We start from the raw sequence: 71,322 nt of genomic DNA on the forward strand, positions 1-71,322 counted from the left end.
TAGCAGATTAGATACAGCAATATAAGGTGAATATCTATATAATAGCAGATTAAATACAGCAATCGGAGGTGTATATCTATATAATAGCAGATTAGATACAGCAATAGGAGGTGGATATCTATATAATAGCAGATTAGATACAGCAATCGGAGGTGGATATCTATATAATAGCAGATTAGATACAGCAATATAAGGTGAATATCTATATAATAGCAGATTAGATACAGCAATAGGAGGTGTATATCTATATAATAGCAGATTAGATACAGCAATAGGAGGTGGATATCTATATAATAGCAGATTAGATACAGCAATCGGAGGTGGATATCTATATAATAGCAGATTAGATACAGCAATCGGAGGTGGATATCTATATAATAGCAGATTAGATACAGCAATCGGAGGTGGATATCTATATAATAGCAGATTAGATACAGCAATAGGAGGTGGATATCTATATAATAGCAGATTAGATACAGCAATAGAAGGTGGATATCTATATAATAGCAGATTAGATACAGCAATCGGAGGTGGATATCTATATAATAGCAGATTAGATACAGCAATATGAGGTGAATATCTATATAATAGAAGATTAGATACAGCAATATAAGGTGAATATCTATATAATAGCAGATTAGATACAGCAATAGGAGGTGGATATCTATATAATAGCAGATTAGATACAGCAATCGGAGGTGTATATCTATATAATAGCAGATTAGATACAGCAATAGGAGGTGGATATCTATATAATAGCAGATTAGATACAGCAATCGGAGGTGGATATCTATATAATAGCAGATTAGATACAGCAATATGAGGTGAATATCTATATAATAGAAGATTAGATACAGCAATATAAGGTGAATATCTATATAATAGCAGATTAGATACAGCAATAGGAGGTGGATATCTATATAATAGCAGATTAGATACAGCAATAGGAGGTGGGTATCTATATAATAGCAGATTAGATACAGCAATAGGAGGTGGGTATCTATATAATAGCAGATTAGATACAGCAATATAAGGTGAATATCTATATAATAGCAGATTAGATACAGCAATATGAGGGGGATGTCTTTATAATAGCAGCTTAGAAAAAGTGGCTACATGTAAGCTACTAGTGGTCCATGTGTCTTATATATATATATATATATATACCTCCCCATGTTGTGTATCCGATTTTTATGTAAGTAGCATTATATATGTTTTTATTATGGGCTTTCTACCTCCTACCTCACTATTATACTGGCTGTGAGACGCATTGTGGGGTGTGTGATAATACTATATACAGATGTGGGGGGTCCCATCCCAGCGCCGCGCACGCTATGCGTTGTATCCCATGTGGGATTTTATCTTTTATGACTTGTAATAATAAAATTGTTATTTTTTACGCATTATCGTGTAGTAGTGGATTTCTCCGTGTGTTCATCTTGGTCTAAATGAGAAGACGCTGAGCGGCAGCTATAGCTATGGAGGTGATATGTCCGATCAGGACTCAGAGGTGGGTAATGTATCCAAGTATCCGAGTATCCAAGTATCCACTCATGGATCTCCCGATGTTTACATTTGACTCAACTTCCAGTTGTTGTTTCTAGTCGGATTTACCATTAGCCGATAGTGTAGTGACCCAGAGAGGGATCTGTATGAGAGGTAACCCCCGTGGTGCTTCAGGAAGACTGACTATCTCTCTCCTGTACAGTTATCTCTGCATATAAAACCCGCGCCTGACTGAGCTACAGGAGCAACATCACCATTTACTGTCCTGCAGTCATATTTATTCACACTATGTGGCACATTTACTTACCTGGTCCTGTCGCGATCCAGCAGCGCGTTCTCCGTCGAGGATTCGGGTCTTCCGGCAATGCAATAAGGTTGTGTGCCCGATATACACCAGGTGTCGCTGCTGTGCTGAAGTCCGCCGGAGTTTGCCGGAGTTCACCGTCCTATCTTGGATGCAGGTAAGCGCGTGTCAAGCGACACTTATTTTTTTTAAAAATTCCACGGTTTTTCAGAATCCGTCGGGTTTTCCAATGGCCACGCCCACCCCATTTCCGTCGCGTGCATGCCGGCGTCGATGCGCCACAATCCCATCGCGTGCGCCAAAAACCCGGGGCAATCCGGCTCAAAACTGTGATTTTCGGGAAACAAAAAAGAAAAAAGTGTCGTGGAGCTTGCACTTACCTTCACTAGGAATAGGCCGGTGAACTTGAGTGCATTCCGAGGAACTTCAGCACAGCAGCGCCACCTGGTGGACGTCGGAGGAACTGCCTTAGTGAATCCCGGCCGGACTCGAATCCACCGCAGAGAACGCGCCGCTGGATCGCGAACGGACCAGGTAAGTAAATCTGCCCCATTGACTATGACCCTCCACCACTCAGAGCCAGCTCTCCTTCAGCCTAACCTGCTACCAGTAACCCATCCTGCTACTATTTACAACTGTGTTGGACAATAATTCAGAAATTAAAGGGTTTAGACCTGCAATTGGTGCCAGCACTGATCAGGGGAGTCACCTGCGGGTGTTTGGGAACCCAAACTGATCTTTTGTGTGAGGTTTGGCTGAACTTGGTGAACCCAAACCTGAGAAGGTCCTCTCACTAGGGGCTCACTTTATCTTGTATATTATGTACTATATTCATTTATAAATGAAACTCTCTGGCTGAGGATCACTTGGGAAAACCCATCATTGGCCTCAGTGGTACAGAGCGAGTAGCCTCCGTCCACCGGGCATCTGCTGCTCACGTGGCTCCTCGGTGGTTCCTCCTCTGGATGACGATGTTCCAGTCATTGTCCCTCTATTCTGATGTAATGTAATTAAAAGCATTGAGATCCTACATGGGTTTTCAGGATATGAGCTCAGGACCCTCGGTATCAGAGGCCACAACATAAAAAATTCTCCTGTTATTAGAATCAGTATTTTCTGAGCCTAAACTCTCCTTTATTATAGGCACAAATTACTTGCAGATACAGCTCCAGAAACCTTGGTTTGGGGTTAGACGTCACCTGTAGTTCTCGTAGCTTGCAGTAGGCATTTTGGCTCCTCCATACTGATCTTCTCCAGATCTTTCAGCTTTAGGTGCTGTCTCTGGGTACCATTGATTTTCAGCTCCTCCATAGATTTTGGAATGGGTTCAGGTCTGAGGACTGGCAATGCCACTCCAGGACCTTGAAATTCTTCTCTAGAACCACTCCTTATTTGTCCTGGCTGCGTGTTTTGGGTCATTGTCCTTCTTGTAGACCCAGCCATGAATGCTCCTATTGAGTGAAGAATTTGCTGGCCAAAATCTTGTGTTACATGACCCCATCCATCCTCCCTACGTCAAGGCTCAGTAGTTGTGTCCTCTTTGCAGAAAAGCATCTCCACCTACACGTTTACACCTCCAGGATGCACAGTTGGGTTGATGTTCTTGGGGTTCTACTCATCCTTTTGATCCTGGAATTGATATCAAAAAGTTCAATTATGGTTTCCTTATGGAAAACACCTTCTCCCCCAGTCTTCTCACCAACCTGCTGCCTATTGTCCTGTAGCACATCCCAGCCTTGTGTCCTGTAGCACATCCCAGCCTTGTGTCCCTGGTGTCCTGTAGCACATCCCAGCCTTGTGTCCTGTAGCACATCCCAGCCTTGTGTCCTGTAGCACATCCCAGCCTTGTATCCTGTAGCACATCCCAGCCTTGTGTCCTGTAGCACATCCCAGCCTTGTATCCTGTAGCACATCCCAGCCTTGTGTCCTGTAGCACATCCCAGCCTTGTGTCCTGTAGCACATCCCAGCCTTGTGTCCTGTAGCACATCCCAGCCTTGTATCCTGTAGCACATCCCAGCCTTGTGTCCTGTAGCACATCCCAGCCTTGTATCCTGTAGCACATCCCAGCCTTGTATCCTGTAGCACATCCCAGCCTTGTATCCTGTAGCACATCCCAGCCTTGTATCCTGTAGCACATCCCAGCCTTGTGTCCTGTAGCACATCCCAGCCTTGTATCCTGTAGCACATCCCAGCCTTGTGTCCTGTAGCACATCCCAGCCTTGTGTCCTGTAGCACCTCCCAGCCTTGTATCCTGTAGCACATCCCAGCCTTGTATCCTGTAGCACATCCCAGCCTTGTGTCCTGTAGCACATCCCAGCCTTGTATCCTGTAGCACATCCCAGCCTTGTGTCCTGTAGCACATCCCAGCCTTGTGTCCTGTAGCACATCCCAGCCTTGTGTCCTGTAGCACATCCCAGCCTTGTATCCTGTAGCACATCCCAGCCTTGTGTCCTGTAGCACATCCCAGCCTTGTGTCCTGTAGCACCTCCCAGCCTTGTATCCTGTAGCACATCCCAGCCTTGTATCCTGTAGCACATCCCAGCCTTGTATCCTGTAGCACATCCCAGCCTTGTATCCTGTAGCACATCCCAGCCTTGTGTCCTGTAGCACATCCCAGCCTTGTGTCCTGTAGCACCTCCCAGCCTTGTGTCCTGTAGCACCTCCCAGCCTTGTATCCTGTAGCACATCCCAGCCTTGTGTCCTGTAGCACATCCCAGCCTTGTGTCCTGTAGCACATCCCAGCCTTGTGTCCTGTAGCACATCCCAGCCTTGTGTCCTGTAGCACATCCCAGCCTTGTATCCTGTAGCACATCCCAGCCTTGTATCCTGTAGCACATCCCAGCCTTGTATCCTGTAGCACATCCCAGCCTTGCATCCTGTAGCACATCCCAGCCTTGTGTCCTGTAGCACCTCCCAGCCTTGTGTCCTGTAGCACATCCCAGCCTTGTATCCTGTAGCACATCCCAGCCTTGTATCCTGTAGCACATCCCAGCCTTGTATCCTGTAGCACATCCCAGCCTTGTATCCTGTAGCACATCCCAGCCTTGTATCCTGTAGCACATCCCAGCCTTGTATCCTGTAGCACATCCCAGCCTTGCATCCTGTAGCACATCCCAGCCTTGTGTCCTGTAGCACCTCCCAGCCTTGTGTCCTGTAGCACATCCCAGCCTTGTATCCTGTAGCACATCCCAGCCTTGTATCCTGTAGCACATCCCAGCCTTGTATCCTGTAGCACATCCCAGCCTTGTATCCTGTAGCACATCCCAGCCTTGTATCCTGTAGCACATCCCAGCCTTGTGTCCTGTAGCACCTCCCAGCCTTGTGTCCTGTAGCACATCCCAGCCTTGTGTCCTGTAGCACATCCCAGCCTTGTGTCCTGTAGCACATCCCAGCCTTGTATCCTGTAGCACATCCCAGCCTTCTGTCCTGTAGCACATCCCAGCCTTGTATCCTGTAGCACATCCCAGCCTTGTATCCTGTAGCACATCCCAGCCTTGTGTCCTGTAGCACATCCCAGCCTTGTGTCCTGTAGCACATCCCAGCCTTGTGTCCTGTAGCACATCCCAGCCTTGTGTCCTGTAGCACATCCCAGCCTTGTGTCCTGTAGCACCTCCCAGCCTTGTATCCTGTAGCACATCCCAGCCTTGTGTCCTGTAGCACATCCCAGCCTTGTGTCCTGTAGCACATCCCAGCCTTGTGTCCTGTAGCACATCCCAGCCTTGTATCCTGTAGCACCTCCCAGCCTTGTGTCCTGTAGCACATCCCAGCCTTGTGTCCTGTAGCACATCCCAGCCTTGTATCCTGTAGCACATCCCAGCCTTGTGTCCTGTAGCACATCCCAGCCTTGTATCCTGTAGCACATCCCAGCCTTGTATCCTGTAGCACATCCCAGCCTTGTATCCTGTAGCACATCCCAGCCTTGTGTCCTGTAGCACATCCCAGCCTTGTGTCCTGTAGCACCTCCCAGCCTTGTGTCCTGTAGCACCTCCCAGCCTTGTGTCCTGTAGCACATCCCAGCCTTGTGTCCTGTAGCACATCCCAGCCTTGTATCCTGTAGCACATCCCAGCCTTGTATCCTGTAGCACATCCCAGCCTTGTATCCTGTAGCACATCCCAGCCTTGTATCCTGTAGCACATCCCAGCCTTGTATCCTGTAGCACATCCCAGCCTTGTGTCCTGTAGCACCTCCCAGCCTTGTGTCCTGTAGCACATCCCAGCCTTGTGTCCTGTAGCACATCCCAGCCTTGTGTCCTGTAGCACATCCCAGCCTTGTATCCTGTAGCACATCCCAGCCTTGTATCCTGTAGCACATCCCAGCCTTGTGTCCTGTAGCACATCCCAGCCTTGTATCCTGTAGCACATCCCAGCCTTGTGTCCTGTAGCACATCCCAGCCTTGTATCCTGTAGCACCTCCCAGCCTTGTGTCCTGTAGCACCTCCCAGCCTTGTATCCTGTAGCACATCCCAGCCTTGTGTCCTGGTGTCCTGTAGCACATCCCAGCCTTGTGTCCTGTAGCACATCCCAGCCTTGTATCCTGTAGCACATCCCAGCCTTGTATCCTGTAGCACATCCCAGCCTTGTGTCCTGTAGCACATCCCAGCCTTGTATCCTGTAGCACATCCCAGCCTTGTGTCCTGTAGCACATCCCAGCCTTGTGTCCTGTAGCACATCCCAGCCTTGTGTCCTGTAGCACATCCCAGCCTTGTGTCCTGTAGCACATCCCAGCCTTGTGTCCTGGTGTCCTGTAGCACATCCCAGCCTTGTGTCCTGTAGCACATCCCAGCCTTGTGTCCTGTAGCACATCCCAGCCTTGTGTCCTGTAGCACATCCCAGCCTTGTATCCTGTAGCACCTCCCAGCCTTGTGTCCTGTAGCACATCCCAGCCTTGTATCCTGTAGCACATCCCAGCCTTGTGTCCTGTAGCACATCCCAGCCTTGTGTCCTGTAGCACATCCCAGCCTTGTATCCTGTAGCACATCCCAGCCTTGTATCCTGTAGCACATCCCAGCCTTGTGTCCTGTAGCACATCCCAGCCTTGTGTCCTGTAGCACATCCCAGCCTTGTGTCCTGTAGCACCTCCCAGCCTTGTATCCTGTAGCACATCCCAGCCTTGTATCCTGTAGCACATCCCAGCCTTGTGTCCTGTAGCACATCCCAGCCTTGTATCCTGTAGCACATCCCAGCCTTGTATCCTGTAGCACATCCCAGCCTTGTGTCCTGTAGCACATCCCAGCCTTGTATCCTGTAGCACCTCCCAGCCTTGTATCCTGTAGCACATCCCAGCCTTGTATCCTGTAGCACATCCCAGCCTTGTGTCCTGTAGCACATCCCAGCCTTGTGTCCTGTAGCACATCCCAGCCTTGTGTCCTGTAGCACATCCCAGCCTTGTGTCCTGTAGCACATCCCAGCCTTGTATCCTGTAGCACATCCCAGCCTTGTGTCCTGTAGCACCTCCCAGCCTTGTGTCCTGTAGCACATCCCAGCCTTGTGTCCTGTAGCACATCCCAGCCTTGTGTCCTGTAGCACATCCCAGCCTTGTATCCTGTAGCACATCCCAGCCTTGTATCCTGTAGCACATCCCAGCCTTGTGTCCTGTAGCACATCCCAGCCTTGTATCCTGTAGCACATCCCAGCCTTGTGTCCTGTAGCACATCCCAGCCTTGTATCCTGTAGCACATCCCAGCCTTGTATCCTGTAGCACATCCCAGCCTTGTGTCCTGTAGCACATCCCAGCCTTGTGTCCTGTAGCACATCCCAGCCTTGTGTCCTGGTGTCCTGTAGCACATCCCAGCCTTGTATGCTGTAGCACATCCCAGCCTTGTATCCTGTAGCACATCCCAGCCTTGTATCCTGTAGCACATCCCAGCCTTGTATCCTGTAGCACCTCCCAGCCTTGTATCCTGTAGCACATCCCAGCCTTGTGTCCTGTAGCACATCCCAGCCTTGTGTCCTGTAGCACATCCCAGCCTTGTGTCCTGTAGCACCTCCCAGCCTTGTGTCCTGTAGCACATCCCAGCCTTGTGTCCTGTAGCACCTCCCAGCCTTGTGTCCTGTAGCACATCCCAGCCTTGTGTCCTGTAGCACATCCCAGCCTTGTATCCTGTAGCACATCCCAGCCTTGTGTCCTGTAGCACATCCCAGCCTTGTATCCTGTAGCACATCCCAGCCTTGTATCCTGTAGCACCTCCCAGCCTTGTATCCTGTAGCACATCCCAGCCTCGTGTCCTGTAGCACATCCCAGCCTTGTATCCTGTAGCACATCCCAGCCTTGTGTCCTGTAGCACATCCCAGCCTTGTGTCCTGTAGCACATCCCAGCCTTGTATCCTGTAGCACATCCCAGCCTTGTATCCTGTAGCACATCCCAGCCTTGTGTCCTGTAGCACATCCCAGCCTTGTGTCCTGTAGCACATCCCAGCCTTGTATCCTGTAGCACATCCCAGCCTTGTGTCCTGTAGCACATCCCAGCCTTGTGTCCTGTAGCACATCCCAGCCTTGTGTCCTGGTGTCCTGTAGCACATCCCAGCCTTGTATGCTGTAGCACATCCCAGCCTTGTATCCTGTAGCACATCCCAGCCTTGTATCCTGTAGCACATCCCAGCCTTGTATCCTGTAGCACATCCCAGCCTTGTATCCTGTAGCACATCCCAGCCTTGTATCCTGTAGCACATCCCAGCCTTGTGTCCTGTAGCACATCCCAGCCTTGTGTCCTGTAGCACATCCCAGCCTTGTGTCCTGTAGCACATCCCAGCCTTGTGTCCTGTAGCACATCCCAGCCTTGTATCCTGTAGCACATCCCAGCCTTGTGTCCTGTAGCACATCCCAGCCTTGTATCCTGTAGCACATCCCAGCCTTGTATCCTGTAGCACATCCCAGCCTTGTGTCCTGTAGCACATCCCAGCCTTGTGTCCTGTAGCACATCCCAGCCTTGTATCCTGTAGCACATCCCAGCCTTGTATCCTGTAGCACATCCCAGCCTTGTATCCTGTAGCACATCCCAGCCTTGTATCCTGTAGCACATCCCAGCCTTGTATCCTGTAGCACATCCCAGCCTTGTGTCCTGTAGCACATCCCAGCCTTGTATCCTGTAGCACATCCCAGCCTTGTATCCTGTAGCACATCCCAGCCTTGTATCCTGTAGCACATCCCAGCCTTGTATCCTGTAGCACATCCCAGCCTTGTATCCTGTAGCACATCCCAGCCTTGTGTCCTGTAGCACCTCCCAGCCTTGTATCCTGTAGCACCTCCCAGCCTTGTATCCTGTAGCACATCCCAGCCTTGTGTCCTGTAGCACCTCCCAGCCTTGTGTCCTGTAGCACATCCCAGCCTTGTGTCCTGTAGCACCTCCCAGCCTTGTATCCTGTAGCACATCCCAGCCTTGTATCCTGTAGCACATCCCAGCCTTGTATCCTGTAGCACCTCCCAGCCTTGTATCCTGTAGCACATCCCAGCCTTGTGTCCTGTAGCACCTCCCAGCCTTGTGTCCTGTAGCACATCCCAGCCTTGTGTCCTGTAGCACATCCCAGCCTTGTGTCCTGTAGCACATCCCAGCCTTGTGTCCTGTAGCACCTCCCAGCCTTGTATCCTGTAGCACCTCCCAGCCTTGTGTCCTGTAGCACCTCCCAGCCTTGTATCCTGTAGCACATCCCAGCCTTGTATCCTGTAGCACATCCCAGCCTTGTGTCCTGTAGCACATCCCAGCCTTGTGTCCTGTAGCACATCCCAGCCTTGTATCCTGTAGCACATCCCAGCCTTGTGTCCTGTAGCACATCCCAGCCTTGTGTCCTGTAGCACATCCCAGCCTTGTGTCCTGTAGCACATCCCAGCCTTGTGTCCTGTAGCACATCCTAGCCTTGTGTCCTGTAGCACATCCCAGCCTTGTATCCTGTAGCACATCCTAGCCTTGTGTCCTGTAGCACATCCCAGCCTTGTATCCTGTAGCACATCCCAGCCTTGTGTCCTGTAGCACCTCCCAGCCTTGTGTCCTGTAGCACATCCCAGCCTTGTATCCTGTAGCACATCCCAGCCTTGCGTCCTGTAGCACATCCCAGCCTTGTGTCCTGTAGCACATCCCAGCCTTGTGTCCTGTAGCACCTCCCAGCCTTGTGTCCTGTAGCACATCCCAGCCTTGTATCCTGTAGCACCTCCCAGCCTTGTATCCTGTAGCACATCCCAGCCTTGTATCCTGTAGCACATCCCAGCCTTGTATCCTGTAGCACATCCCAGCCTTGTATCCTGTAGCACATCCCAGCCTTGTATCCTGTAGCACATCCCAGCCTTGTATCCTGTAGCACATCCCAGCCTTGTGTCCTGTAGCACATCCCAGCCTTGTGTCCTGTAGCACATCCCAGCCTTGTGTCCTGGTGTCCTGTAGCACATCCCAGCCTTGTGTCCTGTAGCACATCCCAGCCTTGTGTCCTGTAGCACATCCCAGCCTTGTGTCCTGTAGCACATCCCAGCCTTGTGTCCTGTAGCACATCCCAGCCTTGTGTCCTGTAGCACATCCCAGCCTTGTGTCCTGTAGCACATCCCAGCCTTGTGTCCTGTAGCACATCCCAGCCTTGTGTCCTGTAGCACATCCCAGCCTTGTATCCTGTAGCACATCCCAGCCTTGTATCCTGTAGCACATCCCAGCCTGGTGTCCTGTAGCACATCCCAGCCTTGTATCCTGTAGCACATCCCAGCCTTGTATCCTGTAGCACATCCCAGCCTTGTATCCTGTAGCACATCCCAGCCTTGTATCCTGTAGCACATCCCAGCCTTGTATCCTGTAGCACATCCCAGCCTTGTGTCCTGTAGCACATCCCAGCCTTGTATCCTGTAGCACATCCCAGCCTTGTGTCCTGTAGCACCTCCCAGCCTTGTATCCTGTAGCACATCCCAGCCTTGTATCCTGTAGCACATCCCAGCCTTGTGTCCTGTAGCACATCCCAGCCTTGTGTCCTGTAGCACATCCCAGCCTTGTATCCTGTAGCACATCCCAGCCTTGTATCCTGTAGCACATCCCAGCCTTGTATCCTGTAGCACATCCCAGCCTGGTGTCCTGTAGCACATCCCAGCCTTGTGTCCTGTAGCACATCCCAGCCTTGTATCCTGTAGCACATCCCAGCCTTGTATCCTGTAGCACATCCCAGCCTTGTGTCCTGTAGCACATCTCAGCCTTGTGTCCTGTAGCACCTCCCAGCCTTGTATCCTGTAGCACATCCCAGCCTTGTATCCTGTAGCACATCCCAGCCTTGTGTCCTGTAGCACATCCCAGCCTTGTGTCCTGTAGCACATCCCAGCCTTGTGTCCTGTAGCACATCCCAGCCTTGTGTCCTGTAGCACATCCCAGCCTTGTGTCCTGTAGCACATCCCAGCCTTGTGTCCTGTAGCACATCCCAGCCTTGTATCCTGTAGCACATCCCAGCCTTGTGTCCTGTAGCACATCCCAGCCTTGTGTCCTGTAGCACATCCCAGCCTTGTGTCCTGTAGCACATCCCAGCCTTGTATCCTGTAGCACATCCCAGCCTTGTATCCTGTAGCACATCCCAGCCTTGTGTCCTGTAGCACATCCCAGCCTTGTATCCTGTAGCACATCCCAGCCTTGTATCCTGTAGCACATCCCAGCCTTGTGTCCTGTAGCACATCCCAGCCTTGTGTCCTGTAGCACATCCCAGCCTTGTGTCCTGTAGCACCTCCCAGCCTTGTATCCTGTAGCACATCCCAGCCTTGTGTCCTGTAGCACATCCCAGCCTTGTGTCCTGTAGCACCTCCCAGCCTTGTATCCTGTAGCACATCCCAGCCTTGTATCCTGTAGCACATCCCAGCCTTATATCCTGTAGCACATCCCAGCCTTGTGTCCTGTAGCACATCCCAGCCTTGTGTCCTGTAGCACATCCCAGCCTTGTGTCCTGTAGCACATCCCAGCCTTGTGTCCTGTAGCACATCCCAGCCTTGTGTCCTGTAGCACATCCCAGCCTTGTATCCTGTAGCACATCCCAGCCTTGTGTCCTGTAGCACATCCCAGCCTTGTATCCTGTAGCACATCCCAGCCTTGTGTCCTGTAGCACATCCCAGCCTTGTGTCCTGTAGCACATCCCAGCCTTGTGTCCTGTAGCACATCCCAGCCTTGTGTCCTGTAGCACCTCCCAGCCTTGTGTCCTGTAGCACATCCCAGCCTTGTATCCTGTAGCACATCCCAGCCTTGTATCCTGTAGCACATCCCAGCCTTGTGTCCTGTAGCACATCCCAGCCTTGTGTCCTGTAGCACATCCCAGCCTTGTATCCTGTAGCACATCCCAGCCTTGTGTCCTGTAGCACATCCCAGCCTTGTGTCCTGTAGCACCTCCCAGCCTTGTATCCTGTAGCACATCCCAGCCTTGTATCCTGTAGCACATCCCAGCCTTGTGTCCTGTAGCACATCCCAGCCTTGTATCCTGTAGCACATCCCAGCCTTGTATCCTGTAGCACATCCCAGCCTTGTGTCCTGTAGCACATCCCAGCCTTGTGTCCTGTAGCACATCCCAGCCTTGTGTCCTGTAGCACATCCCAGCCTTGTATGCTGTAGCACATCCCAGCCTTGTATGCTGTAGCACATCCCAGCCTTGTATCCTGTAGCACATCCCAGCCTTGTATGCTGTAGCACATCCCAGCCTTGTATGCTGTAGCACATCCCAGCCTTGTATCCTGTAGCACATCCCAGCCTTGTATCCTGTAGCACATCCCAGCCTTGTATCCTGTAGCACATCCCAGCCTTGTGTCCTGTAGCACATCCCAGCCTTGTATCCTGTAGCACCTCCCAGCCTTGTGTCCTGTAGCACATCCCAGCCTTGTGTCCTGTAGCACATCCCAGCCTTGTGTCCTGTAGCACATCCCAGCCTTGTATCCTGTAGCACATCCCAGCCTTGTGTCCTGTAGCACATCCCAGCCTTGTATCCTGTAGCACATCCCAGCCTTGTATCCTGTAGCACATCCCAGCCTTGTGTCCTGTAGCACATCCCAGCCTTGTGTCCTGTAGCACATCCCAGCCTTGTGTCCTGTAGCACATCCCAGCCTTGTGTCCTGTAGCACATCCCAGCCTTGTATCCTGTAGCACATCCCAGCCTTGTGTCCTGTAGCACATCCCAGCCTTGTGTCCTGTAGCACATCCCAGCCTTGTATCCTGTAGCACATCCCAGCCTTGTGTCCTGTAGCACATCCCAGCCTTGTGTCCTGTAGCACCTCCCAGCCTTGTATCCTGTAGCACATCCCAGCCTTGTGTCCTGTAGCACATCCCAGCCTTGTGTCCTGTAGCACCTCCCAGCCTTGTATCCTGTAGCACATCCCAGCCTTGTGTCCTGTAGCACATCCCAGCCTTGTATCCTGTAGCACATCCTAGCCTTGTGTCCTGTAGCACCTCCCAGCCTTGTATCCTGTAGCACATCCCAGCCTTGTGTCCTGTAGCACATCCCAGCCTTGTATCCTGTAGCACATCCCAGCCTTGTATCCTGTAGCACATCCCAGCCTTGTGTCCTGTAGCACATCCCAGCCTTGTATCCTGTAGCACATCCCAGCCTTGTATCCTGTAGCACATCCCAGCCTTGTATCCTGTAGCACATCCCAGCCTTGTGTCCTGTAGCACATCCCAGCCTTGTGTCCTGTAGCACATCCCAGCCTTGTATCCTGTAGCACATCCCAGCCTTGTGTCCTGTAGCACATCCCAGCCTTGTGTCCTGTAGCACCTCCCAGCCTTGTGTCCTGTAGCACATCCCAGCCTTGTATCCTGTAGCACATCCCAGCCTTGTGTCCTGTAGCACCTCCCAGCCTTGTGTCCTGTAGCACATCCCAGCCTTGTGTCCTGTAGCACATCCCAGCCTTGTATCCTGTAGCACATCCCAGCCTTGTATCCTGTAGCACCTCCCAGCCTTGTGTCCTGTAGCACATCCCAGCCTTGTGTCCTGTAGCACATCCCAGCCTTGTGTCCTGTAGCACATCCCAGCCTTGTATCCTGTAGCACATCCCAGCCTTGTGTCCTGTAGCACCTCCCAGCCTTGTGTCCTGTAGCACATCCCAGCCTTGTATCCTGTAGCACATCCCAGCCTTGTGTCCTGTAGCACCTCCCAGCCTTGTGTCCTGTAGCACATCCCAGCCTTGTATCCTGTAGCACATCCCAGCCTTATATCCTGTAGCACATCCCAGCCTTGTATCCTGTAGCACATCCCAGCCTTGTGTCCTGTAGCACATCCCAGCCTTGTATCCTGTAGCACATCCCAGCCTTGTGTCCTGTAGCACATCCCAGCCTTGTGTCCTGTAGCACATCCCAGCCTTGTGTCCTGTAGCACATCCCAGCCTTGTATCCTGTAGCACCTCCCAGCCTTGTGTCCTGTAGCACATCCCAGCCTTGTGTCCTGTAGCACATCCCAGCCTTGTGTCCTGTAGCACATCCTAGCCTTGTGTCCTGTAGCACATCCCAGCCTTGTATCCTGTAGCACATCCCAGCCTTGTGTCCTGTAGCACCTCCCAGCCTTGTATCCTGTAGCACATCCCAGCCTTGTGTCCTGTAGCACATCCCAGCCTTGTGTCCTGTAGCACATCCCAGCCTTGTGTCCTGTAGCACATCCCAGCCTTGTGTCCTGTAGCACATCCCAGCCTTGTGTCCTGTAGCACATCCCAGCCTTGTGTCCTGTAGCACATCCCAGCCTTGTATCCTGTAGCACCTCCCAGCCTTGTATCCTGTAGCACATCCCAGCCTTGTGTCCTGTAGCACATCCCAGCCTTGTGTCCTGTAGCACATCCCAGCCTTGTGTCCTGTAGCACATCCCAGCCTTGTGTCCTGTAGCACATCCCAGCCTTGTGTCCTGTAGCACATCCCAGCCTTGTGTCCTGTAGCACATCCCAGCCTTGTGTCCTGTAGCACATCCCAGCCTTGTGTCCTGTAGCACATCCCAGCCTTGTATGCTGTAGCACATCCCAGCCTTGTATCCTGTAGCACATCCCAGCCTTGTGTCCTGTAGCACATCCCAGCCTTGTATCCTGTAGCACATCCCAGCCTTGTGTCCTGTAGCACCTCCCAGCCTTGTGTCCTGTAGCACATCCTAGCCTTGTATCCTGTAGCACATCCCAGCCTTGTGTCCTGTAGCACATCCCAGCCTTGTATCCTGTAGCACATCCCAGCCTTGTGTCCTGTAGCACCTCCCAGCCTTGTGTCCTGTAGCACCTCCCAGCCTTGTGTCCTGTAGCACCTCCCAGCCTTGTGTCCTGTAGCACATCCCAGCCTTGTGTCCTGTAGCACATCCCAGCCTTGTGTCCTGTAGCACATCCCAGCCTTGTATCCTGTAGCACATCCCAGCCTTGTGTCCTGTAGCACATCCCAGCCTTGTGTCCTGTAGCACATCCCAGCCTTGTGTCCTGTAGCACCTCCCAGCCTTGTATCCTGTAGCACCTCCCAGCCTTGTGTCCTGTAGCACATCCCAGCCTTGTATCCTGTAGCACATCCCAGCCTTGTGTCCTGTAGCACCTCCCAGCCTTGTATCCTGTAGCACATCCCAGCCTTGTGTCCTGTAGCACATCCCAGCCTTGTGTCCTGTAGCTACAGGACACAAGGCTGGGATGTGCTACAGGACACAGCCTTGTGTCCTGTAGCACATCCCAGCCTTGTATCCTGTAGCACATCCCAGCCTTGTATCCTGTAGCACATCCCAGCCTTGTGTCCTGTAGCACATCCCAGCCTTGTGTCCTGTAGCACATCCCAGCCTTGTGTCCTGTAGCACATCCCAGCCTTGTGTCCTGTAGCACATCCCAGCCTTGTGTCCTGTAGCACATCCCAGCCTTGTGTCCTGTAGCACATCCCAGCCTTGTATCCTGTAGCACCTCCCAGCCTTGTATCCTGTAGCACATCCCAGCCTTGTGTCCTGTAGCACATCCCAGCCTTGTGTCCTGTAGCACATCCCAGCCTTGTGTCCTGTAGCACATCCCAGCCTTGTGTCCTGTAGCACATCCCAGCCTTGTGTCCTGTAGCACATCCCAGCCTTGTATCCTGTAGCACATCCCAGCCTTGTATCCTGTAGCACATCCCAGCCTTGTGTCCTGTAGCACATCCCAGCCTTGTATCCTGTAGCACATCCCAGCCTTGTGTCCTGTAGCACATCCCAGCCTTGTATCCTGTAGCACATCCCAGCCTTGTGTCCTGTAGCACCTCCCAGCCTTGTATCCTGTAGCACATCCCAGCCTTGTGTCCTGTAGCACATCCCAGCCTTGTATGCTGTAGCACATCCCAGCCTTGTATCCTGTAGCACATCCCAGCCTTGTGTCCTGTAGCACATCCCAGCCTTGTATCCTGTAGCACATCCCAGCCTTGTGTCCTGTAGCACCTCCCAGCCTTGTGTCCTGTAGCACATCCTAGCCTTGTATCCTGTAGCACATCCCAGCCTTGTGTCCTGTAGCACATCCCAGCCTTGTATCCTGTAGCACATCCCAGCCTTGTGTCCTGTAGCACCTCCCAGCCTTGTGTCCTGTAGCACCTCCCAGCCTTGTGTCCTGTAGCACCTCCCAGCCTTGTGTCCTGTAGCACATCCCAGCCTTGTGTCCTGTAGCACATCCCAGCCTTGTGTCCTGTAGCACATCCCAGCCTTGTATCCTGTAGCACATCCCAGCCTTGTGTCCTGTAGCACATCCCAGCCTTGTGTCCTGTAGCACATCCCAGCCTTGTGTCCTGTAGCACCTCCCAGCCTTGTATCCTGTAGCACCTCCCAGCCTTGTGTCCTGTAGCACATCCCAGCCTTGTATCCTGTAGCACATCCCAGCCTTGTGTCCTGTAGCACCTCCCAGCCTTGTATCCTGTAGCACATCCCAGCCTTGTGTCCTGTAGCACATCCCAGCCTTGTGTCCTGTAGCTACAGGACACAAGGCTGGGATGTGCTACAGGACACAGCCTTGTGTCCTGTAGCACATCCCAGCCTTGTATCCTGTAGCACATCCCAGCCTTGTATCCTGTAGCACATCCCAGCCTTGTGTCCTGTAGCACATCCCAGCCTTGTGTCCTGTAGCACATCCCAGCCTTGTGTCCTGTAGCACATCCCAGCCTTGTGTCCTGTAGCACATCCCAGCCTTGTGTCCTGTAGCACATCCCAGCCTTGTATCCTGTAGCACAGAGGTCCCCAACCGCCGGTCCGCGGACCAGGACCGGGCCGTTGGAGTTCATCAGCCGGTCCGCGCAGGGGCGGCACCGGCCAGCACTGAGCTCCCGCACCGGACGGGACCACGTTGCAGCCCTCCGTCCGGCACCTTGCTCCCCGGCGCTGCCAGCACCTTGCGCACACCCCGACACCTTACAACGGCCCCCAGACCCTGCCGGCACCGAGCTCCCCCCCTCCAGGCTCTCGGCTCCCTGCTCCCCCTGCCCCCACTCAAGCTCCAGGCTCCTTTCCCGCTCCCTCCGCTAACGTCCTCCCGGCTCTCCGCTCCCTCCGGTTCCCGGCTCTCCGCTCCCTCCGGTTCCCGGCTCTCCGCTCCCTCCGGTTCCCGGCTCTCCGCTCCCTCCGGTTCCCGGCTCTCCGCCCCCCCCCCCCCCGCTCCCGTCTCAACCTGTCTCTGCTAACGCCCCCCCAGGCTCTCGGCTCCCTGCCCCTGCTCAAGCTCCACGCTCCCCTACTGCTCCCTCCGCTCTCGGCTCCCTCCGCCCCCCGCTCCCGGCTCTCCACTCCCGTCTCAACCTGTCTCTGCTAACGCCCCCCTCCCCTCTAGGCTCTCGGCTCCCTGCCCCTGCTCAAGCTCCATGCTCCCCTACTGCTCCCTCCGCTCTCGGCTCCCTCTGCCACCCCGCTCCCGGTTCTCGGCTCTTGACCTACCCGCTTCCGGCTCTCCGCTCCCGGTTCCCCTTCCACTCCCGTCTCAACCCGGCTCCGCTAACGTCTCCCCCTCCAGGCTCCCTGCTCCCCCTGCCCCCGCTTAAGCTCCAGGCTCCCTAGCCTCCCGGCTCTCACGACCTACTCGCTCCCGGCTACCTCACCGCGCCACCACCACTGGAGGACAAGGCACCGAAATTTCCAAGAACACAATAGGTAAGGTTACTTTATCTTTGCATATATATGTGTAATATGTGTATATATGTGTAAATATATGTAATATGTGTGTGTGTGTATATAAGTATGTGTATATGCTGTATCTACTGTTTGTTTATGTGTATATATGCTGTATGTATATGCAGCATTTGTGATATTTGTGATATTTATCAGGGCTTCTATTTTGTACTACATGGTGATACGCTGTATGCATTTTATACTACATGGTGATACGCTGTACGCATTTTATACTACATGATGATACGCTGTATGCATTTTATACTACATGGCGATACGCTGTATGCATTTTATACTACATGGTGATACGCTGTACGCATTTTATACTACATGGTGATACGCTGTACGCATTTTATACTACATGGCGGTATTCTGTACGCATTTTATACTACATGGTGATACGCTGTATGCATTTTATACTACATGGCGATACGCTGTATGCATTTTATACTACATGGTGATACGCTGTACGCATTTTATACTACATGGCGGTATTCTGTATGCATTTTATACTACATGGTGATACGCTGTACGCATTTTATAGTACACAGTGATACACTGTATGCATTTTATACTACATGGCGGTAATCTGTATGCATTTTATACTACATGGTGTTACGCTGTACGCATTTTATACTACATGGCGATACACTGTATGCATTTTATACTACATGGCGGTACTCTGTATGCATTTTATACTACATGGCGGTATTCTGTATGCATTTTATACTACATGGCGGTAATCTGTATGCATTTTATACTACATGGTGTTACGCTGTACGCATTTCATACTACATGGCGATACGCTGTATGCATTTTATACTACATGGCGATAAGCTGTATACATTTTATACTACATGGCGATACGCTGTATGCATTTTATACTACATGGCGATACGCTGTATGCATTTTGCATTGCTTTATTTTTACACCAAACCAATATGATGTATCTGGTTCAGACACTCCCTGATATCTTATATTATAAGCTCCACCCCTCCATAACCCCACCCCATATGACCAAAGCCCCGCCCCTACCCCCACCGGGCCATGGAAAACTGGTCTAGCTTAAAGCCGGTCCCTGGTGCAAAAAAGGTTGGGGACCTCTGCTGTAGCACATCCCAGCTTTGTTTCCTGCTGTCCTGTAGCACATGTGCAACATCCCCCACTGGGGCCTAGCCTTTTCTCGGGGCCTGGAGTCAGCCTGGGCCCGCAGTACCTGAGTGGCTGGCGGTTGCGGCCTAAGCACGCTTGTGTCACGGTGCTTGGTATGGGGAACCGGAGGGCTGTCCTACAGCCTGGCAGGTCTCCAGCAGGGTGGTGTTGGCAAGAAATGATGAGGGAGAGGCTGCTATAGCGGTTCTCCCTGGGGCAACCCTTTGGTGTCTAGAGTATGAGTCTCTGTGTGGTGGACAGGGTGCCGGTGATGGTGACAGCCGGAGTAGCAGGGACCAGACGGAGGCAGAGGTTGAACAAAAACAACTTACAGTTCTTTATTGGAACCGACAGGAACATTAGCAACGTGCCTGGACAAATGCAGTTGGAGGGAGCCACAGGAGTAGATCACCAGCCTGGATGCAGAGGGCAGGCTGGGAGATAGCTGTGTCCTGGTAGGATGCTTCAGCTTGTCCTGGGTTGCTTCAGGTATCACCCTTGAAGGTAGGATGATACACATTTCCTCTCACTAACTCACTACACTCTGGCAGGGAGCTGAGCTCTCCTGCTCTGGTCTGGTGTGCTGACTGCACTGACTCGCTTAGCTATATTGAGCTGTGTCAGCTCCAGCCTAAGACTAACTTCACTGGATGAACTCCAGTCTTCTTCTGCTCTGATCCACTAACTCTAGAACTTTCCTGACTTGGGGTTTTATTACTCCCACTGGTCAGGTGGTGGTTACTCCTCCAATTGCATCCCAGCTCACAGATACAAGATATAAACACTTGTGATTGGCTGACACAGATTACATCACATTTAATACTTAACTCCTGCCTTAGCAGGCAGACTCTACCGCTGCAGTGTTCCCTTGTGTTATGTAGTGACCTGTTGTGGGGTTGATCAGACCCTCACAGGCTGCAAGCTACATGGCGGGACGTATTTACAACAACCCCTCTGCCTTGCATCAGCAGGGGTGTTGCACATCCCAGCCTTATGTCCCTGGTGTTCTGGAGCACATCCCAGCCTTATGTCCCTGGTGTCCTGGAGCACATCCCAGCCTTGTGTTCTGGTGTCCTGTAACACATCCCAGCCTTGTGTCCTGGTGTCCTGTAGCACATCTCAGCCTTGTGTCCTGGTGTCCTGTAGCACATCTCAGCCTTGTGTCCTGGTGTCCTGTAGCACATCTCAGCCTTGTGTCCTGGTGTCCTGTAGCACTTCCCAGCCTTGTGTCCTGGTGTCCTGTAGCACATCTCAGCCTTGTGTCCTGGTGTCCTGTATCACATCCCAGCCTTGTGTCCTGGTGTCCTGTAGCACCTCCCAGCCTTGTGTCCTGGTGTCCTGTAATACATCTCAGCCTTGTGTCCTGGTGTCCTGTAGCACATCTCAGCCTTGTGTCCTGGTGTCCTGTATCACATCCCAGCCTTGTGTCCTGGTGTCCTGTATCACATCCCAGCCTTGTGTCCTGGTGTCCTGTAGCACATCCCAGCCTTGTGTCCTGGTGTCCTGTATCACATCCCAGCCTTGTGTCCTGGTGTCCTGTATCACATCCCAGCCTTGTGTCCTGGTGTCCTGTAGCACATCCCAGCCTTGTGTCCTGGTGTCCTGTATCACATCCCAGCCTTGTGTCCTGGTGTCCTGTAGCACATCCCAGCCTTGTGTCCTGGTGTCCTGTAGCACATCCCAGCCTTGTGTCCTGGTGTCCTGTAGCACATCCCAGCCTTGTGTCCTGGTGTCCTGTAGCACATCCCAGCCTTGTGTCCTGGTGTCCTGTAGCACATCCCAGCATTGTGTCCTGGTGTCCTGTAGCACATCCCAGCCTTGTGTCCTGGTGTCCTGTAGCACATCCCAGCCTTGTGTCCTGGTGTCCTGTAGCACATCCCAGCCTTGTGTCCTGGTGTCCTGTAGCACATCCCAGCCTTGTGTCCTGGTGTCCTGTAGCACATCCCAGCCTTGTGTCCTGGTGTCCTGTAGCACATCCCAGCCTTGTGTCCTGTAGCACATCCCAGCCTTGTGTCCTGGTGTCCTGTAGCACATCCCAGCCTGGTGTCCTGTAGCACATCCCAGCCTTGTGTCCTGGTGTCCTGTAGCACATCCCAGCCTTGTGTCCCTGGTGTCCTGTAGCACATCCCAGCCTTGTGTCCCTGGTGTCCTGTAGCACATCCCAGCCTTGTATCCTGGTGTCCTGTAGCACATCCCAGCCTTGTGTCCTGGTGTCCTGTAGCACATCCCAGCCTTGTGTCCTGGTGTCCTGTAGCACATCCCAGCCTTGTGTCCTGGTGTCCTGTAGCACATCCCAGCCTTGTGTCCTGGTGTCCTGTAGCACATCCCAGCCTTGTGTCCTGTAGCACATCCCAGCCTTGTGTCCTGGTGTCCTGTAGCACATCCCAGCCTTGTGTCCCTGGTGTCCTGTAGCACATGCCAGCCTTGTGTCCCTGGTGTCCTGTAGCACATCCCAGCCTTGTATCCTGGTGTCCTGTAGCACATCCCAGCCTTGTATCCTGGTGTCCTGTAGCACATCCCAGCCTTGTGTCCTGGTGTCCTGTAGCACATCCCAGCCTTGTGTCCTGGTGTCCTGTAGCACATCCCAGCATTGTGTCCTGGTGTCCTGTAGCACATCCCAGCCTTGTGTCCTGGTGTCCTGTAGCACATCCCAGCCTTGTGTCCTGGTGTCCTGTAGCACATCCCAGCCTTGTGTCCCTGGTGTCCTGTAGCACATCCCAGCCTTGTGTCCTGGTGTCCTGTATCACATCCCAGCCTTGTGTCCTGGTGTCCTGTAGCACCTCCCAGCCTTGTGTCCTGGTGTCCTGTAGTACATCCCAGCCTTGTGTCCTGGTGTCCTGTAGCACATCCCAGCCTTGTGTCCTGGTGTCCTGTAGCACATCCCAGCCTTGTGTCCTGGTGTCCTGTAGCACATCCCAGCCTTGTGTCCTGGTGTCCTGTAGCACATCCCAGCCTTGTGTCCTGGTGTCCTGTAGCACATCCCAGCCTTGTGTCCTGGTGTCCTGTAGCACATCCCAGCCTTGTGTCCCTGGTGTCCTGTAGCACCTCCCAGCCTTGTGTCCTGGTGTCCTGTAGCACATCCCAGCCTTGTGTCCTGGTGTCCTGTAGCACATCCCAGCCTTGTGTCCCTGGTGTCCTGTAGCACATCCCAGCCTTGTGTCCTGGTGTCCTGTAGCACATCCCAGCCTTGTGTCCCTGGTGTCCTGTAGCACATCCCAGCCTTGTGTCCTGGTGTCCTGTAGCACATCCCAGCCTTGTGTCCCTGGTGTCCTGTAGCACCTCCCAGCCTTGTGTCCTGGTGTCCTGTAGCACATCCCAGCCTTGTGTCCCTGGTGTCCTGTAGCACATCCCAGCCTTGTGTCCTGGTGTCCTGTAGCACCTCCCAGCCTTGTGTCCCTGGTGTCCTGTAGCACATCCCAGCCTTGTGTCCTGGTGTCCTGTAGCACATCTCAGCCTTATGTCCCTGGTGTCCTGTAGCACATCCCAGCCTTATGTCCCTGGTGTCCTGTAGCACATCCCAGCCTTGTGTCCCTGGTGTCCTGTAGCACATCCCAGCCTTGTATCCTGTGGCACATCCCAGCCTTGTGTCCTGGTGTCCTGTAGCACATCCCAGCCTTGTGTCCTGGTGTCCTGTAGCACATCCCAGCCTTGTGTCCTGGTGTCCTGTAGCACATCCCAGCCTTGTGTCCTGGTGTCCTGTAGCACATCCCAGCCTTGTGTCCTGGTGTCCTGTAGCACATCCCAGCCTTGTGTCCTGGTGTCCTGTAGCACATGCCAGCCTTGTGTCCTGGTGTCCTGTAGCACATCCCAGCCTTGTGTCCTGTAGCACATCCCAGCCTTGCGTCCTGGTGTCCTGTAGCACATCTCAGCCTTGTGTCCTGGTGTCCTGTATCACATCCCAGCCTTGTGTCCTGGTGTCCTGTAGCACATCCCAGCCTTGTGTCCCTGGTGTCCTGTAGCACATCCCAGCCCTGTGTCCTGGTGTCCTGTAGCACATCCCAGCCTTGTGTCCCTGGTGTCCTGTAGCACATCCCAGCCTTGTGTCCTGGTGTCCTGTAGCACCTCCCAGCCTTGTGTCCCTGGTGTCCTGTATCACATCCCAGCCTTGTGTCCTGGTGTCCTGTAGCACATCTCAGCCTTATGTCCCTGGTGTCCTGTAGCACATCCCAGCCTTGTGTCCTGGTGTCCTGTAGCACATCCCAGCCTTGTGTCCTGTAGCACATCCCAGCCTTGTGTCCTGGTGTCCTGTAGCACATCCCAGCCTTGTGTCCTGGTGTCCTGTAGCACATCCCAGCCTTGTGTCCTGGTGTCCTGTAGCACATCCCAGCCTTGTGTCCTGGTGTCCTGTAGCACATCCCAGCCTTGTGTCCTGGTGTCCTGTAGCACCTCCCAGCCTTGTGTCCTGGTGTCCTGTAGCACATCTCAGCCTTGTGTCCCTGGTGTCCTGTAGCACCTCCCAGCCTTGTGTCCTGGTGTCCTGTAGCACATCCCAGCCTTGTGTCCTGGTGTCCTGTAGCACATCCCAGCCTTGTGTCCTGGTGTCCTGTGGCACATCCCAGCCTTGTGTCCTGGTGTCCTGTAGCACATCCCAGCCTTGTGTCCTGGTGTCCTGTAGCACATCCCAGCCTTGTGTCCTGTAGCACATCCCAGCCTTGTGTCCTGGTGTCCTGTAGCACATCCCAGCCTTGTGTCCTGGTGTCCTGTAGCACATCCCAGCCTTATGTCCCTGGTGTCCTGTAGCACATCCCAGCCTTGTGTCCTGGTGTCCTGTAGCACATCCCAGCCTTGCGTCCCTGGTGTCCTGTAGCACATCCCAGCCTTGTGTCCTGGTGTCCTGTAGCACATCTCAGCCTTGTGCCCCTGGTGTCCTGTAGCACCTCCCAGCCTTGTGTCCTGGTGTCCTGTAGCACATCCCAGCCTTGTGTCCTGGTGTCCTGTAGCACATCCCAGCCTTGTGTCCTGGTGTCCTGTAGCACATCCCAGCCTTGTGTCCTGGTGTCCTGTAGCACATCCCAGCCTTGTGTCCCTGGTGTCCTGTAGCACATCCCAGCCTTGTGTCCTGGTGTCCTGTAGCACATCTCAGCCTTGTGTCCTGGTGTCCTGTAGCACATCCCAGCCTTGTGTCCCTGGTGTCCTGTAGCACCTCCCAGCCTTGTGTCCTGGTGTCCTGTAGCACATCTCAGCCTTGTGTCCCTGGTGTCCTGTAGCACCTTCCAGCCTTGTGTCCTGGTGTCCTGTAGCACATCCCAGCCTTGTGTCCTGGTGTCCTGTAGCACATCCCAGCCTTGTGTCCTGGTGTCCTGTAGCACATCCCAGCCTTGTGTCCCTGGTGTTCTGTAGCACATCCCAGCCTTGTGTCCTGGTGTCCTGTAGCACATCCCAGCCTTGTGTCCTGGTGTCCTGTAGCACATCCCAGCCTTGTGTCCCTGGTGTCCTGTAGCACATCTCAGCCTTGTGTCCCTGGTGTCCTGTAGCACATCCCAGCCTTATGTCCCTGGTGTCCTGTAGCACATCCCAGCCTTGTGTCCTGGTGTCCTGTATCACATCCCAGCCTTGTGTCCTGGTGTCCTGTATCACATCCCAGCCTTGTGTCCCTGGTGTCCTGTAGCACATCTCAGCCTTGTGTCCTGGTGTCCTGTAGCACCTCCCAGCCTTGTGTCCTGGTGTCCTGTAGCACATCCCAGCCTTATGTCCCTGGTGTCCTGTATCACATCCCAGCCTTGTGTCCTGGTGTCCTGTATCACATCCCAGCCTTGTGTCCTGGTGTCCTGTATCACATCCCAGCCTTGTGTCCCTGGTGTCCTGTAGCACATCTCAGCCTTGTGTCCTGGTGTCCTGTAGCACATCCCAGCCTTATGTCCCTGGTGTCCTGTAGCACATCCCAGCCTTGTGTCCTGGTGTCCTGTAGCACATCCCAGCCTTGTGTCCTGGTGTCCTGTAGCACATCCCAGCCTTGTGTCCCTGGTGTTCTGTAGCACATCCCAGCCTTGTGTCCTGGTGTCCTGTAGCACATCCCAGCCTTGTGTCCTGGTGTCCTGTAGCACATCCCAGCCTTGTGTCCTGGTGTCCTGTAGCACATCCCAGCCTTGTGTCCCTGGTGTCCTGTAGCACATCTCAGCCTTGTGTCCCTGGTGTCCTGTAGCACATCCCAGCCTTGTGTCCCTGGTGTCCTGTAGCACATCCCAGCCTTGTGTCCTGGTGTCCTGTAATACATCCCAGCCTTGTGTCCTGGTGTCCTGTAGCACATCCCAGCCTTTTGTCCTGGTGTCCTGTAGCACATCCCAGCCTTGTGTCCTGGTGTCCTGTGGCACATCCCAGCCTTGTGTCCTGGTGTCCTGTAGCACATCCCAGCCTTGTGTCCTGGTGTCCTGTAGCACATCCCAGCCTTGTGTCCTGGTGTCCTGTAGCACATCCCAGCCTTGTGTCCTGGTGTCCTGTAGCACATCCCAGCCCTGTGTCCTGGTGTCCTGTAGCACATCCCAGCCTTGTGTCCTGGTGTCCTGTAGCACATCCCAGCCTTGTGTCCTGTAGCACATCCCAGCCTTGTGTCCTGGTGTCCTGTAGCACATCCCAGCCTTGTGTCCTGGTGTCCTGTAGCACATCCCAGCCTTGTGTCCTGGTGTCCTGTAGCACATCCCAGCCTTGTGTCCTGGTGTCCTGTAGCACATCCCAGCCTTGTGTCCTGTAGCACATCCCAGCCTTGTGTCCTGGTGTCCTGTAGCACATCCCAGCCTTGTGTCCTGGTGTCCTGTGGCACATCCCAGCCTTGTGTCCTGGTGTCCTGTAGCACATCCCAGCCTTGTGTCCTGGTGTCCTGTAGCACATCCCAGCCTTGTGTCCTGGTGTCCTGTAGCACATCCCAGCCTTGTGTCCCTGGTGTCCTGTAGCACATCCCAGCCCTGTGTCCTGGTGTCCTGTAGCACATCCCAGCCTTGTGTCCTGTAGCACATCCCAGCCTTGTGTCCTGTAGCACATCCCAGCCTTGTGTCCTGTAGCACATCCCAGCCTTGTGTCCTGGTGTCCTGTAGCACATCCCAGCCTTGTGTCCTGGTGTCCTGTAGCACATCCCAGCCTTGTGTCCTGGTGTCCTGTAGCACATCCCAGCCTTGTGTCCTGGTGTCCTGTAGCACATCCCAGCCTTGTGTCCTGGTGTCCTGTAGCACATCCCAGCCTTGTGTCCTGTAGCACATCCCAGCTTTGTGTCCTGGTGTCCTGTAGCACATCCCAGCCTTGTGTCCTGGTGTCCTGTAGCACATCCCAGCCTTGTGTCCTGGTGTCCTGTAGCACATCCCAGCCTTGTGTCCTGGTGTCCTGTAGCACATCCCAGCCTTGTGTCCTGGTGTCCTGTGGCACATCCCAGCCTTGTGTCCCTGGTGTCCTGTAGCACATCTCAGCCTTGTGTCCTGGTGTCCTGTAGCACATCCCAGCCTTGTGTCCCTGGTGTCCTGTAGCACCTCCCAGCCTTGTGTCCTGGTGTCCTGTAGCACATCTCAGCCTTGTGTCCCTGGTGTCCTGTAGCACCTTCCAGCCTTGTGTCCTGGTGTCCTGTAGCACATCCCAGCCTTGTGTCCTGGTGTCCTGTAGCACATCCCAGCCTTGTGTCCTGGTGTCCTGTAGCACATCCCAGCCTTGTGTCCCTGGTGTCCTGTAGCACATCCCAGCCTTGTGTCCTGGTGTCCTGTAGCACCTCCCAGCCTTGTGTCCCTGGTGTCCTGTAGCACATCTCAGCCTTGTGTCCTGGTGTCCTGTAGCACATCCCAGCCTTGTGTCCCTGGTGTCCTGTAGCACCTCCCAGCCTTGTGTCCTGGTGTCCTGTAGCACATCTCAGCCTTGTGTCCCTGGTGTCCTGTAGCACCTTCCAGCCTTGTGTCCTGGTGTCCTGTAGCACATCCCAGCCTTGTGTCCTGGTGTCCTGTAGCACATCCCAGCCTTGTGTCCTGGTGTCCTGTAGCACATCCCAGCCTTGTGTCCCTGGTGTTCTGTAGCACATCCCAGCCTTGTGTCCTGGTGTCCTGTAGCACATCCCAGCCTTGTGTCCTGGTGTCCTGTAGCACATCCCAGCCTTGTGTCCTGGTGTCCTGTAGCACATCCCAGCCTTGTGTCCTGGTGTCCTGTAGCACATCCCAGCCTTGTGTCCCTGGTGTCCTGTAGCACATCTCAGCCTTGTGTCCCTGGTGTCCTGTAGCACATCCCAGCCTTATGTCCCTGGTGTCCTGTAGCACATCCCAGCCTTGTGTCCTGGTGTCCTGTATCACATCCCAGCCTTGTGTCCTGGTGTCCTGTATCACATCCCAGCCTTGTGTCCTGGTGTCCTGTAGCACATCTCAGCCTTGTGTCCTGGTGTCCTGTAGCACCTCCCAGCCTTGTGTCCTGGTGTCCTGTAGCACATCCCAGCCTTATGTCCCTGGTGTCCTGTATCACATCCCAGCCTTGTGTCCTGGTGTCCTGTATCACATCCCAGCCTTGTGTCCTGGTGTCCTGTATCACATCCCAGCCTTGTGTCCCTGGTGTCCTGTAGCACATCTCAGCCTTGTGTCCTGGTGTCCTGTAGCACATCCCAGCCTTATGTCCCTGGTGTCCTGTAGCACATCCCAGCCTTGTGTCCTGGTGTCCTGTAGCACATCCCAGCCTTGTGTCCCTGGTGTTCTGTAGCACATCCCAGCCTTGTGTCCTGGTGTCCTGTAGCACATCCCAGCCTTGTGTCCTGGTGTCCTGTAGCACATCCCAGCCTTGTGTCCTGGTGTCCTGTAGCACATCCCAGCCTTGTGTCCCTGGTGTCCTGTAGCACATCTCAGCCTTGTGTCCCTGGTGTCCTGTAGCACATCCCAGCCTTGTGTCCCTGGTGTCCTGTAGCACATCCCAGCCTTGTGTCCTGGTGTCCTGTAATACATCCCAGCCTTGTGTCCTGGTGTCCTGTAGCACATCCCAGCCTTTTGTCCTGGTGTCCTGTAGCACATCCCAGCCTTGTGTCCTGGTGTCCTGTGGCACATCCCAGCCTTGTGTCCTGGTGTCCTGTAGCACATCCCAGCCTTGTGTCCTGGTGTCCTGTAGCACATCCCAGCCTTGTGTCCTGGTGTCCTGTAGCACATCCCAGCCTTGTGTCCTGGTGTCCTGTAGCACATCCCAGCCCTGTGTCCTGGTGTCCTGTAGCACATCCCAGCCTTGTGTCCTGGTGTCCTGTAGCACATCCCAGCCTTGTGTCCTGTAGCACATCCCAGCCTTGTGTCCTGGTGTCCTGTAGCACATCCCAGCCTTGTGTCCTGGTGTCCTGTAGCACATCCCAGCCTTGTGTCCTGTAGCACATCCCAGCCTTGTGTCCTGGTGTCCTGTAGCACATCCCAGCCTTGTGTCCTGGTGTCCTGTGGCACATCCCAGCCTTGTGTCCTGGTGTCCTGTAGCACATCCCAGCCTTGTGTCCTGGTGTCCTGTAGCACATCCCAGCCTTGTGTCCTGGTGTCCTGTAGCACATCCCAGCCTTGTGTCCCTGGTGTCCTGTAGCACATCCCAGCCCTGTGTCCTGGTGTCCTGTAGCACATCCCAGCCTTGTGTCCCTGGTGTCCTGTAGCACATCCCATCCTTATGTCCTGGTGTCCTGTAGCACATCCCAGCCTTGTGTCCTGGTGTCCTGTAGCACATCCCAGCCTTGTGTCCTGGTGTCCTGTAGCACATCCCAGCCTTGTGTCCTGGTGTCCTGTAGCACATCCCAGCCTTGTGTCCTGGTGTCCTGTAGCACATCCCAGCCTTGTGTCCTGGTGTCCTGTAGCACATCCCAGCCTTGTGTCCTGGTGTCCTGTAGCACATCCCAGCCTTGTGTCCCTGGTGTCCTGTAGCACATCCCAGCCTTGTGTCCTGGTGTCCTGTAGCACATCTCAGCCTTGTGTCCCTGGTGTCCTGTAGCACATCCCAGCCTTGTGTCCTGGTGTCCTGTAATACATCCCAGCCTCATGCCCTGGTGTCCTGTAGCACATCCCAGCCTTGTGTCCTGGTGTCCTGTAGCACATCCCAGCCTTGTGTCCTGTAGCACATCCCAGCCTTGTGTCCTGTAGCACATCCCAGCCTTGTGTCCTGGTGTCCTGTAGCACATCCCAGCCTTGTGTCCTGGTGTCCTGTAGCACATCCCAGCCTTGTGTCCTGGTGTCCTGTAGCACATCCCAGCCTTGTGTCCTGTAGCACATCCCAGCCTTGTGTCCTGGTGTCCTGTAGCACATCCCAGCCTTGTGTCCTGGTGTCCTGTAGCACATCCCAGCCTTGTGTCCTGGTGTCCTGTAGCACATCCCAGCCTTGTGTCCTGTAGCACATCCCAGCTTTGTGTCCTGGTGTCCTGTAGCACATCCCAGCCTTGTGTCCTGGTGTCCTGTAGCACATCCCAGCCTTGTGTCCTGGTGTCCTGTAGCACATCCCAGCCTTGTGTCCTGGTGTCCTGTAGCACATCCCAGCCTTGTGTCCTGGTGTCCTGTAGCACATCCCAGCCTTGTGTCCTGGTGTCCTGTGGCACATCCCAGCCTTGTGTCCTGGTGTCCTGTAGCACATCCCAGCCTTGTGTCCTGGTGTCCTGTAGCACATCCCAGCCTTGTGTCCTGGTGTCCTGTAGCACATCCCAGCCTTGTGTCCCTGGTGTCCTGTAGCACATCCCAGCCTTGTGTCCTGGTGTCCTGTAGCACATCCCAGCCTTGTGTCCTGGTGTCCTGTAGCACATCCCAGCCTTGTGTCCTGGTGTCCTGTAGCACATCCCAGCCTTGTGTCCTGGTGTCCTGTAGCACATCCCAGCCTTGTGTCCTGGTGTCCTGTAGCACATCCCAGCCTTGTGTCCTGGTGTCCTGTATCACATCCCAGCCTTGTGTCCTGGTGTCCTGTAGCACATCCCAGCCTTGTGTCCTGGTGTCCTGTAGCACATCCCAGCCTTGTGTCCTGTAGCACATCCCAGCCTTGTGTCCTGGTGTCCTGTAGCACATCCCAGCCCTGTGTCCTGGTGTCCTGTAGCACATCCCAGCCTTGTGTCCTGGTGTCCTGTAGCACCTCCCAGCCTTGTGTCCTGGTGTCCTGTAGCACATCCCAGCCTTATGTCCCTGGTGTCCTGTAGCACATCCCAGCCTTGTGTCCTGGTGTCCTGTAGCACATCCCAGCCTTGTGTCCTGGTGTCCTGTAGCACCTCCCAGCCTTGTGTCCTGGTGTCCTGTAGCACATCCCAGCCTTGTGTCCTGGTGTCCTGTAGCACATCCCAGCCTTGTGTCCTGGTGTCCTGGTCTTTATCGTTGGCCATGGTGAGGAGGTTGGTCTGGACTTTGTGTCTATCACCGCTGACGTGTAGTTACGGACCTCCTCCTCCTGACTGTACATTATACAGTAGAATATTATATAGATCTCCCTCGCCATGTAATTCCTGTAAGAAGCTCTGTCCTGCAGGTTCTCGTGACCCGTGATCAGCGTCTTCCCCCCCTCTCACCAGGGCTGCAGTATGAGACGCAGTCTAGCGCCTTCTCTACCCTCATCTCCTCCAGTGATGTCTCCATCTCCATAAGTCCCTTAAGGAATCTCCATGGGAAGAGGGAGATGCAGCTGCAGGATCTCTCTGTCTGCGAGAGGTTGGCTGAGGCTTCTGATTGGATGAGCACAGAACTATCCAACCAATCAGCAGTGACGGAGAGTTAGAAAATGCAAAATTACTAGAAAGTTCTCAAAAATAAGAAATAAGACAGAACATGATGATATCATCTGCAGAGACCTCAGAGGGACACTACAGCGATGCCGTTTATTGAGCGCAAACCCCTCCCCCAACCCAAATTTTTGAATTACAGATTTGTCAGGTTGTCAGGATTAGCTAGTGCCAGGCGGGGCAGGATCAGCCTCTTCAGCGCAGTCATGGGCGGCTTTCCTACAACTTATTCCATTGCCATGATTTGCACCGGTGGTGGCAGGACAAGCGCTGAGAGTGGCACAACCTTCATAGGAAATAGGGGATGGGGAGTCTGAAAGGACAAAACATACAAATAATCTGTATATAGTGCGCTCCTCCTAGTGGTGGTGTATAATGTGTATGTAGTGATCTCCTAGTGGTGGTGTATAATCTGTATATAGTGAGCTCCCCCTAGTGGTGGTGTATAATGTGTATGTAGTGATCTCCTCCTAGTGGTGGTGTATAATGTGTATGTAGTGATCTCCCCCTAGTGGTGGTGTATAATGTGTATGTAGTGATCTCCCCCTAGTGGTGGTGTATAATGTGTATGTAGTGAGCTCCTCCTAGTGGTGGTGTATAATGTGTATGTAGTGAGCTCCTCCTAGTGGTGGTGTATAATCTGTATATAGTGATCTCCTCCTAGTGGTGGTGTATAATCTGTATGTAGTGATCTCCCCCTAGTGGTGGTGTATAATGTGTATGTAGTGATCTCCCCCTAGTGGCGGTGTATAATGTGTATGTAGTGATCTCCCCCTAGTGGTAATGTATAATGTGTATGTAGTGATCTCCCCCTAGTGGTGGTGTATAATCTGTATGTAGTGATCTCCTCCTAGTGGTGGTGTATAATGTGTATGTAGTGATCTCCCCCTAGTGGTAATGTATAATGTGTATGTAGTGATCTCCCCCTAGTGGTGGTGTATAATCTGTATGTAGTGATCTCCTCCTAGTGGCGGTGTATAATGTGTATGTAGTGATCTCCCCCTAGTGGTAATGTATAATGTGTATGTAGTGATCTCCCCCTAGTGGTGGTGTATAATCTGTATGTAGTGATCTCCTCCTAGTGGTGGTGTATAATGTGTATGTAGTGATCTCCTCCTAGTGGTGGTGTATAATGTGTATGTAGTGATCTCCCCCTAGTGGTGGTGTATAATCTGTATGTAGTGATCTCCTCCTAGTGGCGGTGTATAATGTGTATGTAGTGATCTCCCCCTAGTGGTGGTGTATAATCTGTATGTAGTGATCTCCCCCTAGTGGTGGTGTATAATCTGTATGTAGTGATCTCCTCCTAGTGGTGGTGTATAATCTGTATGTAGTGAGCTCCCCCTAGTGGTGGTGTATAATCTGTATGTAGTGATCTCCTCCTAGTGGTGGTGTATAATCTGTATGTAGTGAGCTCCCCCTAGTGGTGGTGTATAATCTGTATGTAGTGATCTCCTCCTAGTGGTGGTGTATAATGTGTATGTAGTGATCTCCACCTAGTGGTGGTGTATAATCTGTATGTAGTGATCTCCTCCTAGTGGTGGTGTATAATGTGTATGTAGTGATCTCCTCCTAGTGGTGGTGTATAATGTGTATGTAGTGATCTCCCCCTAGTGGTGGTGTATAATCTGTATGTAGTGATCTCCTCCTAGTGGCGGTGTATAATGTGTATGTAGTGATCTCCCCCTAGTGGTGGTGTATAATCTGTATGTAGTGATCTCCCCCTAGTGGTGGTGTATAATCTGTATGTAGTGATCTCCTCCTAGTGGTGGTGTATAATCTGTATGTAGTGAGCTCCCCCTAGTGGTGGTGTATAATCTGTATGTAGTGATCTCCTCCTAGTGGTGGTGTATAATCTGTATGTAGTGAGCTCCTCCTAGTGGTGGAGTATAATCTGTATGTAGTGATCTCCTCCTAGTGGTGGTGTATAATGTGTATGTAGTGATCTCCCCCTAGTGGTGGTGTATAATGTGTATGTAGTGATCTCCCCCTAGTGGTGGTGTATAATGTGTATGTAGTGATCTCCCCCTAGTGGTGGTGTATAATATGTATGTAGTGATCTCCCCCTAGTGGTGGTGTATAATCTGTATGTAGTGATCTTCCCCTAGTGGTGGTGTATAATGTGTATGTAGTGATCTCCCCCTAGTGGTGGTCTATAATGTGTATGTAGTGATCTCCCCCTAGTGGTGGTGTATAATCTGTATGTAGTGATCTCCCCCTAGTGGTGGTGTATAATGTGTATGTAGTGATCTCCCCCTAGTGGTGGTGTATAATGTGTATGTAGTGATCTCCTCCTAGTGGTGGTGTATAATGTGTATGTAGTGATCTCCTCCTAGTGGTGGTGTATAATCTGTATGTAGTGATCTCCCCCTAGTGGTTGTGTATAATGTGTATGTAGTGATCTCCTCCTAGTGGTGGTGTATAATCTGTATGTAGTGATCTCCCCCTAGTGGTGGTGTATAATCTGTATGTAGTGAGCTCCCCCTAGTGGTGGTGTATAATCTGTATGTAGTGATCTCCCCCTAGTGGTGGTGTATAATCTGTATGTAGTGATCTCCCCCTAGTGGTGGTGTATAATGTGTATGTAGTGAGCTCCTCCTAGTGGTGGTGTATAATGTGTATGTAGTGAGCTCCTCCTAGTGGTAGTGTATAATGTGTATGTAGTGATCTCCCCCTAGTGGTGGTGTATAATCTGTATGTAGTGATCTCCCCCTAGTGGTGGTGTATAATCTGTATGTAGTGAGCTCCCCCTAGTGGTGGTATATAATCTGTATGTAGTGATCTCCTCCTAGTGGTGGTGTATAATCTGTATGTAGTGATCTCCCCCTAGTGGTGGTGTATAATGTGTATGTAGTGATCTCCTCCTAGTGGTGGTGTATAATCTGTATGTGGTGATCTCCCCCTAGAGGTGGTGTATAATCTGTATGTAGTGATCTCCCCCTAGTGGTGGTGTATAATGTGTATGTAGTGATCTCCTCCTAGTGGTGGTGTATAATCTGTATGTGGTGATCTCCCCCTAGAGGTGGTGTATAATCTGTATGTAGTGATCTCCCCCTAGTGGTGGTGTATAATGTGTATGTAGTGATCTCCTCCTAGTGGTGGAGTATAATGTGTATGTAGTGATCTCCCCCTAGTGGTGGTGTATAATCTGTATGTAGTGATCTCCCCCTAGTGGTGGTGTATAATCTGTATGTAGTGAGCTCCCCCTAGTGGTGGTGTATAATCTGTATGTAGTGAGCTCCCCCTAGTGGTGGTGTATAATCTTTATGTAGTGATCTCATCCTAGTGGTGGTGTATAATGTGTATGTATTGATCTCCTCCTAGTGGTGGTGTATAATCTGTATGTAGTGATCTCCTCCTAGTGGTGGTGTATAATCTGTATGTAGTGAGCTCCCCCTAGTGGTGGTGTATAATCTGTATGCAGTGATCTCCCCCTAGTGGTGGTGTATAATCTGTATGTAGTGAGCTCCCCCTAGTGGTGGTGTATAATCTGTATGTAGTGAGCTCCCCCTAGTGGTGGTGTATAATCTGTATGTAGTGATCTCCTCCTAGTGGTGGTGTATAATCTGTATGTAGTGATCTCCCCCTAGTGGTGGTGTATAATCTGTATGTAGTGATCTCCCCCTAGGGGTGGTGTATAATGTGTATGTAGTGAGCTCCCCCTAGAGGTGGTGTATAATCTGTATGTAGTGATCTCCCCCTAGTGGTGGTGTATAATCTGTATGTAGTGATCTCCTCCTAGTGGTGGTGTATAATGTGTATGTAGTGATCTCCCCCTAGTGGTGGTGTATTATCTGTATGTAGTTATCTTCTCCTAGTGGTGGTGTATAATCTGTATGTAGTGATCTCCCCCTAGTGGTGGTGTATAATCTGTATGTAGTGATCTCCCCCTAGTGGTGGTGTATTATCTGTATGTAGTTATCTTCTCCTAGTGGTGGTGTATAATCTGTATGTAGTGATCTCCCCCTAGTGGTGGTGTATAATCTGTATGTAGTGATCTCCCCCTAGTGGTGGTGTATAATCTGTATGTAGTGATCTCCTCCTAGTGGTGGTGTATAATCTGTATGCAGTGATCTCCCCCTAGTGGTGGTGTATAATCTGTATGTAGTGAGCTCCTCTTAGTGGTGGTGTATAATGTGTATGTAGTGAGCTCCCCCTAGTGGAGGTGTATAATCTGTATGTAGTGAGCTCCCCCTAGTGGTGGTGTATAATGTGTATGTAGTGATCTCCCCCTAGTGGTGGTGTATAATATGTATGTAGTGATCTCCTCCTAGTGGTGGTGTATAATCTGTATGTAGTGAGCTCCCCCTAGTGGTGGTGTATAATCTGTATGTAGTGAGCTCCCCCTAGTGGTGGTGTATAATCTGTATGTAGTGATCTCCCCCTAGTGGTGGTGTATAATCTGTATGTAGTGATCTCTTCCTAGTGGTGGTGTATAATCTGTATGTAGTGATCCCCCCCTAGTGGTGATGTATAATGTGTATGTAGTGATCTCCTCCTAGTGGTGGTGTATAATGTGTATGTAGTGATCTCCTCCTAGTGGTGGTGTATAATCTGTATGTAGTGATCTCCTCCTAGTGGTGGTGTATAATCTGTATGCAGTGATCTCCTCCTAGTGGTGTATAATCTATATGTAGTGATCTCTCCCTAGTGGTGGTGTATAATCTGTATGTAGTGATCCCCCCCTAGTGGTGATGTATAATGTGTATGTAGTGATCTCCCCCTAGTGGTGGTGTATAATGTGTATGTAGTGATCTCCTCCTAGTGGTGGTGTATAATGTGTATGTAGTGATCTCCTCCTAGTGGTGGTGTATAATGTGTATGTAGTGATCTCCTCCTAGTGGTGGTGTATAATGTGTATGTAGTGATCTCCTCCTAGTGGTGGTGTATAATGTGTATGTAGTGATCTCCTCCTAGTGGTGGTGTATAATCTGTATGTAGTGATCTCCTCCTAGTGGTGGTGTATAATCTGTATGCAGTGATCTCCTCCTAGTGGTGGTGTATAATCTGTATGTAGTGATCTCCTCCTAGTGGTGGTGTATAATGTGTATGTAGTGATCTCCTCCTAGTGGTGGTGTATAATCTGTATGTAGTGATCTCCTCCTAGTGGTGGTGTATAATCTGTATGCAGTGATCTCCTCCTAGTGGTGGTGTATAATGTGTATGTAGTGATCTCCTCCTAGTGGTGGTGTATAATCTGTATGAAGTGATCTCCTCCTAGTGGTGGTGTATAATCTGTATGTAGTGATCTCCTCCTAGTGGTGGTGTATAATGTGTATGTAGTGATCTCCTCCTAGTGGTGGTGTATAATCTGTATGAAGTGATCTCCTCCTAGTGGTGGTGTATAATGTATATGTAGTGATCTCCCCCTAGTGGTGGTGTATAATGTGTATGTAGTGATCTCCCCCTAGTGGTGGTGTATAATCTGTATGTAGTGAGCTCCCCCTAGTGGTGGTGTATAATGTGTATGTAGTGATCTCCTCCTAGTGGTGGTGTATAATGTGTATGTAGTGATCTCCTCCTAGTGGTGGTGTATAATGTGTATGTAGTGATCTCCCCCTAGTGGTGGTGTATAATGTGTATGTAGTGATCTCCTCCTAGTGGTGGTGTATAATGTGTATGTAGTGATCTCCCCCTAGTGGTGGTGTATAATCTGTATGTAGTGAGCTCCCCCTAGTGGTGGTGTATAATGTGTATGTAGTGATCTCCTCCTAGTGGTGGTGTATAATGTGTATGTAGTGATCTCCTCCTAGTGGTGGTGTATAATGTGTATGTAGTGATCTCCCCCTAGTGGTGGTGTATAATGTGTATGTAGTGATCTCCTCCTAGTGGTGGTGTATAATGTGTATGTAGTGATCTCCTCCTAGTGGTGGTGTATAATCTGTATGTAGTGATCTCCCCCTAGTGTTGGTGTATAATGTGTATGTAGTGATCTCCCCCTAGTGGTGGTGTATAATGTGTATGTAGTGATCTCCCCCTAGTGGTGGTGTATAATGTGTATGTAGTGATCTCCCCCTAGTGGTGGTGTATAATCTGTATGTAGTGAGCTCCCCCTAGTGGTGGTGTATAATCTGTATGTAGTGATCTCCTCCTAGTGGTGGTGTATAATCTGTATGTAGTGATCTCCCCCTAGTGGTGGTGTATAATCTGTATGTAGTGAGCTCCCCCTAGTGGTGGTGTATAATCTGTATGTAGTGATCTCCTCCTAGTGGTGGTGTATAATATGTATGTAGTGATCTCCCCCTAGTGGTGTTGTATAATGTGTATGTAGTAATCTCCTCCTAGTGGTGGTGTATAATCTGTATGTAGTGAGCTCCCCCTAGTGGTGGTGTATAATCTGTATGTAGTGAGCTCCCCCTAGTGGTGGTGTATAATCTGTATGTAGTGATCTCCCCCTAGTGGTGGTGTATAAACTGTATGTAGTGATCTCCCCCTAGTGGTGGTGTATAATGTGTATGTAGTGATCTCCTCCTAGTGGTGGTGTATAATCTGTATGTAGTGATCTCCCCCTAGTGGTGGTGTATAATGTGTATGTAGTGATCTCCTCCTAGTGGTGGTGTATAATGTGTATGTAGTGAGCTCCCCCTAGTGGTAATGTATAATCTGTATGTAGTGATCTCCCCCTAGTGGTGGTGTATAATCTGTATGTAGTGATCTCCCCCTAGTGGTGGTGTATAATCTGTATGTAGTGATCTCCCCCTAGTGGTGGTGTATAATCTCTATGTAGTGAGCTCCCCCTAGTGGTGGTGTATAATCTGTATGTAGTGATCTCCTCCTAGTGGTGGTGTATAATCTATATGTAGTGAGCTCCCCCTAGTGGTGGTGTATAATCTGTATGTAGGGAGCTCCCACTAGTGGTGGTGTATAATCTGTATGCAGTGATCTCCCCCTAGTGGTGGTGTATAATGTGTATGTAGTGATCTCCTCCTAGTGGTGGTGTATAATCTGTATGTAGTGATCTCCTCCTAGTGGTGGTGTATAATGTGTATGTAGTGATCTCCCCCTAGTGGTGGTGTATAATCTGTATGTAGTGATCTCCTCCTAGTGGTGGTGTATAATCTGTATGTAGTGATCTCCTCCTAGTGGTGGTGTATAATCTGTATGTAGGGAGCTCCCACTAGTGGTGGTGTATAATCTGTATGCAGTGATCTCCCCCTAGTGGTGGTGTATAATGTGTATGTAGTGATCTCCTCCTAGTGGTGGTGTATAATCTGTATGTAGTGATCTCCTCCTAGTGGTGGTGTATAATGTGTATGTAGTGATCTCCCCCTAGTGGTGGTGTATAATCTGTATGTAGTGATCTCCTCCTAGTGGTGGTGTATTATCTGTATGTAGGGAGCTCCCCCTAGTGGTGGTGTATAATGTGTATGTAGTGATCTCCCCCTAGTGGTGATGTATAATGTGTATGTAGTGATCTCCTCCTAGTGGTGGTGTATAATCTGTATGTAGTGAGCTCCCCCTAGTGGTGGTGTATAATCTGTATGTAGTGATCTCCTCCTAGTGGTGGTGTATAATCTGTATGTAGTGATCTCCCCCTAGTGGTGGTGTATAATCTGTATGTAGTGATCTCCCCCTAGTGGTGGTGTATAATATGTATGTAGTGAGCTCCCCCTAGTGGTGGTGTATAATCTGTATGTAGTGATCTCCTCCTAGTGGTGGTGTATAATGTGTATGTAGTGATCTCCCCCTAGTGGTGTTGTATAATGTGTATGTAGTGATCTCCCCCTAGTGGTGGTGTATAATCTATATGTAGTGATCTCCCCCTAGTGGTGGTGTATAATCTGTATGTAGTTAGCTCCCCCTAGTGGTGGTGTATAATCTGTATGTAGTGATCTCCCCCTAGTTGTGGTGTATAATGTGTATGTAGTGATCTCCTCCTAGTGGTGGTGTATAATGTGTATGTAGTGATCTCCCCCTAGTGGTGGTGTATAATGTGTATGTAGTGATCTCCTCCTAGTGGTGGTGTATAATCTGTATGTAGTGATCTCCCCCTAGTGGTGGTGTATAATGTGTATGTAGTGATCTCCTCCTAGTGGTGGTGTATAATGTGTATGTAGTGATTTCCCCCTAGTGGTGGTGTATAATGTGTATGTAGTGATCTCCTCCTAGTGGTGGTGTATAATCTGTATGTAGTGATCTCCCCCTAGTGGTGGTGTATAATGTGTATGTAGTGATCTCCTCCTAGTGGTGGTGTATAATGTGTATGTAGTGATTTCCCCCTAGTGGTGGTGTATAATGTGTATGTAGTGATCTCCTCCTAGTGGTGGTGTATAATCTGTATGTAGTGATCTCCCCCTAGTGGTGGTGTATAATGTGTATGTAGTGATCTCCTCCTAGTGGTGGTGTATAATCTGTATGTAGTGATCTCCCCCTAGTGGTGGTGTATAATGTGTATGTAGTGATCTCCTCCTAGTGGTGGTGTATAATGTGTATGTAGTGATCTCCTCCTAGTGGTGGTGTATAATGTGTATGTAGTGATCTCCTCCTAGTGGTGGTGTATAATGTGTATGTAGTGATCTCCTCCTAGTGGTGGTGTATAATGTGTATGTAGTGATCTCCCCCTAGTGGTGGTGTGTAATCTGTATGTAGTGATCTCCTCCTAGTGGTGGTGTATAATGTGTATGTAGTGATCTCCTCCTAGTGGTGGTGTATAATCTGTATGTAGTGATCTCCTCCTAGTGGTGGTGTATAATGTGTATGTAGTGATTTCCCCCTAGTGGTGGTGTATAATCTGTATGTAGTGATCTCCTCCTAGTGGTGGTGTATAATGTGTATGTAGTGATCTCCCCCTAGTGGTGGTGTATAATCTGTATGTAGTGATCTCCTCCTAGTGGTGGTGTATAATGTGTATGTAGTGATCTCCCCCTAGTGGTGGTGTATAATGTGTATGTAGTGATCTCCCCCTAGTGGTGGTGTATAATGTGTATGTAGTGAGCTCCCCCTAGTGGTGGTGTATAATGTGTATGTAGTGATCTCCCCCTAGTGGTGGTGTATAATGTGTATGTAGTGATCTCCCCCTAGTGGTGGTGTATAATGTGTATGTAGTGAGCTCCCCCTAGTGGTGGTGTATAATGTGTATGTAGTGATCTCCTCCTAGTGGTGGTGTATAATGTGTATGTAGTGATCTCCTCCTAGTGGTGGTGTATAATCTGTATGTAGTGATCTCCCCCTAGTGGTGTTGTATAATGTGTATGTAGTGATCTCCCCCTAGTGGTGGTGTATAATCTATATGTAGTGATCTCCCCCTAGTGGTGGTGTATAATCTGTATGTAGTGAGCTCCCCCTAGTGGTGGTGTATAATCTGTATGTAGGGAGCTCCCCCTAGTGGTGGTGTATAATCTGTATGTAGTGATCTCCTCCTAGTGGTGGTGTATAATGTGTATGTAGTGATCTCCCCCTAGTGGTGGTGTATAATCTGTATGTAGTGATCTCCTCCTAGTGGTGGTGTATAATGTGTATGTAGTGATCTCCCCCTAGTGGTGGTGTATAATCTGTATGTAGTGATCTCCCCCTAGTGGTGTTGTATAATGTGTATGTAGTGATCTCCCCCTAGTGGTGGTGTATAATCTATATGTAGTGATCTCCCCCTAGTGGTGGTGTATAATCTGTATGTAGTGAGCTCCCCCTAGTGGTGGTGTATAATCTGTATGTAGGGAGCTCCCCCTAGTGGTGGTGTATAATGTGTATGTAGTGATCTCCTCCTAGTGGTGGTGTATAATCTGTATGTAGTGATCTCCTCCTAGTGGTGGTGTATAATCTGTATGTAGTGATCTCCTCCTAGTGGTGGTGTATAATGTGTATGTAGTGAGCTCCCCCTAGTGGTGGTGTATAATGTGTATGTAGTGATCTCCCCCTAGTGGTGGTGTATAATGTGTATGTAGTGATCTCCCCCTAGTGGTGGTGTATAATGTGTATGTAGTGAGCTCCCCCTAGTGGTGGTGTATAATGTGTATGTAGTGATCTCCTCCTAGTGGTGGTGTATAATGTGTATGTAGTGATCTCCTCCTAGTGGTGGTGTATAATCTGTATGTAGTGATCTCCCCCTAGTGGTGTTGTATAATGTGTATGTAGTGATCTCCCCCTAGTGGTGGTGTATAATCTATATGTAGTGATCTCCCCCTAGTGGTGGTGTATAATCTGTATGTAGTGAGCTCCCCCTAGTGGTGGTGTATAATCTGTATGTAGGGAGCTCCCCCTAGTGGTGGTGTATAATCTGTATGTAGTGATCTCCTCCTAGTGGTGGTGTATAATGTGTATGTAGTGATCTCCTCCTAGTGGTGGTGTATAATGTGTATGTAGTGATCTCCTCCTAGTGGTGGTGTATAATGTGTATGTAGTGATCTCCTCCTAGTGGTGGTGTATAATCTGTATGTAGTGATCTCCCCCTAGTGGTGTTGTATAATGTGTATGTAGTGATCTCCCCCTAGTGGTGGTGTATAATCTACATGTAGTGATCTCCCCCTAGTGGTGGTGTATAATCTGTATGTAGTGAGCTCCCCCTAGTGGTGGTGTATAATCTGTATGTAGGGAGCTCCCCCTAGTGGTGGTGTATAATCTGTATGTAGTGATCTCCTCCTAGTGGTGGTGTATAATGTGTATGTAGTGATCTCCTCCTAGTGGTGGTGTATAATATGTATGTAGTGATCTCCTCCTAGTGGTGGTGTATAATGTGTATGTAGTGATCTCCTCCTAGTGGTGGTGTATAATCTGTATGTAGTGATCTCCTCCTAGTGGTGGTGTATAATGTGTATGTAGTGATCTCCTCCTAGTGGTGGTGTATAATGTGTATGTAGTGATCTCCTCCTAGTGGTGGTGTATAATGTGTATGTAGTGATCTCCTCCTAGTGGTGGTGTATAATGTGTATGTAGTGATCTCCTCCTAGTGGTGGTGTATAATGTGTATGTAGTGATCTCCTCCTAGTGGTGGTGTATAATCTGTATGTAGTGATCTCCTCCTAGTGGTGGTGTATAATGTGTATGTAGTGATCTCCCCCTAGTGGTGGTGTATAATGTGTATGTAGTGATCTCCCCCTAGTGGTGGTGTATAATCTGTATGTAGTGATCTCCTCCTAGTGGTGGTGTATAATCTCTATGTAGTGATCTCCTCCTAGTGGTGGTGTATAATGTGTATGTAGTGATCTCCTCCTAGTGGTGGTGTATAATATGTATGTAGTGATCTCCTCCTAGTGGTGGTGTATAATCTTTATGTAGTGATCTCCTCCTAGTGGTGGTGTATAATCTGTATGTAGTGATCTCCTCCTAGTGGTGGTGTATAATCTGTATGTATTGATCTCCCCCTAGTGGTGGTGTATAATCTGTATATAGTGATCTCCTCCTAGTGGTGGTGTATAATGTGTATGTAGTGATCTCCTCCTAGTGGTGGTGTATAATGTGTATGTAGTGATCTCCTCCTAGTGGTGGTGTATAATCTGTATGTAGTGATCTCCTCCTAGTGGTGGTGTATAATCTGTATGTAGTGATCTCCTCCTAGTGGTGGTGTATAATGTGTATGTAGTGATCTCCTCCTAGTGGTGGTGTATAATGTGTATGTAGTGATCTCCCCCTAGTGGTGATGTATAATCTGTATGTAGTGATCTCCCCCTAGTGGTGGTGTATAATCTGTATGTAGTGATCTCCCCCTAGTATTGGTGTATAATCTGTATGTAGTGATCTCCCCCTAGTGGTGGTGTATAATGTGTATGTAGTGATCTCCCCCTAGTGGTGGTGTATAATCTGTATGTAGTGATCTCCTCCTAGTGGTGGTGTATAATCTGTATGTAGTGATCTCCTCCTAGTGGTGGTGTATAATCTGCATGTAGTGATCTCCCCCTAGTGGTGGTGTATAATGTGTATGTAGTGATCTCCTCCTAGTGGTGGTGTATAATGTGTATGTAGTGATCTCCTCCTAGTGGTGGTGTATAATGTGTATGTAGTGATCTCCTCCTAGTGGTGGTGTATAATCTGTATGTAGTGATCTCCCCCTAGTGGTGTTGTATAATGTCTATGTAGTGATCTCCCCCTACTGGTGGTGTATAATCTATATGTAGTGATCTCCCCCTAGTGGTGGTGTATAATGTGTATGTAGTGATTTCCCCCTAGTGGTGGTGTATAATCTGTATGTAGTGATCTCCTCCTAGTGGTGGTGTATAATGTGTATGTAGTGATCTCCCCCTAGTGGTGGTGTATAATCTGTATGTAGTGATCTCCTCCTAGTGGTGGTGTATAATGTGTATGTAGTGATCTCCCCCTAGTGGTGGTGTATAATGTGTATGTAGTGATCTCCCCCTAGTGGTGGTGTATAATGTGTATGTAGTGAGCTCCCCCTAGTGGTGGTGTATAATGTGTATGTAGTGATCTCCCCCTAGTGGTGGTGTATAATGTGTATGTAGTGAGCTCCCCCTAGTGGTGGTGTATAATGTGTATGTAGTGATCTCCCCCTAGTGGTGGTGTATAATGTGTATGTAGTGATCTCCTCCTAGTGGTGGTGTATAATGTGTATGTAGTGATCTCCCCCTAGTGGTGGTGTATAATGTGTATGTAGTGAGCTCCCCCTAGTGGTGGTGTATAATGTGTATGTAGTGATCTCCTCCTAGTGGTGGTGTATAATGTGTATGTAGTGATCTCCTCCTAGTGGTGGTGTATAATCTGTATGTAGTGATCTCCTCCTAGTGGTGGTGTATAATCTGTATGTAGTGATCTCCTCCTAGTGGTGGTGTATAATCTGTATGTAGTGATCTCCTCCTAGTGGTGGTGTATAATCTGTATGTAGTGATCTCCTCCTAGTGGTGGTGTATAATGTGTATGTAGTGATCTCCTCCTAGTGGTGGTGTATAATGTGTATGTAGTGATCTCCCCCTAGTGGTGGTGTATAATGTGTATGTAGTGATCTCCCCCTAGTGGTGGTGTATAATGTGTATGTAGTGAGCTCCCCCTAGTGGTGGTGTATAATGTGTATGTAGTGATCTCCCCCTAGTGGTGGTGTATAATCTGTATGTAGTGATCTCCTCCTAGTGGTGGTGTATAATCTGTATGTAGTGATCTCCCCCTAGTGGTGGTGTATAATGTGTATGTAGTGAGCTCCCCCTAGTGGTGGTGTATAATGTGTATGTAGTGATCTCCTCCTAGTGGTGGTGTATAATCTGTATGTAGTGATCTCCCCCTAGTGGTGGTGTATAATCTGTATGTAGTGATCTCCCCCTAGTGGTGGTGTATAATGTGTATGTAGTGATCTCCCCCTAGTGGTGGTGTATAATGTGTATGTAGTGATCTCCTCCTAGTGGTGGTGTATAATCTGTATGTAGTGATCTCCCCCTAGTGGTGGTGTATAATCTGTATGTAGTGATCTCCCCCTAGTGGTGGTGTATAATGTGTATGTAGTGAGCTCCCCCTAGTGGTGGTGTATAATCTGTATGTAGTGATCTCCCCCTAGTGGTGGTGTATAATGTGTATGTAGTGATCTCCTACTAGTGGTGGTGTATAATGTGTATGTAGTGATCTCCTCCTAGTGGTGGTGTATAATGTGTATGTAGTGATCTCCTCCTAGTGGTGGTGTATAATCTGTATGTAGTGATCTCCTCCTAGTGGTGGTGTATAATGTGTATGTAGTGATCTCCTCCTAGTGGTGGTGTATAATGTGTATGTAGTGATCTCCTCCTAGTGGTGGTGTATAATCTGTATGTAGTGATCTCCTCCTAGTGGTGGTGTATAATCTGTATGTAGTGATCTCCTCCTAGTGGTGGTGTATAATGTGTATGTAGTGATCTCCCCCTAGTGGTGGTGTATAATCTGTATGTAGTGATCTCCCCCTAGTGGTGGTGTATAATCTGTATGTAGTGATCTCCTCCTAGTGGTGGTGTATAATCTGTATGTAGTGATCTCCTCCTAGTGGTGGTGTATAATGTGTATGTAGTGATCTCCTCCTAGTGGTGGTGTATAATATGTATGTAGTGATCTCCTCCTAGTGGTGGTGTATAATCTGTATGTAGTGATCTCCTCCTAGTGGTGGTGTATAATCTGTATGTAGTGATCTCCTCCTAGTGGTGGTGTATAATCTGTATGTAGTGATCTCCCCCTAGTGGTGGTGTATAATGTGTATGTAGTGATCTCCCCCTAGTGGTGGTGTATAATCTGTATGTAGTGAGCTCCCCCTAGTGGTGGTGTATAATGTGTATGTAGTGATCTCCTCCTAGTGGTGGTGTATAATGTGTATGTAGTGTTCTCCTCCTAGTGGTGGTGTATAATCTGTATGTAGTGATCTCCTAGTGGTGGTGTATAATCTGTATGTAGTGATCTCCTCCTAGTGGTGGTGTATAATCTGTATGTAGTGATCTCCCCCTAGTGGTGGTGTATAATCTGTATGTAGTGAGCTCCCCCTAGTGGTGGTGTATAATGTGTATGTAGTGATCTCCTTCTAGTGGTGGTGTATAATCTGTATGTAGTGATCTCCTCCTAGTGGTGGTGTATAATCTGTATGTAGTGATCTCCTCCTAGTGGTGGTGTATAATGTGTATGTAGTGATCTCCTCCTAGTGGTGGTGTATAATGTGTATGTAGTGATCTCCTCCTAGTGGTGGTGTATAATGTGTATGTAGTGATCTCCTCCTAGTGGTGGTGTATAATCTGTATGTAGTGATCTCCTAGTGGTGGTGTATAATCTGTATGTAGTGATCTCCTCCTAGTGGTGGTGTATAATCTGTATGTAGTGATCTCCTAGTGGTGGTGTATAATCTGTATGTAGTGATCTCCTCCTAGTGGTGGTGTATAATCTGTATGTAGTGATCTCCTCCTAGTGGTGGTGTATAATGTGTATGTAGTGATCTCCTCCTAGTGGTGGTGTATAATGTGTATGTAGTGATCTCCCCCTAGTGGTGATGTATAATCTGTATGTAGTGATCTCCCCCTAGTGGTGGTGTATAATCTGTATGTAGTGATCTCCCCCTAGTATTGGTGTATAATCTGTATGTAGTGATCTCCCCCTAGTGGTGGTGTATAATGTGTATGTAGTGATCTCCCCCTAGTGGTGGTGTATAATCTGTATGTAGTGATCTCCTCCTAGTGGTGGTGTATAATCTGTATGTAGTGATCTCCTCCTAGTGGTGGTGTATAATCTGCATGTAGTGATCTCCCCCTAGTGGTGGTGTATAATGTGTATGTAGTGATCTCCTCCTAGTGGTGGTGTATAATGTGTATGTAGTGATCTCCTCCTAGTGGTGGTGTATAATGTGTATGTAGTGATCTCCTCCTAGTGGTGGTGTATAATCTGTATGTAGTGATCTCCCCCTAGTGGTGTTGTATAATGTCTATGTAGTGATCTCCCCCTACTGGTGGTGTATAATCTATATGTAGTGATCTCCCCCTAGTGGTGGTGTATAATGTGTATGTAGTGATTTCCCCCTAGTGGTGGTGTATAATCTGTATGTAGTGATCTCCTCCTAGTGGTGGTGTATAATGTGTATGTAGTGATCTCCCCCTAGTGGTGGTGTATAATCTGTATGTAGTGATCTCCTCCTAGTGGTGGTGTATAATGTGTATGTAGTGATCTCCCCCTAGTGGTGGTGTATAATGTGTATGTAGTGATCTCCCCCTAGTGGTGGTGTATAATGTGTATGTAGTGAGCTCCCCCTAGTGGTGGTGTATAATGTGTATGTAGTGATCTCCCCCTAGTGGTGGTGTATAATGTGTATGTAGTGAGCTCCCCCTAGTGGTGGTGTATAATGTGTATGTAGTGATCTCCCCCTAGTGGTGGTGTATAATGTGTATGTAGTGATCTCCTCCTAGTGGTGGTGTATAATGTGTATGTAGTGATCTCCCCCTAGTGGTGGTGTATAATGTGTATGTAGTGAGCTCCCCCTAGTGGTGGTGTATAATGTGTATGTAGTGATCTCCTCCTAGTGGTGGTGTATAATGTGTATGTAGTGATCTCCTCCTAGTGGTGGTGTATAATCTGTATGTAGTGATCTCCTCCTAGTGGTGGTGTATAATCTGTATGTAGTGATCTCCTCCTAGTGGTGGTGTATAATCTGTATGTAGTGATCTCCTCCTAGTGGTGGTGTATAATCTGTATGTAGTGATCTCCTCCTAGTGGTGGTGTATAATGTGTATGTAGTGATCTCCTCCTAGTGGTGGTGTATAATGTGTATGTAGTGATCTCCCCCTAGTGGTGGTGTATAATGTGTATGTAGTGATCTCCCCCTAGTGGTGGTGTATAATGTGTATGTAGTGAGCTCCCCCTAGTGGTGGTGTATAATGTGTATGTAGTGATCTCCCCCTAGTGGTGGTGTATAATCTGTATGTAGTGATCTCCTCCTAGTGGTGGTGTATAATCTGTATGTAGTGATCTCCCCCTAGTGGTGGTGTATAATGTGTATGTAGTGAGCTCCCCCTAGTGGTGGTGTATAATGTGTATGTAGTGATCTCCTCCTAGTGGTGGTGTATAATCTGTATGTAGTGATCTCCCCCTAGTGGTGGTGTATAATCTGTATGTAGTGATCTCCCCCTAGTGGTGGTGTATAATGTGTATGTAGTGATCTCCCCCTAGTGGTGGTGTATAATGTGTATGTAGTGATCTCCTCCTAGTGGTGGTGTATAATCTGTATGTAGTGATCTCCCCCTAGTGGTGGTGTATAATCTGTATGTAGTGATCTCCCCCTAGTGGTGGTGTATAATGTGTATGTAGTGAGCTCCCCCTAGTGGTGGTGTATAATCTGTATGTAGTGATCTCCCCCTAGTGGTGGTGTATAATGTGTATGTAGTGATCTCCTACTAGTGGTGGTGTATAATGTGTATGTAGTGATCTCCTCCTAGTGGTGGTGTATAATGTGTATGTAGTGATCTCCTCCTAGTGGTGGTGTATAATCTGTATGTAGTGATCTCCTCCTAGTGGTGGTGTATAATGTGTATGTAGTGATCTCCTCCTAGTGGTGGTGTATAATGTGTATGTAGTGATCTCCTCCTAGTGGTGGTGTATAATCTGTATGTAGTGATCTCCTCCTAGTGGTGGTGTATAATCTGTATGTAGTGATCTCCTCCTAGTGGTGGTGTATAATGTGTATGTAGTGATCTCCCCCTAGTGGTGGTGTATAATCTGTATGTAGTGATCTCCCCCTAGTGGTGGTGTATAATCTGTATGTAGTGATCTCCTCCTAGTGGTGGTGTATAATCTGTATGTAGTGATCTCCTCCTAGTGGTGGTGTATAATGTGTATGTAGTGATCTCCTCCTAGTGGTGGTGTATAATATGTATGTAGTGATCTCCTCCTAGTGGTGGTGTATAATCTGTATGTAGTGATCTCCTCCTAGTGGTGGTGTATAATCTGTATGTAGTGATCTCCTCCTAGTGGTGGTGTATAATCTGTATGTAGTGATCTCCCCCTAGTGGTGGTGTATAATGTGTATGTAGTGATCTCCCCCTAGTGGTGGTGTATAATCTGTATGTAGTGAGCTCCCCCTAGTGGTGGTGTATAATGTGTATGTAGTGATCTCCTCCTAGTGGTGGTGTATAATGTGTATGTATTGTTCTCCTCCTAGTGGTGGTGTATAATCTGTATGTAGTGATCTCCTAGTGGTGGTGTATAATCTGTATGTAGTGATCTCCTCCTAGTGGTGGTGTATAATCTGTATGTAGTGATCTCCCCCTAGTGGTGGTGTATAATCTGTATGTAGTGAGCTCCCCCTAGTGGTGGTGTATAATGTGTATGTAGTGATCTCCTTCTAGTGGTGGTGTATAATCTGTATGTAGTGATCTCCTCCTAGTGGTGGTGTATAATGTGTATGTAGTGATCTCCTCCTAGTGGTGGTGTATAATGTGTATGTAGTGATCTCCTCCTAGTGGTGGTGTATAATGTGTATGTAGTGATCTCCTCCTAATGGTGGTGTATAATCTGTATGTAGTGATCTCCCCCTAGTGGTGGTGTATAATCTGTATGTAGTGATCTCCCCCTAGTGGTGGTGTATAATGTGTATGTAGTGATCTCCCCCTAGTGGTGGTGTATAATCTGTATGTAGTGATCTCCCCCTAGTGGTGGTGTATAATCTGTATGTAGTGATCTCCCCCTAGTGGTGGTGTATAATCTGTATGTAGTGATCTCCTCCTAGTGGTGGTGTATAATGTGTATGTAGTGATCTCCTCCTAGTGGTGGTGTATAATGTGTATGTAGTGATCTCCCCCTAGTGGTGGTGTATAATGTGTATGTAGTGATCTCCCCCTAGTGGTGGTGTATAATCTGTATGTAGTGATCTCCTCCTAGTGGTGGTGTATAATGTGTATGTAGTGATCTCCCCCTAGTGGTGGTGTATAATGTGTATGTAGTGATCTCCTCCTAGTGGTGGTGTATAATCTGTATGTAGTGATCTCCTCCTAGTGGTGGTGTATAATGTGTATGTAGTGATCTCCTCCTAGTGGTGGTGTATAATGTGTATGTAGTGATCTCCTCCTAGTGGTGGTGTATAATGTGTATGTAGTGATCTCCTCCTAGTGGTGGTGTATAATCTGTATGTAGTGATCTCCTAGTGGTGGTGTATAATCTGTATGTAGTGATCTCCTCCTAGTGGTGGTGTATAATCTGTATGTAGTGATCTCCTAGTGGTGGTGTATAATCTGTATGTAGTGATCTCCTCCTAGTGGTGGTGTATAATCTGTATGTAGTGATCTCCTCCTAGTGGTGGTGTATAATCTGTATGTAGTGATCTCCTCCTAGTGGTGGTGTATAATCTGTATGTAGTGATCTCCTCCTAGTGGTGGTGTATAATCTGTATATAGTGATCTCCCCCTAGTGGTGGTGTATAATGTGTATGTAGTGAGCTCCTCCTAGTGGTGGTGTATAATGTGTATGTAGTGATCTCCTAGTGGTGGTGTATAATGTGTATGTAGTGATCTCCCCCTAGTGGTGGTGTATAATTTGTATGTAGTGATCTCCTCCTAGTGGTGGTGTATAATCTGTATGTAGTGATCTCCCCCTAGTGGTGGTGTATAATGTGTATGTAGTGATCTCCTCCTAGTGGTGATGTATAATCTGTATATAGTGATCTCCCCCTAGTGGTGGTGTATAATGTGTATGTAGTGAGCTCCTCCTAGTGGTGGTGTATAATGTGTATGTAGTGATCTCCTAGTGGTGGTGTATAATGTGTATGTAGTGATCTCCCCCTAGTGGTGGTGTATAATTTGTATGTAGTGATCTCCTCCTAGTGGTGGTGTATAATCTGTATGTAGTGATCTCCCCCTAGTGGTGGTGTATAATGTGTATGTAGTGATCTCCTCCTAGTGGTGGTGTATAATATTTCATGCATTATTGGAGTTCAGGTGATGGATACATTAGTATAGATGTGTCAGTATGACAATGGGGAGGAGTCATGCTTGGATTATTACAGACGGTCTTTACCTCCCAAACTCAGGTGTCCAGAGAACTTGATGCACCACTTCTCCAGCCCGGTGCACTGTATGTGATGCTGCGGGGTGCAGCCCCCCAGCGCTGGGTGCACGCAGTAGGGACACTTCAGGCCGTTCTTTGTCAGGTTCCTTGGAGGGACTAGGAGAGAAGATGTGATGAGAGAAGCTTCGGTAGATATCACCATGGACCATCTGTGAGCAGTAGGTGTCAGCACCCGCGGGTCCTCCCGTTACCTGCCTGAGCTTGAATTTCACCCATTTCTCACCGCAGTCGCCGGAGGCAGTTATATATTTGGAGGAGACACCTCATCACACCATGGGGGGATGTATTATACACTGGAGCAGGGGGCAACCCTCAACTACCCCCCCAGCACCCGCCGGAATTATCCAAAAGCTCCAGAATCCTGTATGGGGCTGTACAAGTGGTGTGTGTGTGTGTGTGTATGTACAGTATGTATGTGTGTGTGTGTAGTATGTATGTATGTATGTATGTGTGTGTCTATGTATGTACAGTATGTATGTGTGTGTGTGTGTAGTATGTATGTATGTATGTATGTGTGTGTCTATGTATGTACAGTATGCATGTGTGTGTGTAGTATGTATGTATGTATGTATGTATGTATGTATGTGTGTGTGTGTGTGTATGTACAGTATGTATGTGTTTTCTCTGCGCTTTCCATATTGCACTTATTAACCCCCCCCCCCCCCCCACATACAGGAGCCAGTGTCTGAAGCTGAGCCGTGATTGGCTGCTGCTCTGCCACAGGTCATTAATATGAGCTCTGAGCTGTGTCTGAGGTAAAACTGTTCCAGTTGCCCATGGAAACCAATCAGAGATAAGCTTTAATTTTATAAACAGCTGTGCAAAAATGAAAGCTGAGCTCTGATTGGTTGCTGTGGGCAACTACAACAGTTCTGCTCTCAGACACTTCTGATAAATCTCTTTGTAGACAAAGTGACAGTCATAGATAGTGACAGACAGGTAGTCGGAGACAGTCAGAGACAGAGACAGACAGAGATAGAAAGTCAGAGACAGTCAGAGACAGTCAGAGACAGAGGCAATCAGAGGCAGAGACAGTCAGAGATCGAATGTCAGAGACAGATAGACACAGACAGAGACAATCATAGACAGCGACGACAGAGTTGGTTAGACACAGAGACGGTTAGAGACAGACGGTAAAAGGCATCATAGGCAATCATAGACAGCAACGACAGAGTTGGTTGGAGACAGAGACAGACAGAGATAGAAAGTCAGAGACAGTCACTGGCAGAGACAGATAGACACAGACAGAGACAATCATAGACAGCGACGACAGAGTTGGTTAGACACAGAGACGGTTAGAGACAGTCAGAGATGGTAAGAGGCAGAGACAGTCAGAGGCAGTTAGAGACAGTCACTGGCAGAGACAGATAGACACAGACAGAGACAGTCAGAGACACTCAAAGTCAGAGACAGTCAGTCAAAGACAGAGAGACACTGAGACAGCTAAAGGATTTCTGCTCTTCAGGTACCAGAGTATGAAAAAATATAGACAGGAAGATAGACAAGTAGGTGGAGTGACCGCCAGGCTCCTCCCACACTGTATACTCACTCTGGGGGACGTCCGTGTTGCAGTTGTCTGCCTTGCAGCACTGAGCTTTCGCTGCAATGTGAGTGTCATTTAGAGTGAAGGAATAGTCGATGTGACAAATCCCCGGATATCCGCAGGATTTTTCCGAAATCTGGATGTTGATGCCTTCTGAGGACGCAACAAGGGGAAAATAACAAAATCGTCTGACCAATAACAAAAAATAAAGCTAGACTCCGCCTCCTATGTATATGAGACCACACCCCTTGTGGTGGAGAGGCGTGTCCTCTCTATTCCTGACTCTTCGGGGTCCTAATGCTAGATTATAAGTTATAATTCCATAGATCCATCCTGGAGTTACGTATCTTAAAGGGGACTGATATAGTGAAAGTTTAGGTTGACCCTTGACCTCTAGGCCCCCTGGATGCATTATGGGTGGTATTGGTTCATGTTATGGCGCAGAATGAGGCACCAGAGATAATGAATTGTATAAGCAGAGCCCCCCAGGATCATGTGACCACCTCTTGGACCCCCCCCCCCCCAGAACTGCACATAATTACAATATTTTTACACTGGAATTCTGCATGATGGACAACCCCTTTAAGTGAGTGACTCCGCACATCGCATGTGTTACAGCACAGCGCCACCTGGTGGATGCATCAGTGGAAGTGCACACAACCCCTGCAGTGATGCTACAGAATGTGACCTTACAAGTCGGGTCACGGCCACTTACCGTACATGACCTGGGTCAGGCTGCTGGAGCACGAGGTCACCGCCGAGGCGCACTTCACGCTGCGGCCCGAACACGTAGCAGCAGTTTTATTTAAGCAGGTCTCACACATCAGGGCAGACACTGAAAGACATGACCAGAAGGGGTTAATCACCAGTGAGATGATGGCTCCATTCACTGACAGCAAACAGAGCTGGTGAAGAGTGCAGAGTAACCCTGCTGTGCTCTGTTCTCTGTTCTTATGCTTAGTTAAAGGTGTAGCATTTAACCAGAAGTCTCCTACGTGTATTGCTGAAAGCAGAGCAGATGGACTATATAGTAGGTCATTACAGAGAGCACAGAGCACAGCAGTGTGAGGAAAAAACTTCAATCCTGGAAGATAAATCCATATTCACCAATCCTGCTGCTAACAGCATACACAAAGGTCTGATTACACATCTCTCCAGGGACAATACATAACACTGGCTGCAGAGAGCACAGAGCACAGCAGTGTAAGGTCTGATTACACATCTCTCCAGGGACAATACATAACACTGGCTGCAGAGAGCACAGAGCACAGCAGTGTGAGGTCTGATTACACATCTCTCCAGGGACAATACATAACACTGGCTGCAGAGAGCACAGAGCTCAGCAGTGTAAGGTCTGATTACACATCTCTCCAGGGACGGTACATAACACTGGCTGCAGAGAGCACAGAGCACAGCAGTGTGAGGACTGATTACACATCTCTCCAGGGACAGTACATAACACCCGCTGCAGAGAGCACAGAGCACAGCAGTGTGAGGTCTGATTACACATCTCTCCAGGGACAATACATAACACTGGCTGCAGAGAGCACAGAGCACAGCAGTGTGAGGTCTGATTGCACATCTCTCCAGGGACAATACATAACACTGGCTGCAGAGAGCACAGAGCACAGCAGTGTGAGATCTGATTACACGTCTCTCCAGGGACAATACATAACACTGACTACAGAGAGCACAGAGCACAACAGTGTGAGATCTGATTACACGTCTCTCCAGGGACAATACATAACACTGACTACAGAGAGCACAGGGCACAGCAGTGTGAGGTCTGATTACACATCTCTCCAGGGACAATACATTACACTGGCTGCAGAGAGCACAGAGTACAGCAGTGTGAGGTCTGATTACACATCTCTCCAGGGACAATACATAACACTGGCTGCAGAGAGCACAGAGCACAGCAGTGTGAGGTCTGATTACACATCTCTCCAGGGACAATACATAACACTGGCTGCAGAGAGCACAGAGCACAGCAGTGTGAGGTCTGATTACACATCTCTCCAGGGACAATACATAACACTGGCTGCAGAGAGCACATAGCACAGCAGTGTGAGGTCTGATTACACATCTCTCCAGGGACAGTACATAACACTGGCTGCAGAGAGCACAGAGCACAGCAGTGTGAGGTCTGATTACACATCTCTCCAGGGACAATACATAACACTGGCTGCAGAGAGCACAGAGTACAGCGGTGTGAGGACTGATTACACATCTCTCCAGGGACAATACATAACACTGGCTGCAGAGAGCACAGAGCACAGCAGTGTGAGGTATGATTACACATCTCTCCAGGGACAATACATAACACTGGCTGCACAGAGCACAGCAGTGTGAGGTCTGATTACACATCTCTCCAGGGACAATACATAACACTGGCTGCAGAGAGCACAGCAGTGTGAGGTCTGATTACACATCTCTCCAGGGACAATACATAACACTGGCTGCAGAGAGCACATAGCACAGCAGTGTGAGGTCTGATTACACATCTCTCCAGGGACAATACATAACACTGACCACAGAGAGCACAGAGCACAGCAGTGTGAGGTATGATTACACATCTCTCCAGGGACAATACATAACACTGGCTGCAGAGAGCACAGAGCACAGCAGTGTGAGGTCTGATTACACATCTCTCCAGGGACAATACATAACACTGGCTGCAGAGAGCACAGAGCACAGCAGTGTGAGGTCTGATTACACATCTCTCCAGGGACAATACATAACACTGGCTGCAGAGAGCACAGAGCACAGCAGTGTGAGGTCTGATTACACATCTCTCCAGGGACAATACATAACACTGGCTGCAGAGAGCACATAGCACAGCAGTGTGAGGTCTGATTACACGTCTCTCCAGGGACAATACATAACACTGACCACAGAGAGCACAGAGCACAGCAGTGTGAGGTCTGATTACACATCTCTCCAGGGACAATACCTAACACTGGCTGCAGAGAGCACAGAGCACAGCAGTGTGAGGTATGATTACACATCTCTCCAGGGACAATACATAACACTGGCTGCAGAGAGCACAGAGCACAGCAGTGTGAGGTCTGATTACACATCTCTCCAGGGACAATACATAACACTGGCTGCAGAGAGTACAGAGCACAGCAGTGTGAGGTCTGATTACACATCTCTCCAGGGACAATACATAACACTGGCTGCAGAGAGCACAGAGCACAGCAGTGTGAGGTATGATTACACATCTCTCCAGGGACAATACATAACACTGGCTGCAGAGAGTACAGAGCACAGCAGTGTGAGGTCTGATTACACATCTCTCCAGGGACAATACATAACACTGGCTGCAGAGAGCACAGAGCACAGCAGTGTGAGGTATGATTACACATCTCTCCAGGGACAATACATAACACTGGCTGCAGAGAGTACAGAGCACAGCAGTGTGAGGGCTGATTACACATCTCTCCAGGGTCAAAACATAACACTGGCTGCAGAGAGCACAGCGCACAGCAGTGTGAGGTCTGATTACACATCTCTCCAGGGACAATACATAACACTGGCTGCAGAGAGCACAGAGCACAGCAGTGTGAGGTCTGATTACACATCTCTCCAGGGACAATACATAACACTGGCTGCAGAGAGCACAGAGCACAGCAGTGTGAGGTCTGATTACACATCTCTCCAGGGACAATACATAACACTGGCTGCAGAGAGCACAGAGCACAGCAGTGTGAGGTCTGATTACACATCTCTCCAGGGACATTACATAACACTGGCTGCAGAGAGCACAGATCACAGCAGTGTGAGGTCTGATTACACATCTCTCCAGGGACAATACATAACACTGGCTGCAGAGAGCACAGAGCACAGCAGTGTGAGGTCTGATTACACATCTCTCCAGGGACAGTACATAACACTGGCTGCAGAGAGCACAGATCACAGCAGTGTGAGGTCTGATTACACATCTCTCCAGGGACAATACATAACACTGGCTGCAGAGAGCACAGAGCACAGCAGTGTGAGGTCTGATTACACATCTCTCCAGGGACAATACATAACACTCGCTGCAGAGAGCACAGAGCACAGCAGTGTGAGGTCTGATTACACATCTCTCCAGGGATAATACATAACACTGGCTGCAGAGAGCACAGAGCACAGCAGTGTGAGGTCTGATTACACATCTCTCCATGGACAGTACATAACACTGGCTGCAGAGAGCACAGAGCACAGCAGTGTGAGGTCTGATTACACATCTCTCCAGGGACAATACATAACACTGGCTGCAGAGAGCACAGAGCACAGCAGTGTGAGGTCTGATTACACATCTCTCCAGGGACAATACATAACACTGGCTGCAGAGAGCACAGAGCACAGCAGTGTGAGGTCTGATTACACATCTCTCCAGGGACAATACATAACACTGGCTGCAGAGAGCACAGAGCACAGCAGTGTGAGGTCTGATTACACATCTCTCCAGGGACATTACATAACACTGGCTGCAGAGAGCACAGATCACAGCAGTGTGAGGTCTGATTACACATCTCTCCAGGGACAATACATAACACTGGCTGCAGAGAGCACAGAGCACAGCAGTGTGAGGTCTGATTACACATCTCTCCAGGGACAGTACATAACACTGGCTGCAGAGAGCACAGATCACAGCAGTGTGAGGTCTGATTACACATCTCTCCAGGGACAATACATAACACTGGCTGCAGAGAGCACAGAGCACAGCAGTGTGAGGTCTGATTACACATCTCTCCAGGGACAATACATAACACTCGCTGCAGAGAGCACAGAGCACAGCAGTGTGAGGTCTGATTACACATCTCTCCAGGGATAATACATAACACTGGCTGCAGAGAGCACAGAGCACAGCAGTGTGAGGTCTGATTACACATCTCTCCATGGACAGTACATAACACTGGCTGCACAGAGCACAGAGCACAGCAGTGTGAGGTCTGATTACACATCTCTCCAGAGACAATACATAACACTGGCTGCAGAGAGCACAGAGCACAGCAGTGTGAGGTCTGATTACACATCTCTCCAGGGACAATACATAACACTGGCTGCAGAGAGCACAGAGCACAGCAGTGTGATGTCTGATTACACATCTCTCCATGCACAATACATAACACTGGCTGCAGAGAGCACAGAGCACAGCAGTGTGAGGTCTGATTACACATCTCTCCAGGGATAATACATAACACTGGCTGCAGAGAGCACAGAGCACAGCAGTGTGAGGTCTGATTACACATCTCTCCAGGGACAATACATAACACTGGCTGCAGAGACCACAGAGCACAGCAGTGTGAGGTCTGATTACACGTCTCTCCAGGGACAATACATGACACTGGCTGCAGAGAGCACAGAGCACAGCAGTGTGAGGTATGATTACACATCTCTCCAGGGACAATACATAACACTGGCTGCAGAGACCACAGAGCACAGCAGTGTGAGGTCTGATTACACGTCTCTCCAGGGACAATACATGACACTGGCTGCAGAGACCACAGAGCACAGCAGTGTGAGGTCTGATTACACGTCTCTCCAGGGACAATACATGACACTGGCTGCAGAGAGCACAGAGCACAGCAGTGTGAGGTCTGATTACACGTCTCTCCAGGGACAATACATGACACTGGCTGCAGAGAGCACAGAGCACAGCAGTGTGAGGTATGATTACACATCTCTCCAGGGACAATACATGACACTGGCTGCAGAGAGCACAGAGCACAGCAGTGTGAGGTATGATTACACATCTCTCCAGGGACAATACATAACACTGGCTGCAGAGAGCACAGAGCACAGCAGTGTGAGGTCTGATTACACATCTCTCAAGGGACAATACATAACACTAGCTGCAGAGAGCACAGAGCACAGCAGTGTGAGGACTGATTACACATCTCTCCAGGGACAATACATAACACTGGCTGCAGAGAGCACAGAGCACAGCAGTGTGAGGTCTGATTACACATCTCTCCATGGACAGTACATAACACTGGCTGCAGAGAGCACAGAGCACAGCAGTGTGAGGTCTGATTACACATCTCTCGAGGGACAATACATAACACTAGCTGCAGAGAGCACAGAGCACAGCAGTGTGAGGACTGATTACACATCTCTCCAGGGACAATACATAACACTGGCTGCAGAGAGCACAGAGCACAGCAGTGTGAGGTCTGATTACACATCTCTCCATGGACAGTACATAACACTGGCTGCAGAGAGCACAGCGCACAGCAGTGTGAGGTCTGATTACACATCTCTCCAGGGACAATACATAACACTGGCTGCATAGAGCACAGAACAGAGCAGTGTGAGGTCTGATTACACATCTCTCCAGGGACAATACATAACACTGGCTGCAGAGAGCACAGAGCACAGCAGTGTGAGGTCTGATTACACATCTCTCCAGGGACATTACATAACACTGGCTGCAGAGAGCACAGAGCACAGCAGTGTGAGGTCTGATTACACATCTCTCCAGGGACAATACATAACACTGGCTGCAGAGAGCACAGAGCACAGCAGTGTGAGGTCTGATTACACATCTCTCCAGGGACAGTACATAACACTGGCTGCAGAGAGTGCAGACCACAGCAGTGTGAGGTCTGATTACACTTCTCTTCAGGGACTATACATAACACTGGCTGCAGAGAGCACAGAGCACAGCAGTGTGAGGTCTGATTACACATCTCTCGAGGGACAATACATAACACTGGCTGCAGAGAGCACAGAGCACAGCAGTGTGAGGTCTGATTACACATCTCTCCAGGGACAATACATAACACTGGCTGCAGAGAGCACAGAGCACAGCAGTGTGAGGTCTGATTACACATCTCTCCAGGGACAATACATAACACTGGCTGCAGAGAGCACAGAGCACAGCAGTGTGAGGTCTGATTACACATCTCTCCAGGGACAATACATAACACTGGCTGCAGAGAGCACAGAGCACAGCAGTGTGAGGTATAATTACACATCTCTCCAGGGACAATACATAACACTGGCTGCAGAGAGCACAGAGCACAGCAGTGTGAGGTCTGATTACACATCTCTCCAGGGACAATACATAACACTGGCTGCAGGGGGCACAGAGCACAGCAGTGTGAGGTCTGATTACACATCTCTCCAGGGACAATACATAACACTGGCTGCAGAGAGCACAGAGCACAGCAGTGTGAGGTCTGATTACACATCTCTCCAGGGACATTACATGACACTGGCTGCAGAGAGCACAGAGCACAGCAGTGTGAGGTCTGATTACACATCTCTCCAGGGACAGTACATAACACTGGCTGCAGAGAGTGCAGACCACAGCAGTGTGAGGTCTGATTACACTTCTCTCCAGGGACTATACATAACACTGGCTGCAGAGAGCACAGAGCACAGCAGTGTGAGGTCTGATTACACTTCTCTCCAGGGACTATACATAACACTGGCTGCAGAGAGCACAGAGCACAGCAGTGTGAGGTCTGATTACACATCTCTCCAGGGATAATACATAACACTGGCTGCAGAGAGCACAGAGCACAGCAGTGTGAGGTCTGATTACACATCTCTCCAGGGACAATACATAACACTGGCTGCAGAGAGCACAGAGCACAGCAATGTGAGGTCTGATTACACATCTCTCCAGGGACAATACATAACACTGGCTGCAGAGAGCACAGAGCACAGCAGTGTGAGGTCTGATTACACATCTCTCCAGGGACAATACATAACACTGGCTGCAGAGAGCACAGAGCACAGCAGTGGGAGGTCTGATTACACATCTCTCCAGGGACAATACATAACACTGGCTGCAGAGAGCACAGAGCACAGCAGTGTGAGGTCTGATTACACATCTCTCCAGGGACAATACATAACACTGGCTGCACAGAGCACAGCAGTGTGAGGTATAATTACACATCTCTCCAGGGACAATACATAACACTGGCTGCAGAGAGCACAGAGCACAGCAGTGTGAGGACACACCCAGTGGACTTGAAGAAGCTACAATCCTGAAATATTAAACCATATATCACAGTACTGCTGCTGCTAACAACATACACAATGGAATGATTACACATCTTTCCAGGGACAATAAATAAATGTGACTGCAGAGAGCACAGAGCACAGCAGTGTGAGGACACACCCCTAGTAAAACACTAGAATATAAATACACATATCACAATCCTGCAGCTACTAACAACCTACATAAAGGTATTATTACAGAAACTAGACTAATACACGCCAGAAGTGGCAAAATTGTAACGTAGAGAACAGTCAGTAATAGCTGAGCGCTAGCACAGAGCACAGCAGTGTGAGGACACCCTCCACTATAAATCCATATATCACAGCTCTGCTGCTACTAACAACATACAGAAAGGTAATATCTGAGCGCTGTGTGTCACCTGTGCTGATGAAGGTCACCCCGCAGCAGAGGAGGATCAGCTGACGCGTCTTCATGGCGAGTGCTGCTGCAGAACCTCTCACCTCAGCTGCTGCAGATCTTCTTATAGAAGTAGGTCAGGAGTCACAGCTATTACACACCCGTCAATTATAAGGGAGTCTGCCGCATGCTACAGGCCGGGTGACAGCGACATTCCTGGGGTGACATCACCCACACACGGGTGACATGGAGAGTATCCGGAGCCTGGACGCCTCGCCGTGTGAACACAATGGGGACAAACGTTACTTGTTATTTACTTCAGAATCCGATAACAAAGTCACCGAAACACAAGATGAGAAATATTCTAAAGACACACAGCAGAGGGCGCTCATGTGACAATGTGCTGAGATGAGTCAAGTTTAGAGGCTCCAGGGGGAGCGTCACTTCAGACGTCCCCATCTTCAGTTCTATAGCTTCATGTCAGATATTTCTTTGGGATCACATCGGGCTTGTGGTTCTGTGATCAGCGATCTGTCTGCAGGTCACAGTATCAACCATATGTCTGTATCTCCGGTTCTGTAGCTTACAGAACCACAAGCCTGATCCGATCTGAAAGATGAGATTCTTCTCTTTAATATGATACAATGTTTCTAGTTGCCATAGAAATGAAGATAGGTGGTGTGTCAGAAGTGACCCTCCCTCTGCAGCCTCTAAACTTTACTCATCTCAGGCAAAATATGACTCTTTTCTTGCTCATGATCACATGACTTTGGATGAGATTTTTTTGTATGTAAACAGGTGAAATTTCACATAAAAGAGGGAATCCTGAGTGCTCTGTATGCAGATCCGGGGAGATCCTGTCCTCCCAGCAGGCTCCAGATGCTGATCTGGGGGCCGCTATCACACTTTGTATTATCCCAGCTGTTTAGATATGACCTGATTGTACAGCGACCTCTCTCTCTCCCTCCGATGACGCGTCTGGAATTTGTGACGCCACCCCGCTCCCATGATACTGGCCGCTCTCCAGAGCCAAATATAGAGGTAATAAATCTCAGCGAGTCATTAGATAAGGAAGATCATTATCAGCACTAATTATAATCCGCAGCCTCATTACATCTCCGGATTATGAGGCCGCTCCTAATCAGTTCTTCAATAAGGACTAATTTTATTTTTTATCTTATCCTACAAATCACAGATTATTGAATATGTCTGGGATCAGAGGGGTGGGGCTAACAGATGTTAGGGGCAGTCCACTAAGTACTGGCTCCTCCCATCAAATATTGCCCTGTAGATACCAGGGAGATGCATCTCCCATCAGGATGAAGGGATGTATGCAAATGAGCCTGAGGGGCTCCAAGCTTCATTAACACCTATGGAGCCCCTCAGGCTCATTTGCATACAGTCCTTCATCCTGGTGGTAAATGCCCTTTAAGTCGCTTCTAAATCCCAGCACAAATTCCCAGAGGTGTAGTGTGTGAGGTGTAGTGTGTGAGGTGTAGTGGGTGAGGTGTAGTGGGTGAGGTGTAGTGGGTGAGGTGTAGTATGTGAGGTGTAGTATGTGAGGTGTAGTATGTGAGGTGTAATATGTGAGGTGTAGTATGTGAGGTGTAGTATGTGAGGTGTAGTATGTGAGGTGTAGTATGTGAGGTGTAGTATGTGAGGTGTAGTATGTGAGGTGTAGTATGTGAGGTGTAGTAGAGCTGCTACAAACCGCGTCCGGGTATCAAACGGACTGAGGAACCTGCAGGATTATATTCCAAAAACCAACAGCCGAGCCCTGACATCTAAGATATAACAATGCACGGCGGCCGCCTTCACGTAGCGTTACACCGCACGGCGGCCGCCTTCACGTAGCGTTACACCGCACGGCGGCCGCCTTCACGTAGCGTTACACCGCACGGCGGCCGCCTTCACGTAGCGTTACACCGCACGGCGGCCGCCCTCACGCAGCGTTACACCGCACGGCGGCCGCCCTCACGCAGCGTTACACCGCACGGCGGCCGCCCTCACGCAGCGTTACACCGCACGGCAGCCGCCCTCACGCAGCGTTACACCGCACGGCAGCCGCCCTCACGCAGCGTTACACCGCACGGCAGCCGCCCTCACGCAGCGTTACACCGCACGGCAGCCGCCCTCACGCAGCGTTACACCGCACGGCAGCCGCCCTCACGCAGCGTTACACCGCACGGCAGCCGCCCTCACGTAGCGTTACACCGCACGGCAGCCGCCCTCACGTAGCGTTACACCGCACGGCAGCCGCCCTCACGTAGCGTTACACCGCACGGCAGCCGCCCTCACGTAGCGTTACACCGCACGGCAGCCGCCCTCACGTAGCGTTACACCGCACGGCAGCCGCCCTCACGTAGCGTTACACCGCACGGCAGCCGCCTTCACGTAGCGTTACACCGCACGGCAGCCGCCTTCACGTAGCGTTACACCGCACGGCAGCCGCCTTCACGTAGCGTTACACCGCACGGCAGCCGCCTTCACGTAGCGTTACACCGCACGGCAGCCGCCTTCACGTAGCGTTACACCGCACGGCAGCCGCCTTCACGTAGCGTTACACCGCACGGCAGCCGCCTTCACGTAGCGTTACACCGCACGGCAGCCGCCTTCACGTAGCGTTACACCGCACGGCAGCCGCCTTCACGTAGCGTTACACCGCACGGCAGCCGCCTTCACGTAGCGTTACACCGCACGGCAGCCGCCTTCACGTAGCGTTACACCGCACGGCAGCCGCCTTCACGTAGCGTTACACCGCACGGCAGCCGCCTTCACGTAGCGTTACACCGCACGGCAGCCGCCTTCACGTAGCGTTACACCGCACGGCAGCCGCCTTCACGTAGCGTTACACCGCACGGCAGCCGCCTTCACGTAGCGTTACACCGCACGGCAGCCGCCTTCACGTAGCGTTACACCGCACGGCAGCCGCCTTCACGTAGCGTTACACCGCACGGCAGCCGCCTTCACGTAGCGTTACACCGCACGGCAGCCGCCTTCACGTAGCGTTACACCGCACGGCAGCCGCCTTCACGTAGCGTTACACCGCACGGCAGCCGCCTTCACGTAGCGTTACACCGCACGGCAGCCGCCTTCACGTAGCGTTACACCGCACGGCAGCCGCCTTCACGTAGCGTTACACCGCACGGCAGCCGCCTTCACGTAGCGTTACACCGCACGGCAGCCGCCTTCACGTAGCGTTACACCGCACGGCAGCCGCCTTCACGTAGCGTTACACCGCACAGCAGCCGCCTTCACGTAGCGTTACACCGCACAGCAGCCGCCTTCACGTAGCGTTACACCGCACGGCAGCCGCCTTCACGTAGCGTTACACCGCACGGCAGCCGCCTTCACGTAGCGTTACACCGCACGGCAGCCGCCTTCACGTAGCGTTACACCGCACAGCAGCCGCCTTCACGTAGCGTTACACCGTTGGAGAAACAGATTCTAATCCGATGGCTGCCGTCTACTATAGTGACAATGTATGGATAAATGTTTGAGCTTCTAAGAACCAGTGTTGGGTCAGAACCCTGCAGGTGGGTACAGCCGCACAGGTCGGGCTTATGGTGACACAGAGGGGCCCTGGTGTCCTCCTCCTCAAACACAAATCAGGTGGTAGAATCCGGGAACATTGTGATAGGTAAGTTCTAGGATAAGCCCAGACCCACGAGGAGGACCTAGAACTTCATCTTATGTAGTTGTACTGGTGTAAGGCGGGTCATCGGGGGACAAGGGCCACACACGCTGTCATTTTTAATAAAAGAAAAAAAAAAAAAAATTGTAAACAAACTTTTTTTTTAAAAAAAAGTATTTATTACATATCAAAAACATTTGGTTACTTTTCTTAGAATTTTATAAATAACAAGAACCCATTAAGGATAAATTATCTTCCAGATTACTCGCTAGCGCCCTCCAGAGATGAGAGCAGAGAAGGCTCCACCCCTCGCGTTACACAACACAAGTCAATGTCCCCAGAAGAGCGATGAGCAGGAGGAGCGGGGTCTGCAGAGCGTCGCTCCCACACTTTATCACTCCCATCGTCAGCTTCCCGTTTTCCAGTTTCTTCCTCTGAGGCGCACGGCAGAAGGACTCGCTGGCGCAGCCCTTAATGAACGTCAACCCTGGAAACAAGGTTACATTTGTATCATAAGATCTAAGCCCAGTCTCCTAGTTATGGACAGGGCATCACCACCAGGATGAAGGATTGTAAAGCCAGCACTGACATCCTGGTGCGTCCCCTCTGGCAGGATCTGATCTTTTAGCTTCTCATTCCCTGGTTTTTAAGAATAAAAGGAATTCAAAATTATGCAAACGATCCTGAGGATTTAATGGAGCTGCAAAAATGTTTTAAAGTGTTTTAGTCTTCAAAATCCAGAGCATAAGAAGCTTAAAGAGATTTATCACAATAGACAGGATTCTTTACTCAAGAGCAGAGAGACTATGGACCTAAATGGCAAAGGATAATATATGGGCCAGGATGTCTGCAGTGTAATAATATCACATGTTATGGATGATACGTGGTACAGGGTCAGGAGGGGACGGGATGTCTGCAGTGTAATAATATCACATGTTATGGATGATACATGGTACAGGGTCAGGAGGGGCCGGGATGTCTGCAGTGTAATAATATCACATGTTATGGATGATACATGGTACAGGGTCAGGAGGGGCCGGGATGTCTGCAGTGTAATAATATCACATGTTATGGATGATACATGGTACAGGGTCAGGAGGGGCCGGGATGTCTGCAGTGTAATAATATCACATGTTATGGATGATACATGGTACAGGGTCAGGAGGGGCCGGGATGTCTGCAGTGTAATAATATCACATGTTATGGATGATACATGGTACAGGGTCAGGAGGGGCCGGGATGTCTGCAGTGTAATAATATCACATGTTATGGATGATACATGGTACAGGGTCAGTAGGGGCTGGGATGTCTGCAATGTAATAATATCACATGTTATGGATGATACATGGTACAGCGTCAGGAGGGGCCGGGATGTCTGCAGTGTAATAATATCACATGTAATGGATGATACATGGTACAGCGTCAGGAGGGGCCGGGATGTCTGCAGTGTAATAATATCACATGTTATGGATGATACATGGTACAGGGTCAGGAGGAGCCGGGATGTCTGCAGTGTAATAATATCACATGTAATGGATGATACATGGTACAGCGTCAGGAGGGGCCGGGATGTCTGCAGTGTAATAATATCACATGTTATGGATGATACATGGTACAGGGTCAGGAGGGGTCGGGATGTCTGCAGTGTAATAATATCACATGTTATGGATGATACATGGTGCAGGGTCAGGAGGGGCCGGGATGTCTGCAGTGTAATAATATCACATGTTATGGATGATACATGGTACAGCGTCAGGAGGGGCCGGGATGTCTGCAGTGTAATAATATCACATGTAATGGATGATACATGGTACAGGGTCAGGAGGGGCCGGGATGTCTGCAGTGTAATAATATCACATGTTATGGAGGATACATGGTACAGGGTCAGGAGGGGCCGGGATGTCTGTAGTGTAATAATATCACATGTTATGGATGATACCTGGTGCAGGGTCAGGAGGGGCAGGGATGTCTGCAGTGTAATAATATCACATGTTATGGATGATACATGGTGCAGGGTCAGGAGGGGCCGGGATGTCTGCAGTGTAATAATATCACATGTTATGGATGATACATGGTGCAGGGTCAGGAGGGGCAGGGATATCTGCAGTGTAATAATATCACATGTTATGGATGATACCTGGTACAGGGTCAGGAGGGGCTGGGATGTCTGCAATGTAATAATATCACATGTTATGGATGATACCTGGTACAGGGTCAGGAGGGGCCGGGATGTCTGCAGTGTAATAATATCACATGTTATGGATGATACATGGTACAGGGGCAGGAGGGGCCGGGATGTCTGCAGTGTAATAATATCACATGTTATGGATGATACATGGCACAGGGTCAGGAGGGGTCGGGATGTCTGCAGTGTAATAATATCACATGTTATGGATGATACATGGCACAGGGTCAGGAGGGTCCGGGATGTCTGCAGTGTAATAATATCACATGTTATGGATGATACATGGCACAGGGTCAGGAGGGTCCGGGATGTCTACAGTGTAATAATATCACATGTTATGGATGATACATGGTACAGGGTCAGGAGGGGCCGGGATGTCTGCAGTGTAATAATACCACATGTTATGGATGATACATGGTACAGGGTCAGGAGGGGGCGGGATGTCTGCAGTGTAATAATATCACATGTTATGGATGATACATGGTACAGGGTCAGGAGGGGCCGGGATGTCTGCAGTGTAATAATATCACATGTTATGGATGGTACAGGGTCAGGAGGGGCTGGGATGTCTGCAGTGTAATAATATCACATGTTATGGATGATACATGGTACAGGGTCAGGAGGGGCCGGGATGTCTGCAGTGTAATAATATCACATGTTATGGATGATACATGGTACAGGGTCAGGAGGGGCCAGGATGTCTGCAGTGTAATAAGTCCCGGTGTGTGCACCTACCTGCGCTATTCTTCAGCTCATACAGGGAGCAGAACTTCTCGTCTCCGGTGCAGTTCTGGACCGTGGAGGCGACACATTTCCTTAGGCTGTGGCTCAGGCAGACGGGACACTGGATCTCGTTGCTCGACTTGTTCACCTTCGGCTCTAAATGGAGACAAATCTCGTTACCGGATGGACCCAGAACATTAACAGGGACCTGTTGGCAGTTGTGATCACACAGGTAAGTGGCAGCCCTGGAGACTTGTGTGGTCAAGCGCAGCAGGGGCGTGTCCTCACACTGCTGTGTTCTGTGCCCTCTGAGACTAGGGTCAGGTATGGTCCCTGGAGAGATGTGTAGTCAGATCTTTCTGTATGTTAGTAACAGCAGGACTGCGGAATATGGACGCAAATCCCAGGATTGCAGCTTTCACGTCTCTAACTTCAGGTCTGAGTAAACATTGCACAGGGAAAGCAGTGTGAGGACACAAGCATAATGCATATGGAGAAGCTACAATCCTGGGATTGAATCCCTATTTCACAGTCCTGCTGCTACTAACAGCACACACAAAGGTCTGATGACACATCTCTCCAGGAACAATACCTTGCAGTCTGCAGAGAGCACAGAGCACAGCAGTGTGAGGACAAGCCCAATGCACTTGGAGCAGCGACAATTCTGGAACAAGAATTTTTTTTTCTCTAGTCCTGCTGCTCATTATCCAGTGAGGACACATTCACAATGACACCCCCAGGTCCAGTACCCAGGGAGGGCTCCGGTGGGGTGCAGGAGTCTGTGCTGCAGCAGGTGCTCCGGATCTGCATGGAGAGGAGGCTGCTCATGGCCGCCGTGAAGTTACACCATTCGGCAGCTCCACAGTCTCGTTCAAATGTGAAGGATCTTTTTCCATCTAAGAAAAAAAAAAAAGTTGGAAAATCCATTAAATGGCCAATAACAGAACAGGAAGCAGACAGCGCCCTTCTCCATGTAGTGGCCGACACAAGTCACTGCAGCTTGCCACAACTCAAGTAAATGGGAGCCGATCCGCAGTCTCCGGTTCTGACCACTGCACACAGAATGGCGCTGCCCGCTCCCTGCTCCAGGTACTGATCTCACTAGTCAGACACTTCCTTAGTAGTTTGGATTGGGATCGGGACGGGTTGGAGGAATTTATTTTGTGTAATTGATGCCCTTCAGGCGCTGACACTCATTTACATGGATTCCTTAATTACCGTAATTACACATCAGCCGAGTTCCTGCAAAAAGCTCAGGAATCCAGAAATGTGAGCCGGAGTCTTGTGTGGAGAATCAGTGGGTGGGGGAGTCACGGGTCACAGGTCACCCATCGTGTCATAGGGTAGAGGAGCAGCAGATGATCCTCACTCCACCAACAATAGAACATTGGGGGGGGCTGTCCCAAGTTTCAGCTTGGATTGGTGGTGGTGCGGGGGTCTGCTCAGGAGATTGGGGTCCCACTCCCCTAGTGATGGGAGCTCGCACCCAGTCTAAGGGATTGAGCCTGGTTCATGGATCATAGCATCACATCCAAGCTGAAGATGGTCCACCACGGAGGAGACCCCCAGCAATCACCTACCATCTGGAGAGGAACCCCAAAAACAAGCCTTCAGCTCCGCCGCACCCTGGAGAACAAAGCCAAAACCACCCAAAAATTTTGGCGGATGAACTCATCGCGTCGGCATTGAAACACGTGGCCCCACCGCTCCGATAAGAGGAAACAACCCGGATTTGTAGACACTGATCTACTTGGGGGCCCCGATTGATATTTGGATACAGTGATGTAGGGACCTACTTGCGGCCACGGACTGGGTGATGATGGACACACACAGCTCCTCTCCGGAGCAGTTCTTCACGTTCCCAGAACACGAGGTGTTGTAGTTATCAGTGCACTGGACACACTCCAGGCCCAGCCCTAAAATATAACAAATTACAGAGAAAATGACCCAACCTGGGAGCAGGTGCCTGGACACCCCACGGCCGGTGACCTCCAGTGAGCAAGGTCCTCTGTGATATCACAGCCAGGGCCACCAAAAGGACTCAATCACAGCCAAAAATGAAGGAAATGCGCAAAGATTCTCACCTGGAGACACGAGGAGAACCAAACCGGCCAGGACCAGGAGGACGCTCATGGTGGAGAAGGTTCACGGATCCCTGCAGACTAATAACAAGATGCTAGAACCATCGGGGGACCATCCGGACCCTCAGGGCGCTGTCCCACGTTGCGTTCGCAAACGCAGACGCAGACAAAACCGGAAACGCATTGATTTAACGCAAAACACCGGCGGCTCGTACCCGATCGCAGGCGTTTCCATAGAAACGCCGATGCGATCGGACCGCCCCGATGGGCGTGGTTTTGTCACCCTCAGGGCACGTTCACACGTTGCATTTTCAAACGCAACCAAAACGCAACGTGTGAACGCGCCCTCACAGGTGACACAGGTGCCAAATACCTTTATGCAACACCAAGAGGGATGCCACACATGGCGTTTTTAAAACATACCATGCGTTTGGCTACTCAAAGGGCGATGCCACACGTGGCGTTTTGAACCTGATTTTGGTCTGTTTTAAGCATTCCGTTAAAAAAACGCATTCACTTTTGACCAGTTTTAATTCAGATAATTGGTTAAACCTGTCAAAAACGCATGCACTTTTTAACAATGCGTAAAAACGGACCAAAAACAGGTTCAAAACGCCACATGTGCCATCCCCCAAAACCTGTTTATCTATTAAGATACTTGGGAAAAACGGTCAAAACCGCCACGTGTGGCATCACCCAAAGATAAACTATACTGACACATAGTAACAAACCCCCAGCTGCAGCCTCTCACCTCAAGCAGCACAGAACAATCCCATCACCCCCTGGGCAGGTGGAGCCCCACATCCAATTTATCCCATTCAGCTGTAACGGGGGGTGACTGATTGGCTGTGAGGAGAGGGTGGGCGTTACTCAGGGCGGTGACACACGCTGCGTTCTTGTTGCATTTTTTTCATTGTGTTTTTGCATCATATTTGCATATTGGCTTTTTCAATGGGTTTACGGTGAGGGCGCGGTCACACGCTGCGTTTTGGTTGCGTTTTCATTGCATGCGTTAACAATGTGTTTATGTTTGCGTTTTGTAAACACTATGGGGGACATTTACATAAAGTGTCGGTGTCTGCATTGGCTTTGTTACCGACCTGCTCTCGGTAAGAAGATACACATGTAATATTGTGGAGCTGTGCAGAGACATTTCTGGCGCCGAGACCATTTTCTGTCCTTGGGACAAAATCTGTCCCGAGCACCAGAAATGTGTCCAACAGTCCCTGCTAGACCAGTTTTCTTTTGGTCTACTTTCCGTCAGTTTACACCGCCCAAAAAGGGCTGCGACACATAGTAATTGTGTCTGAGTTTCCACTCCGCCAAAGCCACGCCCCTTTTCGGAGAAGAGTCGGAGCAGACGGAAAAAGGCATTTTTTCTGGCGCCGCCAGCTAATAAATAGGTCTGAGAGCAGAACATGTGGTGAGAGCGCCACAAAATTGCCGGAAACGCCATAGTAAATGTCCCCTATGTCAATGATACTAGTAATGTGATAAGGCGAATCACCTCGTCTCCGCTGCTGTAATGCGTTTTAAAACGCAAGGAAAACTGTGATGTAATTAGGCAAATCTCCTCGGGTTTCAAAACGCAATGTAAATGACATGTGTAAAAACGGACAAAAATGCATGCATTTTTTACAACCTGAAAACGTCCCAAAAAGGTCCTAAAAACACAATGGGGGACATTTACTATGGTGTTTCCGCCAGTTTTGTGGCGCTCTCACCACATGTTCTGCTCTCAGACCTATTTATTAGCTGTCGGGGACAGAAAAAATGCCTTTTTCCGTCTGCTCCGACTCTTCTCCGAAAAGGGGCGTGGCTTTGGCGGAGTGGAAACTCAGACACAATTACTATGTGTCGCAGCCCTTTTTGGACGCTGTAAACTGACGGAAAGTAGACCAAAAGAAAACTGGTCTAGCAGGGACTGTTGGACACATTTCTGGTGCTCGGGACAGATTTTGTCCCAAGGACAGAAAATGGTCTCGGTGCCAGAAATGTCTCTGCACAGCTCCACAATATTACATGTGTATCTTCTTTCCGAGAGCAGGTCGGTAACAAAGCCAATGCAGACACCGACACTTTATGTAAATGTCCCCCAATGTGTGACATCACCCATCACCCGAACCCTCGTTGGAGAACGTGCTGCTGGATCGCGACTGGACCGGGTAAGTTAATGTGCATGTGATCAAGGCAGAATCCTTTGGAATACGCCGAAAACGTGTAAAATAAAAGGCGACGAACGCACCCTAAGGTGTTAAATTAACGCAAAACACCGGCGGCTCCATAGAAACGCCGACGCGATGGGGCCAAGGCCCACCCCGGTGGGCGCGACTTTGTCTGCGTTTGCGTTTGCAAGCGCAGACAAAGCGCCACGTGTGGCGCCGGCCTAAGGCCGGCGGCACACGTGGCGTTTTGAACCCGTTTTTTGGGCTGTTTTTCAGCAGTCCGTTAAAAAAAGCTGAGTTTTTGACTGGTTTTACCAATTATCTTAATTAAAACGGGCCAAAAACGGATGTGTTATTTTATCCGACTGCTTAAAAACTGACTAAAAACGGGTTCAAAACGTCACGTGTGCCGCCGGCCTGAGTCCTTTTCAACGCATTGAAAAAAACAAAAAAACTCGCTTGAAAAACTGAAACACTGAGACAACTCTGATGGAAAACTGATTGCACTCTGATGAAAAATGTGCGTTTTTCACTGACCGCACCCTGATCGCCCCCT

General features: G+C 49.8%; 2 protein-coding genes across 2 annotated transcripts; both read right to left on the reverse strand.

Annotated features, from left to right (window-relative positions):
* Positions 1-30,698: 30,698 nt before the first annotated feature.
* LOC140065284 (phospholipase A2 inhibitor NAI-like) lies at positions 30,699-60,200 on the reverse strand. Its single transcript, XM_072112880.1, has 5 exons — positions 60,001-60,200; positions 52,335-52,454; positions 51,626-51,772; positions 50,026-50,172; positions 30,699-30,964 (listed from the first exon to the last, which is right to left on the reverse strand). The coding sequence occupies exons 1-5, from the start codon at positions 60,053-60,055 to the stop codon at positions 30,813-30,815; spliced, it is 621 nt and encodes a 206-aa protein (XP_071968981.1). The 5' UTR covers positions 60,056-60,200; the 3' UTR covers positions 30,699-30,812.
* Positions 60,201-63,848: 3,648 nt separating this feature from the next.
* LOC140065285 (phospholipase A2 inhibitor and Ly6/PLAUR domain-containing protein-like) lies at positions 63,849-69,399 on the reverse strand. Its single transcript, XM_072112881.1, has 6 exons — positions 69,353-69,399; positions 68,605-68,682; positions 68,317-68,436; positions 67,270-67,416; positions 66,533-66,676; positions 63,849-64,099 (listed from the first exon to the last, which is right to left on the reverse strand). The coding sequence occupies exons 2-6, from the start codon at positions 68,651-68,653 to the stop codon at positions 63,927-63,929; spliced, it is 633 nt and encodes a 210-aa protein (XP_071968982.1). The 5' UTR covers positions 68,654-68,682; positions 69,353-69,399; the 3' UTR covers positions 63,849-63,926.
* Positions 69,400-71,322: the final 1,923 nt, after the last annotated feature.

Source organism: Engystomops pustulosus, chromosome 6 (genome assembly GCF_040894005.1).
Source record: "Engystomops pustulosus chromosome 6, aEngPut4.maternal, whole genome shotgun sequence".
NCBI lineage: Eukaryota > Metazoa > Chordata > Amphibia > Anura > Leptodactylidae > Engystomops > Engystomops pustulosus.

Excerpts from the sequence above, each read along its gene's own strand:
- LOC140065285 (XM_072112881.1), bottom strand. The coding sequence starts at position 68,653 with ATGAGCGTCCTCCTGGTCCTGGCCGGTTTGGTTCTCCTCGTGTCTCCA. Across the intron at positions 67,417-68,316 it reads CACCCAGTCCGTGGCCGCAA|ATGGAAAAAGATCCTTCACA; the intron begins GTAGGTCCCTAC and ends TTTTTTTCTTAG. Across the intron at positions 64,100-66,532 it reads TGAGCTGAAGAATAGCGCAG|GGTTGACGTTCATTAAGGGC; the intron begins GTAGGTGCACAC and ends CCTTGTTTCCAG.
- LOC140065284 (XM_072112880.1), bottom strand. The coding sequence starts at position 60,055 with ATGAAGACGCGTCAGCTGATCCTCCTCTGCTGCGGGGTGACCTTCATC. Across the intron at positions 51,773-52,334 it reads CCTGACCCAGGTCATGTACG|AAGGCATCAACATCCAGATT; the intron begins GTAAGTGGCCGT and ends TTGCGTCCTCAG. Across the intron at positions 30,965-50,025 it reads TGGACACCTGAGTTTGGGAG|ACTCCCCATCCCCTATTTCC; the intron begins GTAAAGACCGTC and ends TTGTCCTTTCAG.